This window comes from Ricinus communis, chromosome 7 (genome assembly GCF_019578655.1).
Source record: "Ricinus communis isolate WT05 ecotype wild-type chromosome 7, ASM1957865v1, whole genome shotgun sequence".
Classification (NCBI taxonomy): domain Eukaryota; kingdom Viridiplantae; phylum Streptophyta; class Magnoliopsida; order Malpighiales; family Euphorbiaceae; genus Ricinus; species Ricinus communis.
In genome coordinates, this window is record NC_063262.1 from 11,214,554 (window position 1) to 11,286,642 (window position 72,089).

Sequence of the window (72,089 nt, forward strand, 5' to 3'; positions counted from 1 at the left end):
CCGGAACAAAGGGAAATGCAAAGTTGATTCTTATTCAAAATCTTTCAAAAGAAACGATTTTCAAAATATAGAAAGCCTTCTAAAAGCAAGGAAAATTTCTATAAAAACGTCTTCTTCCAAATTTCTTTCAAAATTTCCAAAGAAAGAATCCAAAAAGATTTTCAAAAATTACATGCTTTAAATGTGGTAAGAAAGGCCATACTTCAAAGTATTGTAAATTTTCAAAAGACTCCATGAGCTTGAATAGAAGAAGAAGTTTTGAAAAATTTACACTCTTAAGTTGATTCATACGAATCGAGTTCTCAAACGACAGCGTTGAGGAAGAATTTCAAATTGATGAAATCAAAACCTCACCGGTGATTGTTGCAGGGGCAGTTGAAGAGCTCAAAGAACATTAATATGCTCCTTTAGGCAACAAGAAGCTCTTCGGAAGTTGTAAAGCATATTAGTGATCCTCTTATTCAAAAACAGTTTTAAAAGAGATTTTAAAAGCGAATCTCAGTTCTTCTTCTATTAAGAATACTTATGATCTTACTATGATTTTGGACAAAGAAGAAGTTGAAAAACTCTTCTACTATTCAGAACGAGAAGGAGATTAAAACCATCAAAACATAACTCAAAGAGTTGAAAGAAAAACAACAAAATGATTACATTTCAAAGACTTAGCTTGATCCTCAGCGGAATAGTGATTACGATTCGATGGGGAAAATGATTTTCAAAACCTTGAAGTTTCCGAAATGTTCTGAAAACTTTATCAATGTTTTAAAGGAAATTACTTGAAAATATTTGATTCGAATAAAGCTTGTTTTCCTGGTGATTTCAGATAGAAACCATCCTTGTTCGACATAGAGAGCAGCAGCATCAATTGTATCAGCTGCGACTAGTTCTAGAAGGTTTCATCAAGAAACTAAAGAAAGGTGAGTGGACCAAAATTCTTCAAAGATTAAGATTCTTTGGTAGTGAGCGCAATTCTTAATAACAATATTACTAAAGAATGTTTTCATTCTTACAAAGACCTTATTTGTTATTTTAGGGACTCCATTTATCAATTTGATAACTCACTTCAAAGTGACAACCTACTGGAATTATTTTCGAGCTAAAGATTCAAAGATTGTTTTCCTTTCTTAGAAAAACCAAAAGAGAAATTTGAATCTTATCAAAGCTCATTCTATTTACAATTTGAAATCAATGCCTTGATCAAAGGAAAACAGACCCGTCTTTCTCATCTTCAACAAGATGTGGGGTTGAAGAGAATCCTAGATCAACTGCAAAATGATTTCAATTAAAGAAAAATTCTGATTTTCAAATAAAATTCGAGAATGAACTCATTACGATCTTCCAAATGCTTTTGGAATCGAAAGCAACATATAGTAGATTTGCCATATGAAAAGATTTTCGGATAAGCAAATCCTACTAAAAGCCGGACCATTCGGATGAATGAGTATTTAGAAAGCCATTGCAGGATTAGAAATTAGAGATCTTGAGTCTAAGGTTTGATTTCAAGCCTAGATCACCTTGGTCTTGTGCGACTTTCTATGTCAGTAAGAATAGCGAGATAGAAAGAGGAACTCCTAGACTAGTGATCAACTACAAACCTTTGAACAAAGCCCTAAAGTGGATTAGGTATCCTATTCCCGACAAAAGATCTTCTTGAAAACTACATTCGCATTCATCTTTTCAAAGTTTGACATGAAATCGGGATTTTGGCAAATCCAGTTGATCCAAAGGATCGGTACAAAACGGCATTTACAGTTCTATTCGGTCAGTATGAGTGGAATGTGATGCCTTTTGGATTGAAAAATGCTCCTTAATTTCAAAAGATCATGAATGACATTTTTAATCCATTTTCAAAGTTCGCATTGTCTACATTGATGATGTTTTAATATTTTCAAATTCCATTGAGCGACATTTCAAACACTTAGAAACATTTTTCTATGTTGTTAAAAAGAATGGTTTAGTGGTTTCAAAGTCTAAGATATCTCTTTTCAAACGAAATTAGATTTCTTGGTCATAATATCTCTCGGGGCACTATTATTCCAATTGAGAGATCTCTTTCACTTCCAAAGTTTCCGGATAAAATTTTGGAAAAACTCGACGAAGATTTCTTGGTAGTTTAAATTATGTCATGGATTTTTATCGTAATTTAAAGCTGTCTTTACAAAACCTATGATAGGCTAAGGAAAAACCCCACTCCTTGGACCAATCAACATACAAAGATAGTTCAAAGCATTAAAAACAAGTTTTGGAAATTCCATGCACTGCATCTAATGATCCTTCTCGCATTTAAGATTGTAGAAACCGATGCATCGGAAATAGGATATGGTGGGATTCTAAAACAAGTTTCAAATTCAAAGAGTGTATTGTCCGGTTTATACGCTCATTTGGGCGATACTCGAAAAGAATTATTCTACTATCAAAAGGAAATCCTTTCGATAGTTCTATGTATTTCTAAATTTCAAAGCGATCTTTTAAATCAAAATTTCTTTTAAGGATTGATTGCAAGTGCGAAAGAAGTTTTACAAAAGATGTCCAAAATATTGCTTAGCATGATTTTAGCCCGGAAAGCAATTACATCGTCTTTTGATTTTGAAATTGAATTTATTCGAAGAGAATCAAATTCTATTCCCGACTTTTGACTAGAGTTCTTGCAAAACAAGAGTGAAAATGCCACGAAAATCAAAGTCCAAAGAAGAAAAGTCTACGGCTAGTTCAAAGCCCAGTGAAGGAAGTTCTCCCTTGACTTCAAGCCATCAGACTTGGGTGAGATAATCCAGAAGAAATTGATCAGCCGGATCCAGTTCAACAACAAATGGATCCTTTCAAAATCAAGCTTGAGCAAATTCAGAATGGCTTGCTCGTGAGACCACGAATTCATTTAAAGGATTGAAGAATACAAAGGCGGATGGTTCAATCTATCCGAGACCATCTCTCAGCAAATAATTTCAAAAAGCGAGCGACTCCAAATGCCCTCCCTATGAGGCAAAAGGTATACTTTCTATCCCTTTTCAAAATCGAGATAGAGATTTTCCTCGAAATCTATCTCAAAGTTCAAACAGTTTTTCAAAACCAAATTCTCGGAAATTGTTTTAACTTTCAATCAAAACATTTTAAAACAAATGAGTATTTGGAAAAACCAATTTTAAAATGTTTTTGCAGGAGGAAGGATCATATTGTGAGCCCTCTAAACCGGTTTCAAAGATTTTCCCTCCAGTTGGTTTTCAAACCCCCGAACAAAACTCGTCTTACTACACAACCCTCGAGGTTACTAGTTCATAAGTTTAAACATTTCAAAAAGACAAAACCCACAAAACCACCGTATTGACATGCACAATCCAAAGAATCCTTCACCCATCCCGATTTGGGGTATGAATTTACACTCTCCTCGATCTTTTCCAACTTCTATTAAAAGAACCTACCCTTCAAATCTAAACACCTACTTCACCTGGGATTACAGCCTAGTCAATACCAATACCTTTCTCATTCAAAATGAAGGAAGAAGCCACTCTGGCTCTTACTTGCTTGACACAGATCTTATCGAACTCAAAATCCCTCTTCAAATTACCGGTTAATGTCCTGACGAGACCATCATTCGGAGGTCTTACCCTGTTCAACCTCTTCAAAGAAAATTACAAACCCAACACAATAGAAAGCGTTTCGTTTCCGCCTTCTTCTTCTCTCTACATTCAAACTTGCACAGGTACGGTGTATGGTACTTTCACTTCAATCTATTACTAGATGGTGAAATTACACTTATCCGAAGATTCAAAGTAAAATGGTAGGACAAATTCAACCACGGGACAAACTGTCCCTTAAAAGCCGCGTTCAAAACTTCCTTACCAAAAATAGCTTCTTGCCTCCCTAAAAGAACAAACAATTCTTGCACGAAGTCATTTCTCCTTCAAAAGCTTGCAGACGGAAGAAGATTTCCTAACTATAGCAGCTTCTGTTGAGCGAAGGCAAATTCAAAGCATCATCATCGCCTCTTCCATGATGCTTTGATTTTGTTTTAGTTGGAGGCGATTGTTATGGGATTTTCAAAATCTCATAAGGTTATCTCCTTGATAAAGCCCATGGGTTGAAAGCGAAACTGACAGGATCTTAGTAATGGGCTTAAAGCCCATATCAAAAGCCCAAGAAAGAAAGAAAGAAAAGAAGACAAAGAAAAGAAAAGTCAAAAAGTAAAAGAATCTTTCAAGCATGGCCGAAATGACTTTCTCAAGGTGGTTGCCATTATCATGAACTCAAAGACTTCAAAGACAAGTGGAAGACAACCGGAATCATTTCTACTCCAGCAAAGCACCAAACTGAAATGAAGATGTCCAAAGCTCAGGACCTCTATATAAAGAGGAGACCTCCAAAGAAGAACTCGAACTTGAGTAGAGACAGAGATAAGCTCTTACATTATCTTGTTCTCATAAAAGCGAAGAAATATAAGAGTGAAAAGAGTGAGTAGAGAGAGAGAAATCTTGTAACTCCTCTTGTAAGTCTATATTTTCTTCTATTTCAAAGTTTTACAAAGTTGTATGTTTGTTTAAAGCTTTCAAAGTTGTTTATATGCCTATGTTCAAAGTCCTGTTATTATTAATAAAGCAATTCAAAGTTTATCTTCTTTATCTATCTTCTTCTTTCCCATCATCAAGCGCATGCCTGGCTTGCCTCTGGAGGATCCGCACATCGATCATCTTGAAGAAATGATTCAGCGCATCATTTTAATTTTGAAATTGAAATTGAATGGGTCTGGCTTTAGTAGGGATTTGCTTATCGAAAAAATAGAAGAATTAAAGGTGTTTTCTAGATCTTGTTGCACGCCCAAAAACTTTCTAAAGTCAACTACTAGGAACTTGAAACATGAATAGAGATAAGCCTATCTTGTCTCTGTAAAAGCCGAAGAAATATAAGAGTGAAAAGAGTGAGAGAGAGAAATCTTGTAACTCCTCTTGTAAGTCTATATTTTCTTCTATTTCAAAGTTTTACAAAGTTGTATGTTTGTTTAAAGCTTTCAAAGTTGTTTATATGTCCATGTTCAAAGTCTCATTATTAATAAAGCAATTCAAAGTTTATCTTCTTTATCTATCTTCTTTTTCATCGCAATGCTCTCTGCCCAGGCTTTGCCTTTGCCGCTTGAGGATCCTACACACACTTGATCTTTATCTTAATATTTCCTTCTATTTTCTAGATCTTGTTCTAATTTGGTATCAGAGCCAGAATCATTATTCTGCTTGAGGATCAGGCTTTGAAGCAAAACAGAATCATTTTGTTGTTTTTCTTTCAACTCTTTGAGTTCTATTTTGATGGTTTTAATCTCCTTCGTAGTTCTGACGAGTGGGGCGAGGGTTTTCAACTTCTTCCCTTTGTCCAAAATCATAGTAAGATCATAAGTATTATTACTAGAAGAAGGAACCAGAGATTCAGTTTTTAAAATCTCTTTTAAAATCTATTTTTGAGTAAGAGGATCACTAATATGCTTTACAGCTTTAAGAAGAGCTTCTTGTTGCCTAGTGAGCATATTAATGTTCTTTGAAGAGCTCTCGAATCGTCGGAACAATCGATTGAGGTTTTGATTTCATCAATTTGAAATTCTTCCTCATTGTTTGAGAACTCTGATTCAGATGAATCAACTAGAAGAGCAGAAATTTTTTGCAAAACTTCTTTTATTTGAAGCTCATAAAGTCTTTTGGAAAACTTACAATACTTCGAAGTATGGCCTTTCTTACCACATTTAAAGCATGTAATTTTTGAAAAATCTTTTTTGGAATCTTTCTTTGGAAATTTAGAATGATATTTGGAAGAAGACGGTTTTTTATAGAAATTTTCCTTGCTTTTAGAAGGCTTTCTATATTTTGAAAATCGTTTCTTTTTGAAAGATTTTGAATAAGAATCATCTTTGCATTTCCCTTTGCAACCTGAACACCGGGCTCTATTGGGTTATACTCAACCGGTTGAAACTTCCTAGTTCCTGCCTAGTCTTTTCATCTCCCATTTGAGGTTGTCTTTGAAGCTTAAGGTCATGGCAAATCTTTAATCCTTCTTTCTGGGTTAGACTAACTAACTCACCATAAGTGTAGAAATCATAAGGGATTTGACCGTTATGGGCTTCTCTTATGGTATTCCTAACTCTTTCACCTAAAATTTTAGGTAAATCGGCTAAGAACTTTTCTTTCCAGAAAGGTTGGCTAGAATCTTCCCTAAGCATGACTCTGGTTAGGAAAGTGTCTTTGTAACTTTGGAAGTTGCTAAGCTTCTTACAGGTAAGGTTACTAAGGAGCTCGGCATTTTTGTCTTTGAGCAGAGAAGGGTCTCCTATGAAATGAAGGGAAATAGTGAGGATTAGAGTTGACATCGCATCCTCAATCGTATTTCCTATTTCATCTAGAATGGGAGTTCCTTCTGTGGTTTGGATAGCACCTAGGATTTGGAGTTCACTGTGCTTGAGTGAGATGATAATCCCACCATCCTTTTGCCTCGCCAGTAAAATCCAATATCGTCGAGGAGCTCAAGAATGGCTCTATCGGAGGTACCACTTTAGGTTTTGTAGGCATTGGCCGCCATAGTCATCCTGTTGCAAGAGACCAAGGATATTGTACTCGGACATTCCATCTATATTCCATTCATAGACGGAGGCATTGAATCTAGACCGGGTTAGGATGTTGTTCCTATTCTCAGATTCCTAGATCCGCAGTGTATCTTGTGGAGTATTCCGTGTCAATCTAGGGATTGGATTCCCAACTGTTGATATTGAAGGGTTTTGAATAGGGCTTTCAAGCTCTGAATCGTTAGACTCATCCCTTGGGCTTGTCCTATGTCCTATTCTTACTACTACTTTGAGGTATCGGTACTAGGGTTTTGGATGACTCGAGGGTTGCTAATCTTTACCTTCCTGCTGGCTGCAAACTTGCAAACCCACTCGTGCTTGAAAGTCTTTTGGCTTGGTCGATATGGCTGAAAAGCGGGTTTTTAAGCTTTCCGACCGGGTTCTGACTCTTTTGGTTGACCCGATTGGGGATTGGAGAGGTCATGACTATAGGAGGCTTTTGAACCGGTTTTCATCCTAACCTATAGCTGCTTTCCCATAGTGTTTAGCAGTATTTGAGACATTATTGTTGTTACCTGTCACGAACAATGTTCTTGACATTCCTATCTAGGTCTTCGCCTACCAATTTGTAAGGTGTAGCCTCATCTCACTCTCCAAGGAATGGTTATCTTCTAAGGGGATGTCAGTCATGTTAGGTTTTTCTCCTACCTTCCACTCGGGGCTTTGTTCTTACCTTGGCGGGATCAATGGTCTTATCCTTAAAGGGATAAAGGATACCATTTCTCTTCAGATAATTTGAAACCAATCAAAAAATTTGATTCGGGTTTTGTTTTGAATGCAAAATTGATAGTATTTTTCCCCGAATACTATCTTTTCTTTTAAAAAATTCTTAAAAAATCAAAGTTTTTAAGATGGTTTTTTTAATAGAAATCTTCATCGAGGTTTTTTGTCAATTTCTTTGGAATTTTGGATGGCTTTGGTTAGTGGAGTAGAAATGATTCCAGTTGTCTTCCACTCTCTTTGAAGTGGTCTTGTTCAGATAATGGCAACACCTTTTGAGAAAGTTAGCTTTGAAAGATTCTTTTGCTTTTTGACTTTTTCTTTTCTTTTGTCTTTTCTTTTCTTTTCTTTTCTATTTCTTTTCTTTTGGGCTTTTTGATATGGGCTTTAAGCCATTCTGAATCCCTCCGTGGCCCTTCAACCCATGGGCTTTATCAAGGAGATAACCTTATGAGACTTTGAATATCCCATGTGATCGTCTCCATTTGAATCATCCAAATCAAAATGCGAAGATCGCAGCCTTGAAGAGAGGAATGAAGCTTTTTTGGATTTGCTGGAAGAAATTGGTTGACAATTACCGCTTTATTAGTTGTAGGAAATCTTCTTCTTTACATCGTGAACAAGCTTTGGAAGGAGAAATGACACGTAAGAAGAAACGTTGTTTGTCTCTTTTTAGGGGAGGCAATGGTTTATTTTGGTAAGGAAGTTTTGAACGGCTTTAAGGGACAGCTTTGTCCTGTGATTGAATTTGTCCCACCATTTTACTTTGAATCTTTGGATAAGTATAATTTCACCATCCGGTAATAGATTGAGTGAAAGTACCATACGTACCTGAGGCAAAAGAAATTTGAATATGTAATGCTAGAAGAAGGAAACGCCTTTCTATTGAGTTGGGTTTGTAATTTGCTTTGAAGAGGTTGAACAGGGTAAGACTCGGAATGATGGTCTCAGGGACATTACCGTAGTAATTCCACCTTTGAACCGGTGAGGGGATTTTGGAGGTTTGGATAAGGCCCAGTGTCGGGCAAGAGCGGGGGAGTGGCTTCTTCCTTCATTTTGAATGAGAAAGGTATTGAACCAGGCTTACTTGGTAATCCCGATAGGTGAAGGAGGTGTTTAGATTTGAAGGGTAGGTTCTTTTGATAGAAGTTGGAAAAGATCGAGGAGAGTGTAAATTCATACCCCAATTAGACGGTGAAGGATTCTTTAGATCATGCATGTTGTGAATATGCGCGGCGGTCTCTTTGTGGGTTTGTCTTTTTGAAATGTTTAACCTTTCAGGAACCGGTAACCCTCGAGGATTGACCGGTAGTAAGACCGAGGACTTTGAGTGTTCAGGTTTGAAAAACCAACTGGAGGGAAAATCATTGAAACGGCTGAGCTTTTCAGGGGCTTTACATGCTTTACATGAATCCTTCCTCAACTGTTAAAACATTTTGAAAAATTGGTTTTCTAAATACTCATTTGTTTTAAAACGTTTTGATTGAGTTAAAACAATTTCCGAGAATTTGGTTTTGAAAACTCGAACTTTGAGATAGATTTTAAGGAAAATCTCTATCTCGGTATTTTGAAAAGGGATAGAAAGTATACCTTTTCCCTGCAGGAGGAGGGAGGACGACTTTGGAGTCGCCCCTTTGAAATTATTTGCTTTGAAGATGGTTCGGATAGGGATTGAACCATCCCGCTTGTTCTTCAATCCTTTGAATGAATTCGGGTCTTCCTTGAGCGGCAAGCCATTCTTGAATTTGTTGGGCTTGTCGCGACTTTGAAGGATCCATTTGTTGTTGAAGCTGATCCTGATCAATCTTCTCGATTATCTCGATCAGTCGATGGGCTTTGAAGTTGAAGGAGAACTTCCTTCACTAGGCTTTAATTGGGGCCTGCTTTGAACTAGTCGTAGACTTTTCTTCTTTGGACTTTGATTTTCGTGGCATTTTTCACTCTGTTTTGCAAGAACTCTCTCAGTCGAGAAAGTCAAGAATAGAATTTGATTCTCCTCGAATAAATTCAATTTCAAACATGTTGCTTGCTTAGCCAAAAATCTGCTTTGAAGCAATATTTTGGACATCTTTTTGTAAACTTCTTTCGCGGACTTGCAATCAATCCTTAAAAGAAATTTTTAATTTAAAAGATCGCTTTGAAATTTAGAAATACATAGAACTATCGAAAGGATTTCCTTTTGATAGTAGATAATTCTTTTAGTATCGTTGTGGCGATATGGACAATACTCTTTTGAATTGAAACTTGTTTAGAATCCCATATCCTATTTCGATGCATCGCGGTTTCTTACAATCTTAAATGCGGAAGGATCATTAGATGCAGGCATGGAATTTCCAAAACTTGTTTTTAATGCTTTGAACTATCTTTGTATGTTGATCGGTCCAAGAGTGTGGGTTTTTCCTTAGCCTATCATCAGGTGTTTTGCAAGACAGTTTAAATTAGGATAAAAATCCATGATATAATTTAAACTACCAAGAAATCTTTCAAGCTGAGTTTTTTCCAAAATTTTATCTGAAAACTTTGAAGTGAAAGAAAGAGATCTCTCAATTGGAGTAATAGTGCCCCAGGAGATATAATGACCAAGAAATCTAATTTTTGTTTGAAAAAGAGGTATCTTAGACTTTGAAACCACTAAACCATTCTTTTTAACAATATAGAAAAATGTTTCTAAGTGTTTGAAATGCTGTTTAATAGAATTTGAAAATATTAAAACATCATGTGAGACATGTATAAACGAACTTTAAAAATGGATTAAAAATGTCATTCATGATCTTTTGAAATTCTCAAGGAGCATTTTCAATCCAAAGGCATTACATTCCACTCTGTGTTAAGACCGAATGGGCTGAACCAGTAAATGTCTTTGTTTTGTACCTGATCCTTTGGATCAATCTCGATTTGCCAAAATCCCGATTTCATGTCAAACTTTGAAAAGATGAATGCGAATGTAGTTTTGAAGAAGATCTTTTTGTTGGGAATAGGATACCTAATCCACTTTGGGGCTTTGTTTAAAGGTTTGTAGTTGATCACTAGTCTAGAATTCCTCTTTCTATCTCGCTATTCTTATTCGACATGTGACATAGTGCAGACCAAGGTGATCTAGACTTTGAAATCAAACCTTTAGACTCGAGATCTCTATTTCTAATCTGTGATGGCTTTACAAGACTATTCATACTGAATCTGGGTGCTTATAAGGATTGCTTATCTAAAATCATTTTCATATGGCAAATCTACCATATGTTGCTTCGATTCCAAAAGCATTTGGAAGATCATAATGTGAGTTCATTCTCAATTTTTATTTGAAAATCGAAATTTTTCTTTGAATAAAATCATTTTGGCAGATTGATCTAGGATTCTCTTGACCGCATCTTGTTGAAGATGAGAAAGATGGGTCTGTTTTCCTGATCAAGGCATTGATTTCGAAATTGTAAATAGAATGAGCTTTGATAAGATTCAAATTTCTCTTTTTGGTTTTTCTAAGAAAGAAAAAACAATCTTTGAATCTTTAACTCGAAAATAATTCCATTGTCACTTTGAAGGGAGTTATCAAATTGATAAGAGTCCACTAAAATACGAGTTTGTCAAGGTCTCTTAAAAATGAAAACATTCTTTAGGGCAATATTGTTATTAAGAATTGCGGCCGGTTTTCGGATCTTAATCTTTGAAGAATTGGTGAAGTCACTTTTCTTTAGTTTCTTGATGAAACCTTCAGAACCAAATTGATACAATTGAGGTGCTCTCTCGAGACAGGATGGTTTCATCTAGAAATCACCAGGGAAAACAAGCTTTATTTGAATCAAATATTTTCTTGAAGTAATTTCCTTTAAAACATTGATAAAGTTTTTAGGAACATTTCGGAAACTTCAAGGTTTTGAAAATCATTTTCATCATCATCGTTCGCGTCGGAATCACTATCACTATTCCTTGAGGATCGACTTTGCCAAAAAGCAGCAGAATCATTTTGTTGTTTTTCTTTCAACTCTTTCGAGTTCTGTTTTGATGGTTTTAATCTCATACTGTAGTTCTGAGCAGGTAGGAAGAGGGTTTTTCAACTTCTTCCCTTTGTCCAAAATCATAGTAAGATCATAAGTATTCTTACTAGAAGAAGGAACCGGAGAGATTCGTTTTAAAATCTCTTTTAAAACTGTTTTTGAATAAGAGGATCACTAATATGCGACTTTCTTGTTGCCTAGTGAGCATATTAATGTTCTTTGAAGAGCCTACAATCATGCGAACAATCGGTTGAGGTTTTGATTTCATCAATTTGAAATTCTCCTCACCGCTTGAGAACTCGATTCGGAGAATCAACTAGAAGAGCATAAATTTTTGCAAAACTTCTTCTTATTTGAAGCTCATGAAGTCTTTTGGAAAACTTACAATAGTTCAAGATATGGCCTTTCTTACCACATCTAAAGCATGTAATTTTTGAAAAATCTTTTTGGAATCTTTCTTTGGAAATTTAGAATGATATTTGGAGAAGACGGTTTTATAGAAATTTTCCTTGCTTTTAGAAGGCTTTTATATTTGGAAAATCGTTTCTTTTGAAAGATTTTGAATAAGAATCATCTTTGCATTTCAACTGTGAACTGTGTGAACACTGCTCTATGGGTCGGGTTATACTCAACCCACAAACCCGTTATGAAAACTTCCTAGTTCCTGCCTAGTCTTTTTTTCATCCCCATCAAGAGCATTTTCGCTCAAGGCAAATCTTTAATCCTTCTTTCCGGGTTAGACTAACTAACTCACCATAAGTGTAGAAATCATAAGGGATTTAAGGACTTATGGGCTTCTCTTATGGTATTCCTAACTCTTTCACCTAAAATCTTAGTAACCAAGAACTTTTCTTTCCGAAAGGTTGGCTAGAATCTTCCCTAAGCATGACTCGGTTAGGAAAGTGTCTTTGTAACTTTGGCTGTCAAGCTTCTTACAAGTAAGGTTGCTAAGGAGCTCGGCATTTTTGTCTTTGAGCGGAGACAGAAGGATCTCCTATGAAATGAAGGGAAATAGTGAGGATTAGAGTTGACACCGCATCCTCGATCAGTTCCTATTTCATCTAGAATGGGAGTTCTGTGGTTTGGATAGACTGGATTTGGAGTCACAAACTGCTCGGAAGGCAATGAATGGCTCTATGGAGGTACCACTTTAGGTTTTGTAGGCATTGGCCGCCATGGTCATTTGTTACAAGAGACCAAGGATATTCAGATTTGCTGACATTCCATCATATTCCATTCAGTATCGAGGAGGCATTGAATCTAGACTGGGTTAGGAATTCCTAGATCTGGAGCAGTACTCCTAAGAGTATTCCAGGTCAATCTAGGGGATTGGATTCCCAATCTGTTGATATTGAAGGGTTTTTGAATAGGGCTTTCAAGCTCTGAATCGTTAGACTCATCGCTTTGGGCTTGTCCTATAGTACATATTGCAGCACTAGATAATCTATACTTTGATAGCTAATTTTTGTTGATTAGCCGCTCTTAAAACTTGGATGGTTTTCTTAAAATATTTAGAAGGAATTAATATCTCTTGTATGCAATTAAGGTAAATTCCTAAATCTATAACGACTATATATGAAAATTAATATTCTTTATTCACAGTAACTACACCACTTATGAGATATTACTTTGATTAAGAGGTTTAAAATTTGACTATCGAAATCTTGATGTTATCCTAATAGTTGATTAAACTATTGACTATTTGCTTATCATTTTGTCCTTCTAAACAAACATTTTGTTTGCATTTCTATAACTTAAAATCTATTTTTAAGTTCTTTAATTCCTTTTTTCATTTCATTTACTTCATGTCTTAAATTATCTAAAGTAATATCCTATAAATTAGGATGAAAATTGTAATTTTGAAATATCATCTATTTATTTAGAGAGAACATTAATTTGAGATATTTTTTCTAGTATACTTATTTTAATGATTTGACTAATAAGTTATTCCCCTAGTTTGCATACGATGGTTTATTTAATTATGAATTTATTGATTTATTTGGAATAGTTTTAAATAATAAATTTTTTATTTTTTATTTTTATTTTTATTCAATCCTATTTGTCTGTCTTCCTATAGTTTGCAGATATAAATTAGAGTGCCTGCATATTCTAAAGTAATAGGTTTATCCTATGTTTGTAAGGGTCTAGTTTAAAATGGTACTGGTTTAGAATTTTTACTAATTTTATTGTATTATTAGGATATGTATGGATTATTCTATTCCTCCATTAGAATATTTGTATGGTGTATATACTTTATCAAGAATATTAATATTTTTATTATCTAGATTATTAAATATTTTAATATGTCAATTTCTACATATATCTAAGAATTAGTTAAAGAAACTAATGTTTATCTTTGAACTATTTAAGCTGCTATATTATTTTTGTTTGATAATATTTCTCTCTTTTTCATTAAAAATCTCGATAAAACCATTTCTCTTTTTGCCATTTTCTTTAAAGTAAAACTCTTATATTTTATTTATTTCAATCTTTTTAAAAATTATTAATTCTTAATGCTAAAAACTATGGATTCGTCGTCCTGATATTTTTTAATTGGTGTAGGGTCACTAATTTGTAATGTGGATGACTAATTTGTTCACTAATTAAGTATTCTTAGAAAATTCCTCATTTTTACTTTGGTGGTATCGAAAAGCAAGATGCCCTTCCGAGTGTTGCTATTTTTCAAGGAATATTATATAATATTTTTCTACTTAGTAATTCAGAAAATAGTAATTTTCTTTAAAATCTTTGTGATATAAATCGTATTTCTACCTCTCTATTTGAATATTCTATTACGCAATTTAATTCTTTATTTTTACTACTAATTTTGAAATCCTATGTAAAAGCTATTCATCTGAAAATACTACTCCATTCTATTTTATAAGAAGTGGTATAGCAACATTACTTTTTCTATATTAAAATATGAAATAATATTGTTTATCCTTTTATATCTATTATTTTGGCATTTGAACTTACTATTACTATATATATATATATATCATAAAAATGTCATGATTAAAAGAAATTGAATCTTATTATTTTAATAAAAAATTATATCTCGAGTCCTATTAAATTTATAACGAGGAATTATTGGTTATAAATTCTAATAGACTCGGGTCTTGGGTCATATTTTGGTCTTGAATTTGGATTACTTTTATTTTTTGATTATTTTTGGGCTCAAGTTGATTCGGTTGCCAGTTCTTTGGTCTTTGATCACTGTAGGATGGATTGCTTCAGATTTGGATCAAGTTTGGGTAGTTTCAGTTTCAGATTATTTAAATTCTGTTCTTTTAACTCTTTACTAAACTTCAAGTTTGGGTATATTAGATTTCGGATGAGTTGGACAATATTTTCAAATTCGGGTCAGATTTTACCTTCTTTAGGCCTGATTAGTTTTAAAATCTAAAATTGATCATAATTTAAAGACTTAAAGGCTAAATTGGTTCTAAAAATTAAGGGCTAAATTCACCTTTATTCCACACAGTAATAGTGTGTAGAACTTAATCATCTTGTCATAAAATTTCCCTGCCATTAACTGTACGAGATCTAAAGGGAAAATAACTAATTTCCCATAAGACCCAAACGGAAAATAACTGAATCCTCATTTTGCTTGTCTATGCATTTTTTTTCTTATCATGGGGAAGGAGTGGGAGTTAAAACTTCTACTCGAGCTACATTGTGTCTTGTCTAGGCATTCTGTTGTTAAGGAAATGACATACTTTTCATTAGCACTAAACTCAACCCAAGAAGGCATAATGTGTTGGGCACATTTTCTTCTCATAAAAATACATAACGTAACCCTATTAATATCCTCTAGACATGTAGCTCTCACAATAGGAATAAGAAAAATCATATTTGAAAACTGAAAAGTTATTCGCTGGCCTACTAAAAAGAAAAAGCTAAGATTTAATAATTACCAACTAATTATTGATAATAATTGATAATAATTAGCTTTTTAAGTATTACTAATATTTTGGCATTAGAAAAAAGTTGGGACACACAATTAATAAACAAGAACATCAACAATTCCCAAAACAACATCACAAATATGCTCCAAACCTTGTTCTCTACGTGCGATCTCCTGCGGATAAGCCAATCCAGGAACCCTTCTGAAAGAATTATGGCAAGCATTTGGGTAATCAGCAGCAGCCATGATGTGTATATAAGCATAGTCATAAGTCTCCCCAGTCAAGTCCTGAACAGAATCTTGAAGAGAATCACCTGCATAACCATACTTATCTGCACATTCTTTCAGCACCTTCTTCAAGATGGTGTCATTTGTAGCCCTAAGCAACTGAGAAGACAAGTAGGATGAAGTATCTGTGGCATTAGCAACTCCAGCAGCAACCATTATTAGGGCTAGTCCTTTGGTGTCTGCCTTTGAACTTGTGGCGTTGGATTTGAGAGTTGAAACACAAAGATCATAGTGTTTGGTGTTTTTGCATGTTTGTTGAATCAAACCCATGTCTCCATTGACAAATATAAGTAGCTGGTGATTGAAAATGTAGTGGGGAAAAGCTAAGGAGAGAAGAAGGAACAAGAAAATGGTAGAGTCCATGTCTGAACTCTTTTTTCTTTGATGAGAGAATGGAAATTGAATGGGATTTTAAAGGGGTAAAGCTAAGAAGAAAAAGAGGTCAATAATGATGGTCCTTTTCTTTAATGGTTCTAATACTTGAGATCTAATAGGCCTTTGACTTCACGCTGTTGTGCGACTTGTGTCCATTATTTTTTTTTTTGTTTATATTATTATTATTGATTAATGACTTACCTCCATTAATTTTTTTTTTCTTTTTACTGCAATGAAATAATATAACATGTCCAACTAGGAATACCATTGAATGGAGTTAACTCACCTGAAATTAAACTCGAAATTATTTGAGATTAATTCAATATTAAATGAGTCGAGCTTGAACTCAAACTACTCAAATAGTTCGATTAATCAAACTCGTACTACATAATACTCTAGTAGCAATAAACTCATGATTCTAATCAAATTTTTTATTATTTTATTCTTTATATACTAATGGAGTTAGATTTTAAATTAAAAAATAGATTCAATCAAATTTAAAACTATAATTTGACAGTGACTCATATTAAATACATATAAAATTATATAAAAATAATAGATATATAAATTTATATTTAAAAAATAATAAAAAATTAAAATACATGATATTTATTTAATACGAAAAATATATTTGTTCCTCGAGTAAAAAAATATCAAATTATAAAATAATTTTTTGAACTTTACTTTTAATTTTGTTAAAATAATGGAATCGAACTAGAATACATCAGCAAATTGAGTTTGGGCTCAACAAATGAGACTCAATGTACTCGCATCAATCTATTAAAATTGAATTACATACTGAACAGATGAACTCATTGGTTGGACCGATTAAAATGTTTTCAAAATATTATTAAACAAATGGGATTGTAGTTGTAGTAAAAAGAAACAATATTAAAAGTAAGAATTAAGAGGGAAGCAGTCAAATCAGATATTGGAATAACTGAGACTAAGTTGGAGTGGGGTGTGGTGGTGACTGCCATAATTGAACATGATTGTAGACAATGAATGAGTTGTTTTTGTAGCATATGGGTTATTAAATCCAAGGCCATTGTTTTAGCAGTGAGCGAGCTCTACAATAAGGAAACTTTTGGCAGCTAGGGAACCTGCCAAAACCAAGCGTCACGGGCGAGAAATTGCACCGTTTTAAGAGAGACCCTCATTTCAATGATGTCCTCCGAGTTATGTAGTGTCTTGTTTTTTCATATTGTCATCTCACCGTATATAGCTTGACACTTGGTCAACTTGCAGAGAATCTAATCCCTCCAATTATTGAATCCTGCCACGCATTCTGGAAAGTCTTTTTAATTAATTATAACTCTACTGTTAATTTATTTCTTTTGAATTTATTTAAGCTAACAGCCGGTATGCCATATATCAAGACACGCACTAATTAATCAAACAAAAAAAAAAATTGACCAAAAGAAAATCATAGAAAAAAGATTAACCACAATTTAAGCCAATCATAAATAAAAATAAATTATATATTATTATAAATTATTCTTTTAAATTTAATCTAATAAATTATATATATATTTTTAAACAATATATGTTATATTATATTAATGATTTAAACAAAATATTTATATAAAATGACCTGATATATTGAATTGAATTTTTTTCAAAAATCATGGGAATTATTTTCTAAGAAAATTTATTTCTACGGCCTTCTTTCAAATTCCTTTTACAATTTTTTTAAAATTTTCCATTTATATGGTTGTTGGATAAAAATATTAAAAATATATTTAAAAAATATTATTTTTAATTTATATTATTGTGAAATTATTTTTGTTTTATATTTTATTAAAATTTTGTAAGAAAAATATTAAAAACATATCTAAATGTTACTGAAATAATATTATTTTAATCTATATTATTGTGAAATTATCAAATGAGATAGATTTATCGTTTTTATTTTATATTTTTATATTTGGTACTCGTTAATTGAATAATGTTATATATTTCTTTATAATAACTAGTATGTTTTAATGACATAAAAATATATACCATAATATATAAAAAATATACCAAAATATAATTAGAAATATATGAAGATATAATTAAAATAAAACTAAAATTATTTAAGAATAAAAAATATATTAAAAAAATATTACAGTGCAAATTCAAAAAATCCATGTAAATGAAAGATTTTTAAATTTTAAGTCTGTAAAAATTATTTGTCACGACCCGATCCATGGTTCCGTGACCGCCACTAGGGAATGGATATGCGTAAGGTCACCGAATCTCGTAGTAAGCCTAACACTCATTGACTTAAATAAATCTCGTCTCAATTAATATTATTGATGCCACAATTTATCTTAACAGTTACATTTTACATAATTAATTCGGTCTGCTAGAAGAATTAGGCGAAACCTGAAACTATAAAGCATTACAACTGATACATCTACTATTTCAATTGCGGAGAATATAAGGTTTTATAAATTAACATACCAAATCAAATTACACCACCCGATGATGAAGGAGTCGGGTTACTAGATAAGAGTAACGGGAAGACTAACAGTCACGGATCTGAAAAACAGTAAAATTGAGATTATCAATCTCGAGAGTGAGTTAAAATCATATATCCAAAAACAGTTGCAAACACTTCAATAATACATTTATTTAATTTGAAAAAAAATAAGTCATGTAAAAACATACGTGTCATGCCATGCTTAAATTAAATAAAATAATTTTCACACGCTACGGGACAGAGTACTCCAGTGGAAGTCTAATCCCAACACAAACATCTTAATCAATCTCCAAACTGACATTTCGACTAATCTCATTCCAATAGGACTGGCGCCTAGAGAGCAAAGCTCGACTAGGGTCCTTAACTCTAGTCTGGTCACTTAATGTTCACTATCAACCTTAGCCTTTCGGCTCTCTTATTCCAATAAGACTGGCTCCCAGAGAGCGAAGCTCGACTAAAGACCTTACCTCCAGTCTGGTCATTTAGGTTTTCAAATAAGCCGGCGCCTAGAGAGCAATGCTCGATCAGGGACCTTTACTCTGGCAACCACACTCTACTAAGCCCAGAGAGCGATGCTCGACCAGGGCAAATCCTAAACCTTCCTTTTTAAATTTACCTATTTACCTTATTTCATCCCTCTCGGATTTGCACCGGTACACTCATCAAACCAATATGTTCTACTGTCGTCCCATCTCGTGTCATCATGCAATAATTAAATCAATAATAAAGAAAATGATATATAAATAAATAGTAATCAAAAGCATGATACAAATAAATAATAATTAAATAAATAATTTGAACTTGCAATAAAATAACCACAATAACAAATCAAAAATTTATGCATGGCACACGTAAGCAGATATATGACTTTAACTCACAGCTTTGGCGAAACCCAAGCTCTGCTCCAGTGTCTTGGTTGGAGTGAGCCGAACAGACGGATTAGATAATTACGGAAAATAATTTATCAAAATGCTGAAACAATTGACCATTAATCCTAGGTCTAGATTCCTAGAACTGACTGTATAAGAATCTTGACTCGGGTAAATTCTACCGAAAGTTCGGCAGAACCTCCCGTAAAACACAGACATTTTCTCCCCGTAAAACGGGTCTAGGACCTGCTATAAAAATACTACAATTATCCAAAAATTTAATACAACAGGAGTCGGGTCCCCAAGACTTCACTAATTTCCTGACTCCGCCACACAGCACAAAAATCACGACTACGGAAGGCAGTCTGACAAACAATTATTTTAACTCACAAATATCATCTAACACTCAACACAAATCAATAAGCATAAATTAAATCAAAGAGTTCTTAAATCAACGGTCAGAGAAAATTACCGAGATGTTTGATTGTTCAGTCGACTCGCCTCCAGCCGCCGAAATCCGATCGACGATCCGAACACACTGTTGGACTCGAAACGACGCGCTGATGAGATCTCCACTTCTGATTTTTCAATCCGACCCCCGATCATCCAGAGAGACTTGCAGACGATCTCAACCATCGACTTGCAAACGAAGTCTGATTGCCACAAAACCGGTGCCATTATGAAGCTTGAACTGAGAAGAGTCGGGATACGTCCTCTGATCGTCCATAGCTTGCCGGAGCTCACCGGAAAAGCCTGAAAACACTGGCTGCCCCTACTTTCTCTCTCCACTGTGAATTTCTGACTCCGGCCACCATTGTCGACACCGCCACCGCCAAAAAGAAGCTCTTACCGAGGGGAGTCGATCGCCACCAAGATCGCCAGAATCGACGCCGGAGCGACGCGGCGAGCAAGAGGAAGCTTTCAGCCTTCCTCCTTGCTTCGCCGCCTCGCCTGGTGCCACTACCACTATACTGCCGACGCCAACCGCTTTCGTCTGGCCAAAGATGTCACTTACCACTGACGCACGCCGCCTTCCTTCTTCTTCTTCTTCTTCTTCTGCCATCTCCCTCTCTCTCTCTCCCCCGATCTTCTTTTCTCTTTTCTTTCTTTAAATATCGACATTTTACCCCTGAAGTTTTCTTTCTTACCTTTTGGTCCCTCAACTTTTTAATTACTCTTAATTTCAATTAAGCCCCTAACTATTTAATTTGGACCAAATTAGAATTATTGAAAATACACAATTATATATATACCCCTGGCCGACATATTTATTTACAAAAATACCAAACTTACAAATTTTCATTAAACCCCCTTAATAATAAAATTATACTTTTAATCCTCATCCCAAAATAAGTTTCCAATTTAGTTTTAACACACAATTAATTTAATTAATCAATTTGCTAAATATTTTTCAACTTAAAATTTAATACCTCTAGCTAATTAAAATACCAATTTCCCCAAAAATTCTTTTATAAAAACATTCTTTACAAATTCTTCCATAATTTTTCAATATATAATTTTATTTATATATTATTATATATACATTTGGAAAAAATTTGAATAACCAAAATATAATTTATTTCTCAAATAATCTATTTAATTAATTTCTTAAAGATCCAACTAATTGGGTATAGAAAGATAACTCCTTTAATTGTCTAACATTAAAATTTCCATTAAATCATTCAAATTAAACCAAATAAAAAAATAAAGTAAAATTAATTTAAATAAAAACTCATTTATTAATTATTATTAATAAAATCATTATTAAAGAAAATTTCAGGGTATTACAGTATTTCACTATTAACGTAAAATTTTTGTATTTTATTTTCTGTATATATCTAAAATACCCTTAATGTCTACAGTTGTTATTATATCTTTGGACTTGCGTGTATGTAATAATTTGCTAGTATGGACACTGATCGGTCCAAATTATGTATAGATATTTAAGGATATTTTAAAGATTTAATGATATATTTCTATATATAAAATGGTGAAAATACGTGTTTTTGCCTCACTTAAGCTTAATTATCTATTTTCAGGAATATTAGTAAAAAGAGGAAAATATAGAGCTAAAAGAAGCTTAATAGGACATATTCGTGTCAAGGCCCAAGATTAAGACGCATGGACTGCTAATTATAAGGCCCAAGGGATATTTTAGTCATTTTGTATAATTATTAGGATTTATATTAAGAGTTATTTATGAGATAGTATTTGGTGGAGATTAAGATACTTAAAGTCTTATCTATTAGATAGACTTATATAAGCATACTCATCTCTAGAAAGATTTATTTAGAGGACGACTCTCCTCTATATAAATCTCTGCAAAACTCTAAAAGAGGGAGGAAGGGAGGAGGAAAAGGAAAGAAGAAGAGGGAAAGGAAGGAAGAAGGAGGGGAGTTTTCTCCTACCTACGAGTACTAAAAAAGGACACATCAAGTTTTTGGTGCCGCTGTTGGGAAACTATGTCCAAATTTATTATATTGATTGATTATGAAAAGTGTCTTGTGTTTGTTAGTTTATTTTTGTTTTGTTTGTAAATTTTTTTTTAAGTTTTTTTTTATTTGAAATTTTCTTTTGTTTTGTATGCTTAGCAGGAAACAACTAGAAGAAGAATCAACAGAAGAAGTTGATATCATGGCAAACCCACCAAGAGAAGTAGGAGCTGAAAGGCGAATGACTATTAAAGATTATGTACTGCCTACAATTGGTAACACTACTTCATGCATAGTTCTAGGTGATGCATCTAGGAATTATGAACTTAAGAGCATTCAGTTTAATATGCTTCCTTCATTTTATGGTATGCCTAGTGAGGATGCATTAACATTCATTAGAGAATTTTATGCCATAGTTCATACTTTCCCATTATTTGGACTTAATGAGGATCAATTAAGTATAAGGTGTTTTCCTTTATTCATTGAAAGATAGAGCAAAGGCTCGGTTAATGACCTTGCCTCCTAATTCTTTGAGAAATTGGGATAAAATGTATCAAAAGTTTATGAGTAGATTTTACTCACAGCAAAAGACCAAAGAATTAAGAGCTGAAATTTCTAATTTTTATCAAAAGAATACTGAATCTTCTCATGAAGCATGGGATCGCTTCAAATTACTTTTATTACAATGCCCACACTATGGATTCCCACTCCCAATAATCAGCCAATTATTTTATGATGGATTGACCCAATAATATCAATGTATGGTTGATAATGTAGCTGGGGGTGCTATGTTAGAAAGGACACCTTATGAGGTTTATGACATCTTTGAGATGTTAGCAGCCAATTCTCAAAAAAAGAGTGTGAAGACAAAGAGAGTAGAAGTAAATGAAGTAGTAGCAAGTAGTGAGATGACAATGCAATTGGTTGAATTGACTAAGCAAGTTAATATGCTTACTTCAACAAAAAAACTCACCAAATAATGAAGTATGTGGTATTTGTGGTATTTATGGTCATAGTGCTAATGTTTGTTCATCTTTTAATAATTACAGAGGAAATATGTATGACCAAACAAATTTGATGAATTTTTACCAACCCATGCATCCTATAAATGACCCTTATTCCAACACATATAATACAGGTTGGAGAAACTATCCAAATTTTTCTTTGAAATACAATGACCAAAATCCACCACAATTATTGAGAAGTCAAAATCAACCTCATTACCAAGACCAATATTCTCAATTCCAAAGGGACTCCAATCCTTTCCTTTAAGATCAAGAGCAAACTCTTCGATCTAATGAACAAAGGAAGCCAAGTTTGGAAGAAACACTTCAATCATTTATGATGACTTCTCATGATAGGATGGAGAGGAATGAAAAAAAGATAGATTCCATTGAAGCTTCATTTAAACGTTTAGAAGCTCAAATGGAATAAATTATTCAAGAGCTCAATAAAGAGGAACTATCAAGTCAACCTGAACAAGCCAATTCCATTACTACTATTAGAAGAGGTGAGGTTGTCGATAATATTGCTATGGAAACTGAAAGAAATTCTTCTTCTTATGCAGGTACCTCTAAAAATGATGGATTAGTGCAAAGCAATGAGGAAAGCATACAAAAGGAAGAAAAAGTACAGCCTAATCTTAGGCTTGAGGAGAAAAAAAAGGAAGCATTTTATGGACCTGAATTTCATAAGGCAGCTCAGCCTTATAGACCCCCTACTCCTTTTCTAAACCAACCCAAAGAGAGCAAAAAGGATGAAATTTTTTTTGAAAATATTGAGATGCTCTCTAAAGTTAATACTAATTTACCTTTGTTGGATGTTGTCAGGAATAAGTCAGCTTATGCAAAAAAATTTGAAGAATTGAACACCAACAAAAGGCGATATGCGAACAATGAAAAAGTACAAGTAGCAAGTGTAATGCTTTAACATCAATTGCCCCTTAAGATGAAGGATCTTGGTAGTTTCACCATTGATATTACAATAGGTGATAAAAAGCATACAAAAGCCATGTTAGATTTAGGAGCAAGCATCAACTTGATGCCTTATTCAATGTATAAACGACTTCGCTTGGGAGAGTTGAAGCCTACTACTATGTCTCTATAATTTGCTGATAGATCGATAAAATATCCTAGAGATATAATGGAAGACTTGCTAGTACAAGTAGGTAAGTTAATAATTCCTGTTGATTTTGTAGTGCTTGACATGGAAAATACACCAAGAAGGAACAAAAAATAAATTATACTCCTTGGTAGACCTTTCATAGCAACTACTAGAACTGTGATTGATGTGCATGATGGAAAACTTACCATGATAGTTTTAGGAGAAACTATGGAATTTAAAGTGTTTGATTCTCGAACTTTCTCTCCTAAATCTACTATCAATAAGTGTTCATATAATTATTTAGATTCTCTTGTTTATGAACAATTATATGATGATGTTCCATTCTTAATTGACAAGAGCTTTCATGACACTTTAGATGTTCGCATCAAAAGTATAAAGTCATACTTGAAAGGAATGACTTATGACCAAGAGGTGGAGTGCGCGGATGAACGTTCACCATGACCATAATCAAGAATATCTAGCTATAGACAATAAAAGTAGCAATTGTATTTTTTTTATGCATTTAACTAATTATTATTTTTTTAAATTTTTTTTCTATTTTTATTTATTTTATGTTTATCTTGTAGGCTTGTATTTGATCCCTAAAAGGCAATATGTCTCCATGAGAAGCAATTAAAGCTCAAAAAAAAAATTGAGCGAGCCACGTTCGACACGGGCCCGTAGCAGCCGTGGGTCGCGGGACGCTCTGCGAGGAAGCTAGCCGAGGGCCACATGCCCGCAACATGCGGCAGCGGCGACTAACGGGCCCCAAGATGGCGGGCGACGCGCGGCCGCAGGCAGACACTAATCTGCTCGTAGCATAGGCATGCGAGCTTAACGACGCAGTCCGCGGGGCGGCCGCAAAAAAAAGGGCAAAAATTAAAATAATTAAATCCAAGAAATTAGGATTGATTATGAATTATTTTTAGTTAAAACACAATCTTTTAAAATTAAATAAATATCCATCTTCTCCACATAAATAGTCATATCATTGACTTATGACGTTATTTTAAATTTTATTCTAGAATTTATATTTATTTATTAGGACCTAACTTTTAATTATCTTAGAATTTAATCTTTCTAGTGTGTTTAGGATAATTTATTATTTTTAATTCTTTATTATTATTTTTAAATTTTTATTTCTTTATTTCTTTTATAATTATTAATGATCTGTGTTCAAGTGTGCTTCTAAGGTTTGGATGGTGGAGATTGGAATTCAAGTTCATGGCTTACTATGCATTGCAAAATTCCAGGGGAGTATTCTATCTTTTTTCTCTCTTTTTGTTCTTTATTTTTCTATATGCAATGACATTGAGGACAATGTCAAATTTAAGTGTGGGGGAGGGAAATAGAATATTTCTTCGATTAAACTTTATACGTCATATGCCATGAGAATTAGCAACTTTGGTTAATCTTTTGTAAAATTTTAAATTTTTCCACTCAGCTTTTTCTTATTATTCTATATAAGAGTCGATGAAAGAATGCTAAGATTGTTGAACTCTTGAGTTAGTTTTTAATATGTATGAATATGAACTCATGAGTTATTTGCACTTAAATGATCAAATATTCATCTTTTGTATATAGACATGATGAATAGTTTAGCAACATTCGACATAGTTATGATTAGAAGTGTATGATTTAGATTACGATTTCCTTGTTATTAAATTGGTTTGCCTAAGTTTATAAGATATGATATGGACAATTTTAAAGCTCTAAGTTTAATAATTCTACTTCGCTAATTTTAACTGCCTAGTAATAGGGGATTTTCATGACCAATGTCGATTTTCGTATAAAAAGGCAATTAAGATTATGAGTATGCAAAGCATCTTGAAGTATGTTCTGTTGAGTAACTAGGTGCATTCATCACCCATGTTTATATTTGCGTAAAAAGGCATAACATCTCAAGAAAGAAACAAATACCCCAAGTATAAAAAATTAAAATCCAAAGGGTATAAAGAAAAGAAAAAAAAGTATAAGAGCTTCAAAAGTAAGTAATAAATGCCTATTGATCTCTTATTTTTGAATAAAGGTTTTGCCTTTTTGAATACGGTTATGATAATTTGGATTATGCATCATAGTTATATCCTTTGAAGATGAGTTAGACTATTTATTGTGAAACAGGTGTGAAAGATTGGATGCTTGAGTTTTTTGATTAACAACGATTGAGTTTATATTTTCAAAGAAAATTATTATGACTCAAGTGTTCTTGGGTTGACATGATCTTTGCATTAGTGAGATTCTTTTAAATAATATCTTTAAGCTGAGTATGGATGTTCTTCATGTTTTTTTACAAAAATTAATTCTCAGTTGCTATTTACTTGAGGACAAGTAAAAGTTTAAGTGTGGGGGGTATTTGATCGGTCCAAATTATATATAGATGTTTAAGGGTATTTTAAAGCTTTAATGATATGTTTCTATATATAAAATGGTGAAAATATGTGTTTTTGCCTCACTTAAGCTTAATTGTCTATTTTCAGGAATATTAGCAAAAAGAAGAAAATATAGAGCTAAAAGAAGCTTAATAGGACATATTCGTGTCAAGGCCCAAGATTAAGATGCATGGACTGCTAATTATAAGGCCCAATGGATATTTTAGTCATTTTGTATAATTATTAGGATTTATATTAAGAGTTATTTATGAGATAATATTTGGTGGAGATTAAGATACTTAAAGTCTTATTTATTAGATAGACTTATATAAGCATACTCATCTCTAGAGAGATTTATTTAGAGGACGACTCTCCTCTATATAAATCTCTGCAAAACCCTAAAAAAGGGAGGAAGGGAGGAGGAAAAGGAAAGAAGAAGAGGGAAAGGAAGGAAGAAGGAGGGGAGTTTTCTCCTACCTGCTCTCTACACATGCCACTATTATTCTCTCCATAATTCTCTATAGTTCTTCATAAACACTTTAGTTTTAGTTTTCATTGTTCTTTTAGGATTTAAGGAGCTTTTCAAGAAGTGGAGACTGAGGACCAATCTTCTTCCTACTTGAAAAAATTATGGATCTTGAGGGAGCTTTTTACTTTCTTATTTTTTGTCTTTCTATTTAATACCATGATCATTGGGTTAAATATGTTAGGCTAGTTTTCATAAGTGTTTAGTTTAGTCTTTCTACTTTTGTATGGACCTTGTTATTTATTTATTTAATAAGTGATTTCTTTACCTTCATATCTTTATTAGTTTTAGTTATTATTGTTAGTTAACCATCATATTAATTTAGCAATAGTAATTGTTATGAAAATCTTTAGGTTTAAAAGTATTAGAAACATCATCTTTACTTTAATTTATGTTGGTATAAGAAATCTAAGTTGCATCATTAGCTTGAATGATTTAGGAAAAATGCACATCACCATCTCATTCATTAGATCTAGGCTTAATGTAAAACAAGGAGATTACTAAGTAAATGGCTAGATTAAATACTATTTTTAGCATATAGTTTTAAATCATAAGCATTTGCATTTGCATTGCAAATTTATTTATTATTTAGTTACTTTACTTTATGACCATTATTCTCTCAAACATGCGATTTAGAGTGTTTAGATTTACTTTTATTGTTTTGTGTTGATAATTGGTTTTTATAATAAGTAGCCTCATAGTTCTTTGAGAGATCGACCTCGTGGTGAACTTACCCTTACTATAGGAACGGTTCGTGCACTTGCGAGTACTAAAAAAAGACACATCAGACACTTTCTTATTAAAGCCAAAATAATTTTCAAATTATACGTATGTCTCTTTTGTCATCTAAATGTAATTGTCTTGTTTCTTTGGAATTTTGTCAATTTATTTTTTCATTGTTTATGTTTGATTTTTGGCATACCTTATTAATTAATTATATTAATTTATTCTTTAACTAGATTATTAGGCCACACAATGTACGGAATAATAAAATAATATTAATTTAATAAAATTTTGATAAATAATTATATAAATTTAATTTTATAATTAAAGTAATTTTAAAACATTTAATTGTCATAATGAAATAAGATAAAAAAACTATAATGAAAGTAATTTTAATTAGATTATTTTAAGAATTATACTATTTTATTTTAATTATTTTTTATTTTCTTAAATAAAATCTCATTATTTTATATTTTATATTATTACTTAATAATTTTTTAAAAACTTATTTACTAGCATATGTACAGTATATTTAAGTTACTTCATGAGAATAAAGTTGGTATTTTTAACACAAATTATCTTAAAAGAGAAACGTAATGACAAATATCTTTCATGGAAGTTATTACTTTTTTTTTGTAATAATTTTTTTGAGAAAAATATAACAATATATCTTGTGGTTAGACGCTTTTTCATTTAGAAGATTTTTTTTTATATATATACAAAAGTATCATGTGTTTTATTTTTGTTGCACTTTAATACTCTACAACCTAAAATAATTAATTTTATGACGAAATATTCATAAAATATTAATCTTTAATGATGAAAATTTTTGTAGGTGATTTACCATCAAATCAACTATCACTATATTTCTAAAAAATATTATAATTTTATTTTAAAAATCACTTCATTTTAATGCTAATAAAGTTAAAAAAACTTATATATTAAAAAAATTATATTATTTTTATTTATTATAAATTAAATGCAATTGGTTATATGCTAAATAACTTAATAAGTGATTTTATTATTGAAAAAAATTATTATACTAATATTAAATAAAAAAATTTAAAAATATTAATTTTAAGATAATAAAATTTAAAAAATAAGATTACAGGGTACTTTCTTGTTAAAAAAATGATCCTTAAATATAAAATACCAAACCACAAGACATTGTTTTTATACTTATCCTAATTTTTTATTATTCATACAACTAATTTTTATGTCTATTTAAAATAACATCTTGTATATTAAAAAATATAAAAATATTAAATCATCTCGATAAATTTTATAAAATAAATTCTAAAATTCAGTTGAATATAAATTAAAAAATCAGAACCAAATTGCATTATAGAAAATAATAAAATTCTAGCATAACTTAATGGTTCTTAATTTTTAAATTATCAAACACATAACGAGCAATCTTAATGAAGAAATATGTATTAAAATTTAAATAAAAAATATTAAAATTTAAACCACAAAATTATTTTTTTAAAACTTTATTGCACCGTAATATTGGTAAGAAATAAACTGAAAATATATGAGAATAATAATTGGATAAAATGCAGCAAATAGACCAAAATATTAGAGCCTTCAATCTCAACAATAGAGAAATATCAATTAAGAATTTATAGTTTATATCTACAATCGGCTATTAATATTATTTTTAATATTTAAAAATTTAAAAAAATTAAGAAAAAAGAAAAAAATAACTAGTATAGAAATGGATAAGTTTATTTTGAGAATTCTGAGTACTAATTATTTTAAAATAAGAATTATGTATATTAATAGTGGCATTAGCTTAGTTTTGATAGCTTAAATATCATAATAGATGAGAGATTATATTTTAGCACTTTAATAAATTTTTTATAGTGTATGTGATGCTCTTCTCATGCTCCAAAATTAAAATTTTTTATAATTTAAATAAATAATGTTTAAATTCATATAAATTGCCAACTAAAAAAATGAAGGATGTCTAAATATTGATTTCATGTAATATAATATATATATACATATATATATATATATATTTTAAATCATTTTTATAAGAAAGATAATTAAATCAAAATAAAACTTTTTATAACCACACTTCAATTAAGTTATACCCTTTCATAATAATAAAACTTCTATGATGTCAAGAATATAACTATGGGCGGTGGTTTGAGCAGACACTCAATTATCTCTAGCGACTAAGGTACTGTAAGAGTTTTCAACCTATTTAGAAACACGCTAACTAATCACAAAACTAGTGCGGAGATAGGAGTCGTCATCCGAATAATTATCTAGGACACTTCTACTAAATGAGTGGCATACTAGATTCCATAAGGAAGTTTCGCCACATCCAGATATGGATCAAGAAGCCAACTTTCTTATATGTATATCTTAGTCTTTAATCTATTGTTTAATGAGTTATTCCTTATAAATACGATAATTATGTTTATACAAGTATCCATTATAGCATGTAAGGTCCACTTAGGTTTAGTCCATTTTAAGTCCAATCTCCAATTAAATAATTAACCTAATTAGCTATCCAATTATATATAAAGGCCCACATAGTTTAGCCCAATTATAAATTATGCTTTAATTACTAAGATTTTAATCTAAATGGGCTACATCTTACATGCTAGGACATGATTTAATGATTCTATTCTAATTGAGCTGATTAATTAACTAAACATGACAAAGTCCACTAAATCTAATTGAATTTTAATTTAAGTCCAAACTTACTAATATGTTAACCTAATAGACTATAAATTTTATGTCAAAGTCCAAGTTTTAGGACCTAACTCTATATGTCCAATTTTAATTAACAATCATACAACAATTATTTATCATTATCAAAATAAAGCAAAAAAAGAAAACAAAATAAAGAAATCAGTAAATCTAACTATTAAAACCCTTCTTACAACTAATAAACTTAAGAAAAATGACTAATCTAGGTTAAAATTGGCAAAAATTAATAAAATGGCTCTAAAATATATGAATTAGGGCAATTTGGGACGAACAGCTGATTAATGACATCACAAAGGCGATTAGGCTTAGCGCTTAGTCGATTGATGACATCATAAAGCCGATTGGTGAGATCACAGATTCGATCGGCTCTAGGACTTAATTATGCACAAAAGATAAAAATATGATTAAAACTCGAAAAAATAAGATCAAGAACAAAAAAATTTTTAAATTAAGCCGAAAAATATAAAATAATACAAACTCTAAAAAGCAAAAACTAACATAAGGTAAATGAAACTTCACATGGAAAATTCTAGATTTTAATTATGCAGTCCTAAAAACTTGATGTAATCACATAGTTATTAAAGAAAAGCCATAAATCTTAACATGCTACTCTAACCATTCCAATTATCATATGTCCAAAATCCAATACATTTATATTATCAGATTCAAAACCTAGGACATTCATATTATCATATTTTAAACCCAGCATACATAAACATCACAAAGATATATAAAACTATTAAGACCCTATATTTAATCACATAAGAGACATAAAGCATCTGAAATTAATCTTAACATGTGTCTAGAATTATAAAATAAAAGAACTAGTAAAAGAAAAAGAAATGTTGATGATTATGGATTTGGAGGAACCTTTAGGTTGTTACCATGGATTGCTTATTTGCGAGTCTCTAGAGGTAATGAGACGATTGAATTGAAGATCAAATGAGAATCTAGTGTTGTCTAAGGTTAAGAAAATCTTTTTCATTCTGAAAAAAAAAATTCTAATTCAAAACTCTTTCTTAATGACTTCTCTCTCTATTTCCTAAAACTCTATGCTTAGATGAATATAGGTTTCTCCTTTTTTCTTGTCATGATAGCTAATAGCCTGTGACCGATGTAGCTAACTCTAGATTTAGGTCATTCTTTTCTATTTATAGAGGTAGACATTTAGAAAATTTTAGATGTATTAGGTAAATATTAATAATTAATTAAATCTCTTGACTTTATTAGATATTCAGTTAAATGAATATCCAGTTAAAATTCAATTAAATTCAAATAATAATTAATAAAATCTAATAATTATCACTAAATATTCTTTCTAGAACATCTTTTTTATTAATCTTGGCGTTTTTAAGTCAAAATATGCGGCAAACACTCTCAAAATTAAAAAATAAGTCGATTGGCTTTGTAGGTAAGAAGTTTGAAATATTTTGACAATTTAGTCTCTAAACTTGCAGAAACTGTCGTTTTACTCTGTAAAGTTAATCTTTTCTGCCAATTGAGTCCAAATATATTCTAGAAAAGCAATTTTGGTTCAATTATTCTCAATCCTAACTAGATTCGCTTGTTTTCAACCTTCCGAGACACGAGAAAGGCATTAACTTTCATCATTAGATTTTCCGTAATTCTTTTGATATCTAGATCCGGAAAATAGATGTTAACAAAAATTATATAATAGCTTTACTATAATTTCTTATTTTATTAAAAATTATATTATAAAAATTATGAATTTCCACTAATCTTGATTAGCGTGAGTAAACCAAAACTCAAAATTTTTTCACAAATAAAAAATGCTAATTAAATTACTTTCTAATTGACTTTCTTTTGAAAACAAACATAATTCGATTAAGAAGCAATAACAAATATTTTTAAAATTACGAAATATCAAGCTCAAATGGAAACATACTATAAGGAATATAAGAAGTAGCAGCAAAAATTTTGCAACAAAAAATTTTGTTGCTAAAAAGCTAGTATACAACAACATTAAAATTATAATCAAAAGTTTAATATAAGATACATTAACACTAAATATTGTGACTATAATAAAATACAATAAATTCTTTTTTGCAGCAAAAATTTTTTGTCATCATATATTTGTTAATATGATTTTTAGAATTTTATAACAATATAATGTTATACTTTTGCTTTAGATTGTTTTAGTTTTAATTTTAATTTTTATTAGTAGTAAAAAATTTATTAATGCTATCTATATTTTTAAATTTTTTATAATATAATAATATTTTTGACTTAATAGTGCATTATTTTTTTAAATACTTTTTTTTTTTTCAATTTCATCAAATTAAAAATTATAATATGTATTTCTACTAAAAAAAAATATAAAGTAGCAGTACTAATATTGTTGCCATAAATTTAGAAAAATATAATACAAGTCCCTCAATTTTTTTCTCCTCTCATTTTCACACTCTCTCATCCTCTCACTATCAAACACCGACCATCCTAATTTCTCACTGTTGATCTCCGCCAAACTTAAAGCTAAGATCGTTGTCTAGTCCTATGGACTATTAATGATTGGAGTTGCTTCTTTTTGTCGTCGGAAAAGCGAGCGTCATAGAGAGATAAATAGACGCACTATTGTCATTCTCTCTCTAACCAAACCATCGATGATTGTGAAACCAGCACTACTAGTCGACTCCCCACTCTCACTAATGGTAAAAGCCTCTATGGCTGCTAGAATTGGTTTAATTGAGAAATCAATTTTTGCATGTTTGTGTTGGAGCTAAATTTAATTTTTGCTCTCAGTTGCATTAGAGTTGTATTTAGTTAATTCAATTGAATATATATCTTCACATATATATTTCAGATCTTTATTTACTTTTCCATTGGTATAGCTTTGGTTTGATATAGAGGTGTCATAATTAATTGTTTAGTGAAGAATGCTTATTATGTGTTTGTTGAATTGCCGTTGAGAATAATTTTTCTTCATGTGATAGCTTTAACTGAATGTATATCCATTACTCTTCTACATATGATATTACCTTTATAGCTTAGAAAGAGTTCCTTGATGAGCTAGTTCCATCTAATTCCAACATAGACATTCTTAGTAATAGATCATTAATTACTTTTAATGACTTCTATGTTATCTTCTTATATATGCAATGTGCTTGCTATTTACATTTCAAATATTTCCCTTCGATTGAAACAGAGTTGAAACCCTTAATTTCTTATGAATAGGAGTCAACTCCTTTTACTTTTTCTTTAACTGATACATTTCTCGTTTTATTAGTTGTTTGAAGTGCAATATCATTGTTATTTAAATTTAAATTGCATATTCTATTTAATTCTTTTTTTAGGGATTTTTAATCTTTTGTGTTCTATTTTAATTGCAAAGATAGATTTAAGATTGATGAAATAGGTATAGAGATATTGTATATTGCATTACCTGCAGCACTTGCTCTTGCTGCTGATCCTCTAAAAATTAATGCTTTAGGAACCTTCTTTCAGAAGATTTAGGTCCCCTAAATACGAATGAGCTTGAGCGTCAGTTAGAGTCATCGCTAAAGCTAGTTCGGTCCACCAGGGTAACTAAATTTGCAGGTTTACATGTTTAGACCTAAACAATGACTTGAATTGTTGGATTTACACAGTATATGTGATTTTTTTTATGTTAATGGAACATGTATTAGCAAATCTGGGATGTTAAACTCAAGGGAAGCATCATAGATAGTCATATTTAGAGGATAAGGATAACAAAGTATTGATAGAGAGGGGCTTGTTCTAACAACAAACTAATGCTTATGTTAGTTGCCTATTTTATTATTCCATTGTTTATACATTAACTCCTTTATTGTTTTAATGAGTTTCTCTAATGATTTTATCATATATATATATTTATTTATTTTATATTTATGGCTTTTCTCAGGTTTCTATCTATTGTTAATAGAAACCAATGTGTTGCTTTTCCAGGTTGTTTGACATTGTTTATCTAAACTGCTTTGCAGACTCAGTTTATGCTTGACCAACTTTTTGATCTTCAAAACAAGGTATTGGCAAATGGAGAAAATATGAAGATAATTCAATTCAATTTATGAAGATAATGCAGTTTAATTTATGCTGCATGGCGAGATTCTTTGAGGTTTATTTTTCAGCTAGAGAACTTAATAATCTCCTTACTGAACAAACTTCATATTGATATTTTGACAGTTATTGAATTATTTTCCAATGGGTCATACTCAATAATAATAACATTGCATTCTTGAGCACTCATCAATTATCGTTTGTGTTTCTGGTTGGGAATATATATTATATGATTGAAGTATCTAGAGCTGACTGTGTTAACTTTTGGTAAAAAATTTATATTTTTGCTGTTAATAATCACTCTTTTGACATTAATTCTTTTATTGCAAATTATAATCTTTTAGTAGTAAAATTAATTGTTACTGATATTCAGCTTTTGATAACAAAATAATATTTTTATTAGACAATTTTTTTAGCAGCAAAATTAGTTTCTTGCTACTAATATTTAATCTTTAGTAACAAAATAATATATTTGGTGCTAATTTATTATCATATACTTATAGCAGCAATTTTTATACTTTTAGCGGCAGAAATTGTTACTGCTAATTTTAATATTTCTTATAGTGACAATCTCCATCTCAACTAAAGATTTTCAAAGATAATATCACTTTGCTAAATTATGAGCTAACTAATTACTTGTACGTTTAATAAAAGAAAACTAAATATTAGAATAAGGAGGAACTAATATAAGAATATTATCTAAAATCTATTGAAAATGATGATTGCCTTCAAATTGTTGTTGCAAATTTGTAAAAAGCCCCAACAAATCACTTTGGACGATAAGAACATATGCGAAATCTTGTGCTAAATGATTTTCAAAATCTTACAGCATGCAATTTGTTTGCCAACATCATGAGTACAACGTATAAAGATTCTCTTATGCAGACTAAAACCATAATACTAGAAGAGTCACGAATAAGACCAATTCCAATAGAATGAGTAAAATCTGGTTGTAGCAAATGTATTCAATTTAAGCACATCCAGAGGCAGTGCACATTGGCGAAATCAATGTTATATGCTTAACAATTTGCTTATTATGAAGTTTCCAACAAGTCTATATAGAAGCACTACAAACTTTTCCTCCATGTCCTCCATCTTCAATCCTGAAATAATTGAAAACCAATCTCTTGTATTATTAACATTTAGTTGATCAGTTTTGAAGCCCATAAAAGATCTCAACCAAAAAACCTACTAATAAGGCAATTTTTCAAAGCATGAAGCTAGGAGAAGATCATGATTAGCTCGTCATAAAAAAATATCTTAACACGAGGAGGCACATCAATATTCTAACACTTCTGCACAATAATGTTTAGTTCAGTAGATGAAGAAAACATAAAGACTCCCAAAATCTTGTTACGAGCAGTATAATACACATATCGATTGAGAATTTTCCTGATTTAGTCCCCATCCAATGTAGCACATCTTCAGGCCTTTTACTATTCAATTGAAAATTTAAATAGCCTTCGCTTTATTGTGAGGAAAAGATTGAAGAACCAAATCTTTTCTCCATATTTGATTTTGAAAATCAATGAGAGAATTAACTAAAGTTTTAGTAATTATTTCATCATTGATATAAGAATGTAATCCGCTTGATAGAATTTCAATGAGCCACTTCTTATTCAACTCATGAATCTTAGAACCAGCATCACCTGCCACTTCAACCCCTCTTCTAACAGCCACCTAGTAGCACAAATACTGAAATAGAAAAGGAAGGAGCAACATGGTTAGGGGCTTTCAAGAAATCATACGTGGAGAAGTAACAATTCTTCAAAATACGAGCACATGAAAATTAGAGACTTAGATTACTTTCCATTCTTGTTTTTTCAGTAATGCATGATTAAAAGCTTCCAAATACCAAATTCCTAACCTACCATCATATTTTGAAAAACACAATTTTTCCATCCTTATCAGTCGAGGCCTAAAGAAAGCGAGTTATTATAGATTGAATGGCATGACATAGTGACTTAGGCCTAAATACTTGCTTTTTCTCTCTACCATCGAAATACCTAATAAAGTTTGTAAGACTTGCTAAATCTTCATCCTCACAATATTGCTAAAAGATCACCTTTGATTTAATCCAAGTTGATTTATCCCCAAGCTTTTTCATACTGCTTAAGAATCTTCTTCTTGACATTATACCGAGGTCGAGTAGCTCCAAAACATAACATCGGTAAAGAAGAATGTTAAAGTTGTGGTCCACCTCCGAGAATTTTAATACCATGAAGTTCGTCAACACCCACTGCCGTCCTTGGCAGTGCCGAAAGACCCTCTATACAGAATGAGAAAAGATATGCTGATATTGGATCTCCTTGACGAAGTACTCACTTAGGCATTAAAAAACCTTCCAGATGTCCATTAATTAAAAATAAAAGAGTTTACAAGTAATATAAAACACGATTAAGCTTTTAAATGAGGGAAATTCATACGAGTCATAATTGCCTCACCAAAATCCCATTCTACACTATCATAGCTTTACCTATATCTAATTTCAAAGCCAACCAATCCTTTTTACCATTACTTTCTTTTTCAATAATTAACAGTCTCATAAGCAATAATTACATTATCAGTAATTAATCTACTAGGAATATAAAACACTTTGAGAGTCATGAATCTATTGGCTAGGATATTTAAAATCAACTTGTACAGAACATTCCAGATATAGCATTAATATATGTGTATTTTATGGGTTAATTTTATTTAATTAGGTGATATATGTATCTTAACGTGTGTGCAATTAGTGAAATATATTAGTTGTAGGTTACAGAAAAGAAGAAAGAAATTTGAGTTATATATGGACTTAAATGGTGTTAATTGATGCTTAATACATGAGTTGTGATGAATTTTAGAAGATAGCAAGGATTGACGATCAAAAGTTCTAAGTCATTGTATGACTTTTCATTGCACTTTCGATTACAAGTTCTTGAAGAAGTCAATTGTCACCATCCCTTTTTCGGATTTAGATATCGAGGAAAAATGGAAAATCATATGATGAAAGTTACTGCCTCTCGGTCTCAAGAGGTGAAGGACAAGCGAATCCGAGGCTATGGTCGAGGTTAATCCAACTGGAATTACCTTTTTGAAATCAATTTAGACCTAATTGTTGAAAAAAATTAAGTTTGAAGGTCAAAACAGTAGTTTTATAAATTTAGGGACCTATTCGTAATTTTAAAGCTCCTTCTATATAGAGCCAATCGGCTCTACATAGAGCGGATTAGGTTTTTTTGCACTCCGACGTCATTTTCTATGACAATTTCACGTTCAGATACAAATTCTAGAAGGTTTTCTTAACAATAATCATCATTTTTATCAATAAGTATTTAAATTTTAAAAATAAAATGAGATATTTATCAATATATTCCTAAAATCTATCGCTTCCTTTAGAGTTTCCCTTGAAACCTTACCTCTATAAATAGTAAAAGGTAATTAGGATTTTGAGGAGGAATGAAGAACATAAAATTGGCAGTAGGTAACAAATCTTTATAGCCTCAAAATAAAGGATCAGTATGATGCATGGTATGCATGATGCACGTGTAATGCACAATAATAAAGTTAGCAAACACACCAAAGTCAAAGAATACATAAAGTATACTACAATCATCCTTTCAACCTTATTACTCATACACATGGTTCGAGGTGAGTCTCTCTTTCCTAGAATTTTTAGTTTAAGCTTACTATCAATGAGGGATAGTAAGCACCGACGTGCATGCGAATTGCTTTAAAAGCAACTTAAACAAACAAGTTGATTTTTTCCAATATAAAGTCAAAGCCTATATGTTTTAGGCCAAGGCCTTCCAAGATGTGGGCTTCAAACTCTTATGAGGGAGAATATTTCAAACAATAAGCAATTGGGTACTTAGGGGAGATTTCTATGGTCATTACCATATGGATTGAGTCTTGGGTAAGAAAAAAAGGCTCCCACAAGTAAAAAATACCCTTCCTTTGCTCATCTCCTCACTAAAAGGGTTCATGTCACGAAGGAAATTTACTTATTACTTATGAGTGATGGTTAGCCGGTGTCGTAATTTCAAGGTTCGAGGTAGAACTAAAGAACTATTAACCGACGCCATCGGGTCTATAGGGACCAAAGTGCACACAATCTATGAAAATAGTGTAGTGATGCAATAATATACCATTAAATAATAAAATTGAAAATAAGGATACACCGAAATAAACTTATCTTATCCCTAGCAAAGTCGCCCCTATGGGCGGCGGTTTCGGGCACATACCCAAGTGTGTGTCTTTAGCGACTATGCAACTGTAAGGCTTTTCAACCTAATTAGAGACAAGCTTACTAATCGCAGAGATTAGCATGGAGAAAGGGAGTTACCACTCGGATAATTCTGCAGGACTCTTTTACTAATTGATTGGCATTCTAGATTTCATAAGGAAGCTTCAAAAGCCAACTTCCTTATTTGTGTGTCCCTATTTTTCATTTTATTATTTAACGAGTTATTCACTGTAAATGCCGAATAATATCTCTACACATCAAACACTATAGCATGTGAGGTCTACCTAAGTCTAGCCTATTTTTAGTTAGGCCCAATTCCTATTTGTATTGTTAGCTTAAATTAACTACTTAATTATGTTTAAAAACGCCCACCTAGTCTAGCCTAGTTATAAGTTATACTTTGATTACCAGATTTTTATCCTAAGTGGGCTACAATTTACATGCTAAGTTTTCCTAATCTAAGTGGGCTAATTCATTAATTAAACCTAGTGAAGCCCACCTAAATCTAAATAAATTTTATAGGTTAAGCCTAATTTTCCATTCTTTAGACCTAATAGGCTACACATTGCATGCAAAGATCCAGTTTCAAACCGTAGGTTTAAATGCCCATCTTGTAATTGAAAATCACATAAAAAGTATTTGATTAAAGAAAATAATGCAAAAATAAAAAAAAGAAATAAAACTAACTATTACAACCTTTTTATAACTATTTAAGTAAAAAATAATAGTAAATTTATGAAAGATAAGCAAAAATCCCGAAATCAGCTAAAAGGACGAATTGGATGAACAAGTAATTTTGGCCACATCATAGAGCCGATCAACTATACATACAATTGATCAGTTGTGCATAGAGCCGAACGAATTGCAATCTTTGGCACTCTAACTAAAAGACACCTGAGGTTCATGCATAAAAGAACATATGGCAATAGTTAATATACATGCAATAACATGGAAATAAACTAATTTTAGGGCAAAGAAACTCAAATTGATGAAAAGATTATCTAATATAGCAATTTTTAAACATGCAATTTTACATAATTTAGATCAAATATGTGAATTATTATAAACTCAATAAGTTATCGGTTTTAAAATCTAGGAATCACGAACATGATATAAACGTACAAACTCATGCAAAATCCTAGATCTAATCATATAAAACATGAAAATTAAACATTAAAAGCAATCATATAAACCATACCATATTCTTAATAACAATGAATCGTAAAAAGGTAGAGAAGAAGCTGAAAATACTGGATTTGGGAACCCTTAGGTTGTTAACATTTTGTGCACATCCTCGAGTCTTAGGAGTAGTGGAGGAGGTTGAATCCAAGATTGGATAGGGATCTATAGTGTTTTTAGCTAAGGTTTGCTTTTTGGGAACTTGGGTGTTTTTAGCTAAGGTGTATTGCCTCCATTGACTATCCCCAATCTGGCCTAGGGTCCCCTTCTATTTATGTGGATGAGATAGTTATCAGCAAATATCTATTTAATTATAAAAAATATTAAAAGTTAGATAGTTATTAATAAAATTCTTCTAGAAAGTTTATTTTAGCAATTACTGACACTCGAAAATGAAAACATAAAAAGATGACGTGAAAATCAGAATTTTGGGCCAATCAATGGTGTGTAGAGCCAACCGACACTGCATAGAGCCAATTGGCAAATTTTTGAATTTTTACAATTTAGTCTCCAAACTTTCAGAATTTGGAATTTCACCTTAGTCTAAATTGATTTCAGAAAATAGTTTTTAGTTCAATTGCTTAATTTTTCTATTTGTGATTTAATCGTCCTCAATCTTTCGAGACTTGAGAAAAGTAATAATTTTCATCATCAGAGTTTATGTAATTCTCTTGATATTTAGATTTGGAAGACGAGTGCTGAGACATGTCTTCCATTTGCTTTTGTAAAGTTTAGGGGCTTGAAAGTTGCCTTTGAAGAAATCGATAATGATTTTCATAATTTTTATGGAAATGCATAAGCATGCATGTATTGACCTTAAAGCCATACATGCATAAGGCTCATGCGTACTTAGCTTTAGCACGTGCGTCTTTAAGGTTGGAGATTATCTAAAGTGAGTTGTGTGCATAGCTGGGTTTTCACTTAGCTCTTTTCCTTCTTGCAACCATTGGCACCCTTTTCTCTCAGCTTTGGTCTTCTTCTCAATTTCCTTATTTCCTTCAATTTTATGGCTTAAGAGAATCAAGAAGTTGCTGGCCATCCAAGAGACCTTCGCTAACCGTTCAAGAAGTACCTAGAGAAGCCGTTAAGTCTCTTTTAAGTCAAAAGGAATAGACCATTAACATAAATTTTATTAAATATGTAAGCCCACATGACAGAGGTTAAAACCCTAACATGTTTTTATTCTTTTAGTTTCCTTATTATCACTAATCATCTCAAGCAAACGTGTTTTGTGACTCTAACAAAATTCTTTGAATGTTTTTTCCAAATGTGGTAATATAAGGTAGTCTTTGAGTTATGATGAATAAGTAAAGGAAAATACTCTAATATGTTAGTAATACCCGCTCAATATTTAAAGGACTTGTAAAATCCCAATTCTCTATTGTCCTTTCTAAAACTAACTAAAGAAGCTTCTTCAGATACTTTGTTATCACCTAACCTCTATTCGAGCTTAGCAACATATAAATCCCATTTTAAGCTAAATCCATGAAGCCTCTTATATATCTTTGCAATGTATATATTCGAGTCTTCTTGATTCATCAACTTACAACAACATGATTAATAATTATATCTCTAGTAAAAAAAGTGATATTTTCATACAAACTAAATACATGCAAATCACATTCATGCATCAAAAACTCTTTAGAAACTAAAGAAGAACCAATCAGCTATGTAGCACAACTATTCGATAATACGCATAGCGGGTGGCCTGTACAGTCCTAAAATATAATTTTATTAAGTAAAAATAAACATTTAATCCTAATAATCTAACATAATTATGATACTAGTTAGACTAAATTAAAAATGTTTGACTAATTTTCAAAGATTTCTGGCTTTAATAAAATGGGTCTGACCAAATGTCGAAATTTGACCGAGTTAATCAAGACCAAGTCACACCTGACTTTGACATTTCAAACCTCTATGAGATTCAAAAAATATAATGAATCTTCATCATTGGGTTTCTAGAAATCCATCGATATCTAAGTCCAAAATTCGGTGCTTACAATTAAAAAACTGTATCCATCCATTCAATCCATGCTAGAATTCTATAATGTTAAATAAGCCCACTAATAAAATAGACCATTAACACAATTTTTCTTAAATATCTAAGCCCATTTGCTAGAGATTTTGACAATTTTCAAGATTTTGCCCTAATTAAAAAGGTTTGATTAGTTTTCAAAGATTTTTGGCCTTAATAAAAAGAGTTTGACCAAATGTGGAAATTTGACCGAGTCATTCAAGAAGTCTATAGCTTTCTATATAAGTGAATCACGTTAAATAAGCCCACTAATTAAATAGATCATTAACATAACTATTGTTGAATACTTAAGACTACATAATAGAGATTAAATTCCTAATATGTTTCTCATTCCTTTAGCTTACTTGTTATCATTAGTCATTTCAAGGAAACTTGTTTGGAGACTCTGATAGAATTCATTGAATGTTTCTTCCAATCATAGTAATATGAGATATTCTTTGCCTTTATGATGAAGGGGCACAAGAAACTGCTCTAATGTGTTAGGAAAACTCACTTCATATTTGAAAGACTTATCAAATCCTAATTCTTTATTGCCCTTCCTAAAGTTAACTAAGGAAGCTTCTTCAGATAGTTTGTTATCACCCAACCTGTAGTTGAGTTTAGCATCATATAAATCCCATTTTAAGCCAAATCCATGAAGCCTCTTAGATATCTTTGCAATGTATATATTTTAATCTTCTTGATTCATTAATTAACAATAAAAGTTAATATAATTATTATTTTCTATAAGTTGTTTTGTCCATTTGATTGCTTAATTATCTATTTTAATTGATAAGTCGACGTATTGATTGGGTTTTATTTTCATAAATTGATTAGAGATAACTTTTTATAAATTGATCACATAGTGATTGAGGATTAATTGGGACATTAGAGATTGATCTAAAATATCCTTTGGTTTCATAGTTTATTAATCTTATCGTATGACTTAAGTGAGTGGGTTTGAGAAGAGATTCCTCTCCATCCTCTTAGGAATTAATCACTGGAGAAAGATATTAAACCTAATTTAGTGGAATGCCAACTAACTCTTGACTGGAATTAATTATTGTTTGTTTCATGAAATATTTAACTTATTAAGGGGATTCGCTACCTAGATAGGCTTTATCCTTAATATTTACCAATTTTTTTAATTTTTATTTTTAAGATTGTTTTACTTTTAAATATTATTACACCTAAACAACATTTTATTGCTAAATATTAGTGTATAATTGAAGGTAGTACTCATAATTAGATTCGCACTGGAACAATACTCTTATTCATCATTTTATTACTTGATACAATCGGTGCACTTTGACGTATGAAAATAGGGAGTATAAAATTTTTGGCACCATTGCCGGGGACTTTTTCCTAGTGTGATATTATTAGTAATCCAAAAGCTAGTGATTTAACACTTTTACTTTTCATTCGATTTCTCTTTGTTGTGTTTGTATTTTCTCTAGGTACCTGAATCTGTGTATAACTCGAGCTAGTTTGATGGAACTATTCACTTACGAACCAGAGTTGGAAAGAACTTTGAGAAACCCGTAAAGAGAAGAGCGAGAATGAGGTTTAGCCAATACGGTGGCAGAGTTACAAAATTAGAATCAAGAAGGGGAACCAAACTAAGAAGGAGAACAACTAAGAATGGCAGCACCATCTAGGGAGAGAACCATGCAAGAGTATGCATGCCCGACTCTTAATGGGGCTACATCGAGTATTGTGAAGCTGAATGTTGCAGCAAACAACTTCGAGATTAAGCCCAACATTATTCAGATGGTGCAAAACATTGTATGTTTGATGGTTTGCCCAATGAAGATTCAAACACCCATTTGGATGATTTTTTTTGAGATTTGCGATACCTTGAAGATTAATGGGGTATTGGATGATGCTATTCAATTGAGGCTATTCCAATTTTTGTTGAGGGATAAACCAAAGAATTAGTTGAAGTCATATCTAGCTGGGACATTTACGACTTGGAATCAGCTGACCGAGAAATTCTTGGAGAGATACTTTCGATCATCTAAGATATCTAAGTTGAGGAATAACATAGCAGGGTTCTTCAATAAGAGAATAAGACTTTGTACGATTGTTGGGAACGGTTCAAGGATTTATTGAGGAGCTGTCCACACTATGGTTTACCTTTATGGATGCAAATTTAGACATTCTTTAATGAACTGAATTAGATAAGTATACAGTCTATTAATGATGTAGTAGGTGGATCACTAAACAATAAGACTCATGAGCAAGCTATAAATCTTATTGAGGATATGGCAGTCACAAACTATCAGTGGCAGAATCCAAGAGAGCAGGTTTGATTCAAAGGGAGTGGAATTCATGCAGTAGATCCTATGTTAGCTGTAAATGCACACTTAGAGGCCATGAGCATGAAGATGGATGTTTTGGCTATGTCTTCATCTGAAAGATAGGAAAAAGTTATGACTTGTGATTGGTGTGGGGGTGGTCATCAAAGTCAAGATTGCTAAAATGGTAATGCTTTCAAGCTGGAGCAGGTAGATTATGTAGGAAATGCTCATAGGTAGCAGAACAACCCCTACAATAATACCTTTAATTCGGGATGGAGAAATCATCTAAATTTCTCTTAGGGGAATCAGAATCAGCAAAGACCTCCACCACCTAGGATTTCAGCAAAACCAGCAACAGGCTCCTCCTAAAAGGAGTAATCTACAGGAGATGATGGAGAAGTTCATCTCGGTGTCTGAGATAAGGTTTCAAACTACCCACCAATAAGTAGTATCAAAGCTTCTATTATATTATATTATTATGATTAAAGTTTTATTTTCGCTTAAATGTGAATAAAATTGCATGTTGGAGCCGTACAACCCGCCAACTATGTATAAAATCTATCAATTGTGCTACATAGTTGATATATTATTCATGAACTTTAGGGTAATTTAATAACAAACTTCATTTTGTTTGAATTATTTTTATGTATGTATATGATTTGGATTATTTAGTTTGTATAGATATATATCATTCTTTTTACTAGAGATATAATTAATACAAATGTTGTTAATTGATGAATCAAGAAGACTCAATTATATATATTGTAAAGAAGACTCAAGTAGCATCAATTCTTGGAGAGATACTTCCCACCTTAGATAATATCTCTATAAGCTGTAGGAGCCACACCTTATAAAATCGAACTTTGTTTGTTGACTTGATTTGGGAACTATAATGGCTTAGATTTTCGAGAACTACGCCTGCTTAAGTTAAAGGCTTCACCTACTTGGGTTGAGGACTTCGCCTGCTTAGATTGAGGATTTGCATGCAATTTGGGAGCCACGCCCGTTGAATTGGGAACCACGCCTGTTGATCTCATGATTGGAGAGACTACCCTCTAGCTATTCTCATTTCAGGAGACAAATCATCAATTCAGGTCAATTTGGTAATTTTCCACTTTCGGGTACTTTTGGTCAGAATTTCCCCCTTTGAGGTACGATCTGATTCATTTTAATGCTTTCTGGAAGCTATACTGGTCTTTGACCCACTCAAGGACTCAAGTGTAATTTTAATAAATCGGTGGCCAAACTTGTAATTTTCAAGAAACTTTCACTTCGAGATGCCAACTGGACTTCCATGCATCTTCTGCAGACTTGCATCAACTTCTTAGGCTACAATACAATTTTGATAGGTCGGGGACCTAAATGACATTTTTGTTTTCTCAAGACATATATGTAGCTTAATATCCATATTTCATTCACTTTATTTATTTTCCTTCACTTTTCTCTCTCAAAGGCTTTTCACTCTTTCTGTGATTTCCTAATTCTTCATTTCTCAACCAAATTTCACGAAATCATTCCTGAAATGGCAAGCTCCTCTTCAAGGTCTGTTGGACGTACTCCAATCGCACCAAATTTGGGAGTTTTCTCCTCCATTTTCTTGCCAAAATGATCTTGGGCTTGTGAAGGGAGAGAAAATTACTCTTTTGGGAAAATCAAACACCCACCAGGCATTTCTGGCCGTCAAAGAGGTAATTTCTTGGCTCAAACTTTGTTTCCTGCAACTTATAGACTTGATATACATGTTATTTATCCAAAACATGTGAAAAATTGCAAAAAATTGGTGAAAATTCATGTGCCCTAGCCTGTAGAGCCGATCGACTATATGTAGTGCCAATCGGCTCTGCATAGTGCCAATTTTCTATGTGTAGAGTCAATCAACTCTACACAGTCCAAATCAACCATGCACAAGCCAAACAATATCAACTAATAGACACCTACTAACCTGTTTAGGGTCTTTTGTACGTATATGATGTTGTGTCAATCCGGTTCACTGAAAATTTTTATAGTGCTTGTGAGTGGTTTCATGAGCTCCCTAACTCGGTCCAGGCTAGGATCGAAGATACCAGCTTCCATCAATTCGTAACTACACTCCCATTAGTCATTGGAAGGGAGACCATACTTCTATTTATGCCCTGCTCAAGAGGTGGATGGATACTACTCACACCTCTTACACTCCGATCGGTGAGCTGACACTCTCCCCTCTTTCCTTTTTCATTATCACAGGCATCAATATCTCTGGCACGCCCATGCCATTTGACAATGCGATCCACGATCAGCTCTCTGGCATTTAGAAGCAATTTAGCATTGATCTGCTCAGGTTCTTGCTGGCATTCAAGAACTCATGCTGCATTGCTTATCAAAGCATCCCCCTCCACTACCCAAGCTTTGTTCCGCAGAACACTCAAGAGGTTGATCAAATGACCCAAGACTTTTTAGTGTACCTCTTCAAGATTTGTTGGACGTACCGCAGTCGCATCAAATTGGGAGTTTTCTTCTCCAATCTCTTGCCAAAATGATCTTGGGCTTGTGAAGGGACATGAAATTTCACTTTTGGCAAAATTAAACACTGATCGGGCATTTTCGGTCATTGGAGAGGTAATTTCTTGGCTTAAACTTTGTTTCTTGCAACTTATGGACTTGATATACATGTTATTTATCCAAAACATTCGAAAAATTAAAAAATTATTGAAAATTCATGTGCCCTAGCCTGTAGGGCCGATCAACTGTGTGTACTGCTAATTGGCTGTGTGCACAGCTGATCGACTATGCACAGTGCCAATTGGCTCTACACAGTCCAAATCGACTGTGCATAGGCCGAACGAAAGGTTTCCAGGGGTTTATTGCAAAAACTATCAACTAATAGACATATTACCTGTTTAGGGTCTTTTGTACGTACATGATGTTTAATACCTGTGTATTTGGCTTTCTAAGGTGATGTTGTGTCAACCCGGCTCGTCGGAAATTTTTATAGTGCTCGCGAGTGGTTTGAAAAGTTCCTTATCACGGTCTAGGCTAGGATCGGAGATACCGGCTTTCGTCAATTTGTAGCTACACTCTCATTAGTCATCAAAAGGGCTGACCTTACATTTGTTTACACCCTGCTTGAGAGGTGGATGGACACTACTCACACCTTTCACACTTCGATCAGTGAGCTAACACTCTCCCTTCTTTCCTTTTCTATTATCTCAGGCATCAATTTCTTCGGCACGCCCATGCCATTTGATGATGCGATCCACGATTAGCGCTCCTACATTTGGGATGCTTTATCACTGATCTGCTTAGGTTCTTTTCGACATTCAAGAACTCGTGTTGTATTGCTTATCAGAGCATCCCCCTCCACTACTAGGGCTTTGTTCCATGGAAGCTTAGGAGGTTGATCAAATGGCTCGAGCCTTTTTGGTATACCTCTTTAGTATGACTTTGTTTAGTGACTTTAGGAATTCACTAAACTTTCACTACCTAGTTCCATTATGGGATTTGGATCAAATCTCCTCTTACAACTGGGGATTTGCAGCTCTAGCATACTTGTATCACCAAATGGACATCACTATCCGAGGCAGTAAGAGGATCTGCAGTTTTTGGCACTCGATCCATGTAAGTTATGCTTTGACTTCTTTTCCTTAGTTTCTTTTATAAATACAACAAATACTAATTCTTGTTTTACAGGTTTGGGCCCTAGAGATCGGCCTTCTGGTGGCTATCAACCCATTTGGACCTCGTGAGCTTTCCTTTGCTTGAGTTGCCAGGGCTCGAGCAGGACCGTCACCTTGGAGTGGGCTCAGGTTCACGTGCACTGCATGTGGATCAACAGCTTGACCTAGGATAAGGTAAACACAAGTTATTAGTCATATTTGTGCTTCATTTATATAGTTACTTACCTTTTCTGGTTTGTAGATTCGAGGTGACTGCTAGGGGAGCGTTGCTAGTGGGACCTCTACATGCTATCTACAGTTGATCTTGTGTAGTGGAGGATCCTATTGATTGAACTCGCCTATTAGGCATGTTACTTAGGAGAGAGGATCTATGGGTGCGAGCGAGACCCAAATAGTCGCCGAGTTCCCTTATCTACTCCTCTTTATATGTTCTAGATGGCAGACCTTACCGGGGAGGAGTTATCAGAGTGTTTAACAGGGTACGACGAGCCCGAAGATCTCACTATCCAATCTTGGTGCACAGTCTATATTTCCTTCATCCTTCAGTTGTTAGGGATCGTGCCCTTAAATGACGAAGTCATAGCACATGTATTTTATAGATTTACTTGGAATTTCCTTTTGTATCCTGCTTTCCTAATTATTTTACTTATAGTTCCTCCACCAGGCTCTTGCTGTCCGCCCGACGTTCCAGGCCTTCCCATATCATAGGCTCCTCCACTGGTGCTACCTCCAAGGCATCTCCTATAGCCATGTCTAATGTGGTTCCAAGGAGTGTTTCATTCCCTCTAGATCTGATGGTCTAATATTGGAGGCCTTATGGTGTTATGGAGCATCGACTTGCCATGGAGTGTTGCTTCCCTTTGGAGTTCACTCCAATTACTTGCACCCATGTAAGTTACTCTTCTCTTTTGTGTTTCTACATCTTTTCTTCCTAAAAGGTTAGTAACATATTATGCATATACAGGTTCAGAGAGATCAGTTTGAGTACGTCCATCGGCTGGTTGGTGCCGCGAGGAGGCAATTCTTTATCGTCGGCGAGGACCGGTGAGTAAGAAAATGATTTATGCAATGCAATATGTATGCATGTATGCATGTATGAAATGCACTAACTAATCTTCTTTCGGGTTTTTATGAGAGAGACCATGAGGGTTTACGAGGGAAAGTGGACGACTGACAGCGTCAATTCAATGCTAAGCAACATTGGATCAACATGCTGACATTTCAACTATCGGCCTTGCAGACCCAAGGGATGGACACTGAATCGAACAATGGGATGGGGAATTTGGGAGAGAACCTCGGCTTCTGATCTTCTTTGTACTTTCCCTTTTTGCTTGTAGAACTAACTTTTAAAACTCTTATAGACTTTTGACGTTCTGAAGATATAAAATTGTGATTTTGGCCTTTTAAATTATGTCTATTTTGCTTATTACCCTTTATTATTGCATTTGTATGAGCTTACATGCGACAAAAACCAACTAAGCACCCAAAAGACTGTCGAAATCTGATGAAAATAATATTCAAAGGCCAAACAACCGATTCAGCTTTGCATATAGCTGATTTGCTATGCATAGTGCTGATCGGTTCTGCAGTGGCAGAGTCCAATTCAAACACTGATTTGAGGCCTATATATATATATATATATATATTACCATAAGAGAAGCCCATAATGGTCAGATCCTTTATGATTTCTACACTTATGGTGAATTAGTTAGCCTTACCCAGAAATAAGGTCTAAAAATTTGCCATGACCTTAAACTCCAAAGACAACTCAAATGGGAAATGAAAAAGACTAGGCAAGAACTAGGAAGTTTTTGTAACCAGTTTGAGTATAACCCCATAGAGCCTTCCTCTACCTGCAAAGGAAAATGCAAAGAAGATTTTCCCAAATCTTTTAAGAAAAAACGATTTTTCAAAAATAGAAAGACTCCCAAAAACAAGGAGAATTTCTACAAAAAGCCATCCTCTTCTAAATTTGCAAAACAAAATTCCAAAAGAGATTTTAGCAAAATTACTTGCTATAAATGTGGCAAGAAAGGCCAAACTTCAAAGTATTGCAAGTTTTCCTAAAAACTCCATGAGCTCCAAATAGAAGAAGAAGTTTTAACAAAAATTTCTGCTCTTCTTATTGATTCCTCTGAATCAGAATTTTCGAATAGTGAGGAAGAATTTCAAATTGATGAAATCAAAACCTCATCCGATTATTCTGAGACAGATTCTGAAAGTATTTCAAAGAATATTAATATGCTTACTAGGCAACAAGAAGCCCTTCTTGAAGCTATCAAGCATATTAATGATCCTCAAATCCAAAAACAGGTTTTGAAAGAAATTTTAAAAACTGAAACCCTTGTCCCCTCTTCTAGTAAGAATACTTATGATCTTACTATGATATTGGATAAAGGGAAAAAGCTAAAAAATCCTCTTCCTACTGTTCAAGAACTTCAAAAAGAAATCAAAGCTATCAAAACAGAGCTCAAAGATTTGAAAGAAAAACAACAAAATGATTCTGTTTTGCTCCAAAGTCTAATCCTCAAACAGAATAGTGATTCTGATTCTGAAGAGGAAAGTGATTTTCAAAATCTTGAAGTTTCTGAAAGTGTTCCAGAAAACTTCATTAATGTTTTAAAGGAAATTACTTCAAGAAAATATTTGATTCAAATAAAGCTCATTTTCCCTGGTGATTTCCAAATAGAAACCATCGCTTTATTTGATACAGGAGCAGACCTCAACTGTATCAATTATGAGCTGGTTCCTAAAAGTTATCATCAAGAAACTAAAGAAAGGCTTACTTCAGCCAATAGTTCAAAAATTAGGATTGTGGGAAAAACTGAGGCTGCAATTCTAAATAATAATATTGCTTTAAAAAATGTTTTTATTCTTACAAAAGATCTTCAGCAAACAGTTATTTTGGGAACTCCCTTTATCAATTTAATTACTCCTTTCAAAGTAACTACTGCTAGTATTATCTTTAAAGCTAAGGATTCAAAGATTGTTTTTCCTTTTATAGAAAAACCAAAAAAGAGAAATCTCAATCTCATTAAAGCCCACTCGATTTACAATTTTGAGATAAATGCTTTGATCAAAGGAAAACAAACCTAGCTTTCTCATTTGAAACAAGATATGGGTTTGAAAAGAATCCAAGATCAAATGCAAAATGATTTTGTCCAAAGAAAAATCTCTGATTTGCAAAAGAAGATTGAAAATGAAGTTTGTTCTGATCTTCCCAATGCTTTTTGGAAAAGAAAACAACATATGGTAAATTTACCATATGAAAGGATTTTTCTGATAAACAAATCCCTACCAAAGCCAGACCCATCCAAATGAATGAAACCCTAGAAAGCCATTGTAGATTAGAGATCAAAGACCTAGAACAGAAAGGTTTGATTTCCAAGTCTAGATCCCCCTGGTCATGTGCAGCTTTCTATGTCAATAAAAATAGTGAGATAGAAAGAGGAACACCTAGGTTGGTGATCAATTACAAGCCTTTGAATAAAGCCCTAAAGTGGATTAGGTATCCAATTCCAAACAAAAAAGATCTTCTTCAAAAGCTTCATTCGGCTTTCATTTTTTCAAAGTTTGATATGAAATCAGGATTTTGGCAAATCCAGATTCATCCAAAAGACAGATATAAAACGCTTTTACGGTTCCATTTGGCCAAGTCGAATGGAATGTGATGCCTTGAATTAAAAAATGCTCCTTCTGAATTTCAAAAAATCATGAATGACATTTTTAATCCTTATTCAAAGTTTTGCATTGTCTACATTGATGATGTGTTGATATTTTCAAATTCCATAGAGCAACATTTCAAACACTTGGAGACATTTTTCTATGTTGTTAAGAAAAGTGGTTTAGTGGTTTCGAAATCTAAGATATCTTTATTTCAAACAAAAATTAGATTTCTTAGACACTATATCTCCCGGGGAACTATCACCCCAATTGAAAGATCTCTAGCATTCACTTCAAAGTTTCCAGACAAAATTTTGGAAAAAGCACAATTACAAAGATTTCTTGGTAGTTTAAATTATGTTATGGATTTTTATCCAAATTTGAACTGTCTTGCAAAGCCCCTTCATGATAGATTAAAGAAAAATCCCCCTCCATGGACCGATGTGCATACAAAAATTGTCCAAAGCATAAAAAAACAAATTTCTGGTGTGCAGGATCCTCAGACGAGACAAGCACAGAGCATACGCTTGTTAAATCTTAAAAGGTAGATAAAGAAGATAAACTTTATTGATAATCACAAACTTTAAACATAAACTTTGAAACAAATATACAAACTTTGAATGTAACTTTGAAAGCTTTAAACTAGAGAAATATAACTTACAAGAGGAAGAAAAGAATACAAGAGGGAAAGTGTTTCTTCTCACTATCTCTCTCACTCTCTTTACTCACTATATTTCTTCTTCTTTGTGCGACTTGAAGAATACAAGAGGTTCTTCTTCGTATTTTTCAGTCTGCCTTCTTCTAAGGAGAACTCCTCTTTATATAGAGGTCTTCAAGCTTTGGATCCTATCTTTCGAGCTTTGGATACTCTTCGTAGTGGAGTAAAGATGATTCCACTTGTTTTGGAGTCTTGTAATGTTGGCCATTCTTTGAAAGAATCTTTTGGAGTCTTGTCTTTGATACCAAGATATGAGAAAAACAGAAACAGATCAACAAGTTTCTGGTGTGCAGGATCCTTAGACGAGGCAAGCACAAAGCATACGCTTATTAAATCTTAAAAGGTAGATAAAGAAGATAAACTTTATTGATAATCACAAACTTTGAACATAAACTTTGAAACAAATATACAAACTTTGAATGTAACTTTGAAAGCTTTAAACTAGAGAAATATAACTTACAAGAGGAAGAAAAGAATACAAGAGGGAAAGTGTTTCTTCTCACTATCTCTCTCACTCTATTTTCTCTCTTTTCTCACTATATTTCTTCTTCTTTGTGCGACTTGAAGAGTCTTTGGATTTAAAAGATAAATTTCTTCAAAAGGCTTTGAAATCTGAATATCTCTTTCTTCAGTTTTGATAGTAAAATCAGTTTTGAAGAGAGGAAACTTTGAAAATTCATAAATTTGTTTCTTTTGGACTTTGGGTATTTTCCAATCATCAATATGCTTTGTAAAATCTTCAATAGTGATTTCTTCACTATTTACTAAACCTTTGTACCTTGAGGACTCAGAGGTAGAAGAGTTTAAAAAAGAAGAAGATCTACAGAAAAATGGTTCTAAATTCATTTTAAAATAAACCAAAATTACTTTCTAAACAAACATGAACCAAGCCACTAGATTTACTGCCCTTACACCAGACGGGACTTACTACTGTGCATAAATGAACAATGCTTGTTTATCAGTGATATGATGCAGATTAAAATGAGTTTAAAATTTTCTTTATGCAGATGATGCTTCTTTCCCGGAACCCAATAGGCTCTAATACCAAGATATGAGAAAAAGAGAAACAGATCAACAAGTTTCTAGTGTGTAGGATCCTCAGACGAGGCAAGCACAGAGCATACGCTTGTTAAATCTTAAAAGATAGATAAAGAAGATAAACTTTATTGATAAAGACTGAAAAATACGAAGAAGAACCTCTTGTATTCTTCAAGTCGCACAAAGAAGAAGAAATATAGTGAGAAAAGAGAGAAAATAGAGTGAGAGAGATAGTGAGAAGAAACACTTTCCCTCTTGTATTCTTTTCTTCCTCTTGTAAGTTATATTTCTCTAGTTTAAAGCTTTCAAAGTTACATTCAAAGTTTGTATATTTGTTTCAAAGTTTATGTTCAAAGTTTGTGATTATCAATAAAGTTTATCTTCTTTATCTACCTTTTAAGATTTAACAAGCGTATGCTCTGTGCTTGCCTCGTCTGAGGATCCTGCACACCAGAAACTTGTTGATGTGTTTCTGTTTTTCTCATATCTTTCTCCAAAGTCATCCTCCTCCTCCAACAAGGGTAAAGGTATACTCTCTATCCCTTTTTCAAAAACTGAGATAGAAATTTTCCCTCAAAACCTATCTCAGAGTTCTAAAAGCATTTCAAAACCCAACTCTCAAGAAATAGTTTTGTCACACATATATATATATATATATATATATATATATATATATATATATATATATATATATATTTATCTATGAATTCCCTCACTTCCTCATTTACGATTTCATACTTCAAAAAGCCAAAAAAATGTCTCAAAAAGTGCTAAAAGCTTGCAAACTCTCTTAAAAACTCTGATAGTTGATGATTGGATTAAAATTGAGAATTCCATCTTTCATCTTTCAAGGCCATACAACATACTAAACTTGATTATGGGTTCCTCTATTCTATCGTTAACTTTTGGTGTCCAAGGGATTATGTCTTTAGATTCAATGGACAAGAGCTATGTCCTAAGATTGAAGAACTCTCTGCTATTCTTGGTGTTCCCCTGGATTCTATACATCTCGTTGCCCTGTCAAAACTCAATGAGCCTTTTCCTAGCAAATTAGTGGAGTTATTCGACATGCCCCCAATTGAGGTACTTTCCTATTCCATTGGCAAGTATATTACCCTTACTTTGTTGATCTCTCTCTACGAGAAGAAGGAAAAGGGCACACCTTCTTGGATTCGGATGCTGTGCTTTTGCCTTTATGCCCAATTTCTTCTGATCTCTCCTTGAGGAGAGGGAGATATCAGAATTGCTAGCATTATTGACTAGATGGAACATGGAGAAGACCTAATTCCAGTTATCTTGGCTTAAACCATTATTAGGTTAGACATGTAGAAAACTCATTAACGGTTTAGTGGTAGCCTCGTTCTCTTACAAGTACACAGCCAAATCTCTTTTCTTTTAATATTATCATTATTTTACTTTAATTTTTGCCTAAGCCACCCTTTCAAGTTTCTAAAATAGCAGGCTATTAACTTTTGCCTAAGCCGCCCTTTCAGATTTTCAGCTTAACTTCTTTTACTTTTTCTCTTTCTCTTTTTTCCTTTTTGCTTTTTATTTTCTTTTTCATAGATTTGACTACAGGAGAAGCTTCAGATACTGACCATCCCGAGGAATTTGACAAGCATGAGCTGAAGCACGTGTACACTAGATCTGTTGTTTCCTCATGGGGTCATGATGGCTGGATTTCTTAGATGAAAGGCGTTCTTGACATACTATTCACTGGACCTGTCCTTGGTGAAGAATCAAGCATGTTACACTCATGGTGTACGGTGATTGCGTACCCTTGCTTGGACAATAAGCATCCACTTTTTACATACCTTCGAGACTTTATCCTAGTATGGGTAAAAGTAATGAATCTTGGAACTCCCACTTGGATTTGAAGGCTTCCCACTCAGATAGGACTTCCTAGATAAGATCGAAAGACTTTGGTCCCATCGAGACATAGAGTGGAACCTTGACTTTGAGGGCGATCTGACCATTGATGACAACTTTAAGGATTGGGTTCAGCTCCAGATTTCCACTTCTCCCAGCTTTGCCCGATCCAAGAGGACTCAAGAACTAGCTGCTCTATCTAGGGATGCTGATGTGAAGATGAGAAGAAGATAGATATTATACTTCTTTTTTAGATCTCATTTATCTTGCTTAGGACTTCTTGGCTTTGTTTTCCTTTTAATTAGTGTGTAGAATGGTAAATAGACATACATATATTTGATAACTATTCTAAATAATTTATTCATTTAGTAAAAGCCCAGATGGGTACATTTTGATTTCTCAAGATATAACTCTTATTATTAGCTAGTCCTTTTAGATTTTCGAGCTGATTATTTTCTCTCTTTTGCCCCGGCTTTTGCTTGACCAACTTTTTAAGGTTTTCCAATCAACATGTTATTTTTCTATTATTTATTATTTTTTACACAGTATTTCTTGAGATGATCTAAGTTTATTGGTTCAGTGAACTCATTCCCTTCCAAGTCTGAGATTTTAGCAGCACCTTTGGGCAAGATCTTCTTTACCAATTATGGGCCTTCCTGATTCGGACTGAACTTCCCTCTTTGATCAAATGCCAAAGGTCTTGTATGCTACAATACTAGATCACCAGCTCCGATATTTTCCAGCTTTACTTTTTAGTTGAATGCCCTACATATCCTTTTCTGATACAACTACATATGGTATAGGGCTTTCATTCTTTTCTCTTCAATCAAAGACAATAGTTGGTATCTTTGCCCGACCCATTGATACTCTGGTATTTCAGCCTCTAATACAACTCTTAAAGACTTCAACTCTAACTCAACTGACAGAACTGCTTCCGTCTCTTAAACCATATAGTGTGGTGTTTGCTCAGTCGATGTTTGCTCAGTTGTCCGATATCCCTAAAGTGCAAAGAGTGGCTGTAATGACCAGTCCAAATTTCTTATTGATGTACTGATTGTTGTCTTGGCAAACTTGCATCCTTCCATTCCAAATTTCTTGAGAAGTTCCCTAGTGTATTTGGATTGATTGATGAAGATGACATCCTTGCATTGCTTGATTTGCAATCCTAGGAAGAACTCGAGCTCCCCCATCATCTCATCTCAAATTCACTCATCCTACATTTAGGAAATTCCTCACACAAGGATTCATTAGTAGCACCAAACACTATATCATTAACATAATATTGAACAACTAAGATATTACGATTATGTGTTTTTACAAAGAGTATTATGTCAACCTTCCCTTTTGTAAAACTATTTTGCAACAAAAAGGAACTAAGTCTTTCATACCAAGCTTTAGGAGCTTATTTCAATCCATATAATGCCCTATTTGAATACATGGTTTGGAAATTCATGATGTTCAAAATCAGAAGGTTGTTCAACATACACTTCTTCTTCTATAAAACCATTTAAAGATGCACTTTTAACATCCATTTGAAAAAGTTTAAAATTCATGTGACATGCATAAGCTATCAATATTTTAATAGCCTCTAGTCTTGCTACGAGAGCAAAGGTCTCATCAAGGTCAATGCTTTCCTCTTAGTTATAGCCTTTGGCAACTAATCAGGCTTTATTTATAGTGATGAAACCTTACTTATCTAACTTGTTCCTATACACCCATTTACAACCCATGATAGGATGATTTTTGGGTCTAGGGACAAGTTCCCATACTTGATTTCTCTTAAATTGGTTGAGTTCCTCTTGCATAGAAATCACCCAACATTCATTATTAAGAGCCTCACTAATGGTCCTTGGCTTAATTTGAGAGACAGAAGCAAGATTATTATCTAAATTTTTCAATTGAGATCTGGTACTTACACCTTTAGTTACATCACCTATGATGAGTTCTTCTGGATGTCCCTTTGGTTCCCTCCACTCTCTAGGAAATTCTTATTGAGTTTCTTCTTAAGGGGGTGGAGAAGGTTCATCTAGATGAAGTTGAGTTTGAGAAGACTCTCCTCTTTATTCATATTATCATTGATCTCAAGTTTCTTAAAGTCACCTATAAAATTGTCAAAAGAACCTTTCACAAGATTAAGTGTACTAGATTAAATAACATCAAGTGTTGATGACTTCGGCCCAAAAGTAAATAGGTAAACTATACTCATTGAGCATTGTTCTAGCCATCACCTCTACAAGAGTTCTCTTTTTCCTTTTTCCAACACCATTTTGTTGTGGTGTTCTAGGGGATAAAAAGTCATGAGAAATATCATTTTTATTACAAAATAATTCAAATAAAATATTTTCAAATTCCTTTCTATGATCACTTCTTATTTTTGAAAGGAAAAAGGTGCAAATACACTCTCAACATTTGCATCGAGGAGCCCATAAGCCCCTAAATGATTCATTGGCGCAATTAAACACATTTATCACATTTAGCTGCATTATAAGCCCTTTAATAAATGGCTCTTTCATCCCCAGCAAACGAACATCTTCTCTAAGCTGATGTGGCAAGTTTAGTCAGCATGTGGGACTTATCTACAAAGGAAATACCTCAGTTTAGTCAGCCATATAGGACCCATCTGTAAAGAAAAATGGAATTACAAGGAATCAAACCTTGTGCCTCTCGCATGCAAAGCAAGCGCTCTACCATGTGAGCTACACCCCCAAATGATGGTTTAGTTATTAGCTTACAGTAATAATTATTGGTAATTGGCACTAATATTATACCTCCTTCATTGTAAAAGTGCCCACCGGCTCACATTCTAGCGTAGAGTATTTCTAATAAAGCATTAAAGACTTTCATCCATTTTATATTATTTTTCCTACTCACTACACAACACAAACCCAATTCTACTCTTTATTTCTTTCCAGCAGTGTAAAACAATGATACCACATGCTTTCTTTTATTATCATCAATTACCTTCATAAAATATAGTAATGTAATTCAATCATACTTATCTTGAATACACCTATTATTAACACATGCTCAAGTCCTTATTTCCACTGATTTTTTAGTAGATCTTGGCATTCTCTTTCTCTTAATATCTTGGGTGATGAAAGGTCGACAATTTTAAAATTTTGGTCAAATATCTGATGAGCTAAATTGCTCAAGAGGGTAGAAATCTTCTTGCATTTTAGGTTTATGGAGACAACGTGGTATAATTTGGTTAGTTGGTGGGTGTATGTTTATTTAATGTTATCCTCACATTAATGACAATTTCTAGGATATGGATTTCATACTTTTTTGTTAGGACAACTTTAATGTTCTTTAACTTCTCTTGCACCACTACATCAACTAGCTTGTCAGTTTCTAATGAGTACATATATAATTGTTTCATTACTTGTGGGTTTGTATACACTACGCTTTGAATTGAAAACCCCCTTCTTCCCCTTTCTAAATTTGATTTCAATTTTAAGGGTTCATAAGGGAAAATAAAGAAGCTAATAGAGGGGCTTGATATAACCATTGTAGATAGGTCCTATGTGGCTGACTAAACTCGCCACATCAACTTAGAGAAGACATCCATTTGTTAAGGATGAAAGAATCATTTACTGAAGGGCTTATAATGTAGCTAAACATGATAAATGTGTTTAATTGGGCCAAAAAATTATATAGGGGCTTATGTGCTCCTCGCTGCGAATGTTGGGGTGTGTATTTGCACCTTTTCCCTTTTGAAAATACAAAACCCTTTTTCATTTTGAACTCTTTTAGCAAAATTTTTAAAAGCCTCAGAATAATCAATCTTATGAGCTAAGAAACTAACCCATGTAAATCTAGAGTAATCATCAACAAGGACATATGCATAATGTTTTTTCTCCTAAGTTAGCAACTCTAATAGGGCCAAATAAATCCATGTGGATTAATTAAAAATGTCTAAAAGTACTTACTACATTCTTTGCTTTGAAGGATGCTTTGTGTTATCTTTCTATTTGGTAAGGTCCACATGTCTTGTCCTTTGTGAATTTCACCTTGGGCAATCCAATTACTAGCTATCCTTCTTGAGGCTATGAAGAAGCTCCATGCTTGCATGTCCAAGCCTTCTATGCCAAAGCTAAGAATCTTCACTAATGGACATAAGGCACTACAAAGGATTCATTAGCAATTTTTGTGTAAGTTAATTGTATAGGTATTTCCAAACCTTTCTCCTCTAAAGATTTCCTTGTCATTCCCTAAGGAAGTGACTTGGCAACCCTTAGAGTCAAAGGTGACCTTATTACCCTTGTCACACAATTGACTTACACTCATTAAGTTATGCTTCAAATCATTAACAAGAAAAACATCATCCATTAGAGGAAAATCTTTCTTACTATTGGATTCAATGCCTACATTTCACCTTTGGCATTGTTCCCAACAGTTACCTTCCCTCCATCAATCTTCTTCAAGTGAGAGAAGAGGTTGGCATTCTTTGTCATGTGCCTTGAGCAACCACTATCCACATGCCAATCTCCTTCTTTCAAAGTTGACTTGAAGTATACCTATAAGAATGAAATTAAGTTTTCTTTCTTTTAGGTGCCCAAACCATTTTGGGTCCTTTGGGGTTAGTCAAGAAGGTTTCTCTTAGTTGGAGTTGTGCCTTCCTAATTTAGCAAAAGACATTTATGTGCCCATTCCTCATGCAATAGTGACATTAGACATTTGTATTAAATCTTCTCTTGTTCAAATGTGTCTTTCCCTAAGGCTTGAGTCCTTTATCCTTTTTAGCATTCCTATGCATTCAATGGCAAGTTTTAGATGAGCGATTCTTATCCTTGCTCCTATACATATATGCAGATTAGTTCCTTTAGGCTTAGGTTTGGAACTTATGGAGCTTTTTCCTTCCTTTTAGGAAGTTTAGTTTTTGTGTGTCTCTTGGCCTTTGTGTCAACACCCTTAATGGAGGAGGTTTGTGGTGTTGAGGCCTTGATGAGTTTAGAAATATAAGGAGATGAGGTAGATGATGATGCACCATTGAAGCCTAATCCATATTTTATTTAAGGGGGTCTTTGAGACACAATTAGAGTGACCAAAGCTTCCTTTCCTTTATGAAATTTTGAGATGGAAATTCTCAGTTCTTCAACTTCCACCCTTAGGGAATCATTCCCCTTTGGAATAGATTTTAAGGAGGTAGTTTGAGATGAGAGCTCATTCAAAGATTTTCTAAAGTCATCATTTGAAAGAGTTAATGTAGACATTTTCTTTTAAAGATCATTTAAATCTTGCTCAAATTTTGAGTATTTTTCTTTATAAACCTTCATCTTCAAGCGATATTTTTTACATTTTAAATTCATGACTTCAAGCAAGTCATCAACATCCATGCCATGCAAATCATTTTCACACTCATAGTCATCACAAGAATGGGATGTGGAACATACCTCATTTGGTTCGTGGAACATACCTCATTTGGTTCGTGGAACATACCTCATTTGGTTCGTCTTCTTATGCCATAAAGCATAGATTGGCACTTCCTCATCTTAATCTTTATTTGATAAAGTATCATACAAAGTGGCTTTGAATGCTTTTCTCTTTTTCTTTTTCTTCTCAAATTTCATTTTATTTTTTCTCTTCAAGCAATCGGCCTTGATATGCCCTTGCTCCCCACAACCATAGCAAATGAGATCACTCTTCTTCTTCTTGCTTTCTTTGAAGCTTGAGTTGTTGTTGGAGCTTGAGAATGATTTATTGAAGGGTTTGTTTTCTTTTCTTCTATTCCTTATGATCTCCTTGACCGTTTTGGAAAGCATTGTGAGTTTTTTTATCCTCATCTTCACTTGATTTGGATCTGCTAGAGCTCTCACCCTCTTGAGTTTTGTTGGAGCTTTTAAAAGCCAAGGGTCTTCTTATCTCTCTTTCCCTTTCTCGCTCTTCTTCCTTCTTAAGAGCCATCTCATGAGTGAAAAGCTTCCCAATGAGTTCATTCGTAGATACCTTCCTTAAATCCTCATTAGCTTTTTCTATACTTTCCACTCTTGAATCGTAGTCCTTAAGTGGAAGAGCCTTGAGGATCTTGTTATTGATATCAACAAGCTTATAGTGCTTGCCGAACTTTCGAAGATTATTGATGATGGTGAGAAGCTGGTTAGTCTGTTAGAGTATGCCCTAAAGATAAAGAGTTATCATATGATCTATGTTAATTTATACATCACAATCGATGACATACAACTATACTGAAAGCATTATTTCACTCTAATAGTACGAGTAATCGGGTATTGTTAAGATATAATCCAAACTGTTAGAGCGAATTATTTCTATGTTAATTTAGTCATTATTTGTTTATTCATTTATTCTTTATTTTTTTAGTTTCTTTTATTTATTTTATTATTTTTGATTGATTGGTGGTTGTTTGGTTGTCGGTTTCAGGTAGTATATGACCCGGAGCTCTAACCGTGATCCCATAGCACCCTTATCCGACCCGGAGTGCTCTCTCAGATTATTGTGACGACGTTTGCAGGCAGTTGAGGAGGAGGACGGAGTTACAGTTCAGGTTCAAGTAACTGACGCGATGGAGAACCTCAACCCCCAAGCCAATGAGGATCAGAGGACGATGTACGAGTTTGCTCGACCATCTTTGGATGGGATGAAAACTAGTATAGTCAGACCTGCTGTAGCGGCCAACAATTTTGAAATAAAAGCCAACGTGATCCAGATGATCCAGTAGAGCGTGCAGTTTGGAGGATAGCCCAGCGAGGATCCCAATGCACATATCTCTAATTTTTTGGAGATTTGTGAAATATTCAAGATAAACGGAACAACCGATGACGCCATTTGGCTGAGATTGTTTCCATTTTCCTTGAGGGACAGAGCTAAGAGATGGTTGCAAACCCTTCCACAATAAACAATTACTACCTGGAGGGTGTTGGCTGAAAAATTTTTATATAAGTATTTTCCTTCCGCTAAAACTGCTAAACTTAGAAATGACATATCTTCTTTTGTGCAGTTTGATGATGAAAGCATGTACGATGCATGGGAGAGGTTTAAAGATCTTTTGAGATGCTACCCACATCACGAATTGCCAGTGTGGATGCAGGTTCAGACCTTCTACAGCGGGTTGAACCTTGCAAGGAGGCAGATGGTGGATGCGGTGGGGCGCGAAGACGCCCGGCGGACTCGGAACCGATAGAGGAAATGGCCATGAACAACTATCGTTGGAAATCCTCTAGGAGCCGACTAGGAAGACAGGGAGTGGTCAACCAAGTGGACTCTGGCAGCCTTGGCGAGCTCGGTGGAGCTTCTAGCCAAGAAGATTGACCAACTCAGGATCTTGGGTTCATGCAATGAATGTTGGCTACGAGTTTTGTGGTGGCCCGCATTACAGTCGCGAGTTGTACCGCGAGAGGTATGTTTGCTTCATCCTCTACTACTTTTCCATCTAATTCGCTATGTCTTCCGATGTTGAGCGGGTTGACTATATGGGAATACCCCAAGGCGTGAGCGATCCTTACAAAGAATACATACAACCCTGGGTGGTGCAATCATCCCAACTTCGATTGGAGGAACAATAACGCTTTGTGGTCCACTGGTTTCGGAGACTTCATCTCGCACAAGCTCTTCCTCTACCGGAAAAGAAGTCAAATTTAGAGGAGCTTATGATGAAGTTTGTGAGCGCTCACGGAGATGAGGTTCCGAAAGAACCGATAGTGCATTTAGGAACCAAAGAGGCCTCGATTCGGAACTTGGAGACCTAGATTGGCCAAATCTCTAAGATGTTGTCCGAGAGGCGTGAAGGAGCTCTCCCGAGCACCACCGAGTCTAACCCGAGAGAGCACGTGAACGTCATCACTTTGCATTCAGGTAAGTTAGTTTCACCCTTCTAAGCCTGTTTTGATGACGCCCTATTGATGTGCGGTTCGAGGCGAGGCGAAGGTTAGAGAACCTGAGGGACAGAAGGTGAAATCAATTCCAGTCGTGAATATCAACCTAAGATTCCTTATCCTGCTAGAGCTAAACCGTGAGAGGCGAAAGAGCAACAGGTAAGTTCTTAGATATTTTTAGACAACTGCATATTAACTTGCCTTTTATTGATGCATTGGAGCAGATGCTGAAGTATGCTAAGTTCTTAAAGGACATACTTAGCAGAAAAAGGAAGTTGGAGGAGGTCGCCTATGCTCAGCTTAACGAGTAGTGTTCAGCGGTGTTTCAGAGCAAGTTGCCAAAGAAACGTCACGATCCAGGGAGTTTCACTATTCCCTGCACTTTAGGTAATTTGTGTGTTGATGATGCATTAGCTAATTTGGGGGCTAGCATAAATGTCATGTCCACTAGTTTGTTCAATAAGCTAGGTTTAGGGGAGGCAAAATCCACTAGGATGTGCATTCAATTAGCTGACCGTTCTGTTAAGCTTCCTAGGGGAATTGTGGAAAATGTGCTAGTTAAGGTAGATAAGTTCATATTTCCTGTGGACTTTGTGGTTTTGGATATGGACAATGAGCATGGTGTACCATTAATTTTAGGGAGACCTTTCCTTACTACAGTTAGAGCTAAAATAGACGTATTTGAGGGAAAGTTAGAACTTAATGTAGGGGATGACTGTGTCACTTTTAGTTTAGCCTCATTTGATAGTTCTTCCACCGACCATGTTCATGCCATTTGTAGTATTGATGGAATTGATCCTGCATGTAATACACAACCACAAGATGTACAAATGGATGATGCTATACATGTTTCTTCCCCTGTTAGTATGTGTTATTCATCTGAAAAAAACAACTTGTATCGATATGAGACTTTGTGCTATGATAGACCCGAGAAGGGTAGTTGCAAGTTTGTTTTTGACAGGTCACTTAGCCGTAATTCGGAGTGGATGAATGGACATCCCAAATCGGTACAGAGAGCACCTCCTTGGTCATCTACCGCACACGGACCTTCTCATTGCGCTTATATGCCTCAAACCCCAACTTACATTAAGTCTACCTTCTCAATTTGCCCGCGATGCAGGAATGCTGCTGCAGAGTCCAGCTAGACGACTCGAACAAAAAGAAGCGCCTTCAGGAGGCATTCCCGAATATATTTTTGCTTTTTGAATTTTTGGACATTTTTTTATTTTATTTTATGTAGTTATTTGTAGTTAGATATTTCAGTATGTTTTTAGTGAGTTTGATTTTGAGGAGATGCTATCTTATTGAACCTTTTACTAGATGTTGCTTGGGATGTGTTTATTCTTGAGTTTTGCAGGAGTTAGCCTACTTGATGCTCATACGTAATTTTGAGGACTAACATATTTTGAAGTGTTAAAGTACACATCAAGGGCAGTATCTAGTAGACTTTCTAGTTTTTATCTCTTTTTATCGTCTTGTTTTTCTCTTAGTTTTCCAATTTCTTTTATGGACTCCCATAATTAGCTTTATTTTACACATTTTATTCCTTTTATTTTGGAGTGCCTACCTTGTTCACACTGAGGACAGTGTTTTTCACAAGTGTGGGGTAGGTACCGTAGATTTGTGCAGGTACCAATTTTGTCTTTGCTATTTTTATCTTGTTTTAATTTCCCTTATTGATTGAGTCCGTTCATTATTACTGTCCTTATCTTGAGTTTTGTTTTAATCGAGTAGTTAATGATTTTCTTTCTTTTGAATGGACCCTTATTGCTTGTATCGAATCTTTGTGGGAAGAAGGCAATGAACGAATCTCTTAGTTTCAATCAAGCCAGGTAAAACTGGTGTTTTTCCTTAATCCTTTCATTTCACTTTATCTTGGATATAGAACACTGTTAATTCTGATGCGTATTAGATTGTTTAATTGTTTAAACTCTAGTTTGAGAATTCATGCAATTTTATCCCATTCAATGGTGAGGCTTTATGCTCCATTCTTTTTTTATTAGTGAGCATTGTGCAGAATTTTTATTTCTAGAACTTGCTTTGTGATGACTTTTAAGATTACATGAATTGTTGATAGTCATGAGATGATTTGGGCACTTAGGTATTACACAATTTGGCTAAAAGCCTAACCCAGTTTTTTTCCCTTAGTGAACCCATTTTGAGCCTTAGCCTTTTTCTTTCATTATAAATTAAATCTGACACTCATTTTACCACTTCTATTCATTCCACCATTCTTTCTACCATTATTGCTGGAAATAATGTACGTTTGTGCTGCAGTTTATTTTGGATCAATTTGCATATATTCACTAAGTTACTTGATTTTTTATAGATGCTCCCTTCAATCCAAATGATACATATCATTTTACTACTTTCATTGAGCATTGTATTACTTCATCCTGTGTTTTGTCGTTGCAGGAGAAAAAAAAATTTAAGAATAAGGGTTTAGTTTAAGCATCATCTTATTATTAGAACAACTTAGTGTTTAATTTTGGTACAGTGTTTGATCCTTGGCCATATTCTTGCATTACCTGCATAATTTTCCAGCAACTTTCAGCTTACTTTCCATAATTCTTCGTACGCTACCATTAACCCTATTACAACCTGGGTCAAGACCCTTTGATCATGTTTATTGACTATTTCACAGTAGTGGAGATAAAATCTATAAGCAAGCCTATGGTAAGCACTTTTTTCTATACTTTTCCGCTGAGAGCTTGGCAATATTCTTCTCACCTATATACACTTGTGTGTTTCGAGTGATATCTTGTAAGGCATGGTTCTTAAATTCTCAGTTTAGATAGTTTATCATTTTAATTTTGGCAGCTTTATTAACTTTGTTCTTTGTCTTAAGGATTTAGTGATTTGGGGGTTTTAAGGAAATTCGTCACAGAGTTTCGAGACATGTTTTGAGTTAACCTTCTGCAATGTATTTGATTGAGTCATTTGGTTTCTATTTGAGGAGAGAGTTGTTGAATGCTTGAGGACAAGCAAACTCTCAAGTGTGGGGTAGTTGCCAAAAAATTGATGGGCTACTTATGCAACCTACACTTAAGGTAGTGAACCTATCGATGTGGTCTAGCACTAGTGAGTATCAAGGTCATATCCCTGGAGATCGGGTAAACCTACTGTTCGTTATGTTATTTAATCTGAAATAAGGTGTGAGAAGTCTAAATTAATTAACTAATGCTTATGAATGCAAATAAAGGAACAACATCAACTAACAATCGAAAAATAATCGTAACAAAGAAGCAAACCCAAAGGGGACCTAGGTGATGGAATTCTAAGGTTGATTTTATAAGCTGCCAATCTTGCTACCCGTGCCTAAATCCTGAATCAAACTCTGCTCATCTCTCGAGCTCACTGAGTTTCTAAATCTGCACTAAACTAATGGAATCTCTTCCTATCAGATTATTACAGATTAGCATTAAGTGTGATTTAGAACTATTAAGAGTTGTTAATTCTTAATCTGGCGAGTGAATTAACCTTATCTCTAAGTGTTAATTACCAGTTCTTACTATTTAATTTCCAATTGTAAAAAGCATTTCTCAATGTCAAGAAACAACCCAAAAGACAATTAATTTAACGTCTCAAATTAATTGAATCAAATTTTATTACTAAACGTAAGAAGATTACAAAAATGACAGATAAAAAATCCAATATTTAAACGGCAATCCTAGCTACTCATAATGAAAGAAACAAATACAAAAGGAAATAAATAACAGAAAAGAAAATGAAACATATAACCGCTCTTCTATCGAATCGGAGTAGGAATGTCGCAAGTGCCAATTCTGAAACCAGCCTCAAGTATGGATCTCGGATGTCTCGGTCAATCGTCTAGAAACTTCAATATTTTCTTGAATCCTCCAACAAATCAATCCTTTGAACTGAAGTTAGTCTCCCAAAATGTCAAGAATAGAGGTGCATAAGTGAGGGGTCGCGCGCGTAAAGAAGTTCAGAAATCAGCAGCGGGACCCCGTCTTGTTTTGCATGCGCCTATTTATAGACAGAATTACCTTCATCGTGCCATGGCCCGTGCCACGGTCCGTGCAAATATGCACGGCCCGTGCTACAGGCACCAACCTCCATGAAATGCAAAATTTCTGAAATTGTCCAAAGGAGGTCGTGCAAAAGCCTCAAAACTGTGCGCCAACAAGGAATCAACTCTGATAAGCATCTAATACGCGTAAATCATCCAAATAGCTTGGTTTTTGCCCGTAAATCAATCAATCTCTATCGAGGAGTCCGGAAACCTGAAAAATTCATAAACATACCACAGTGCGATCAAACAGGAATAAATATGACTCAAATACGCGAATAAACGACTGATAAACAATCAATAAACATGCATAGAATCATATACATCAATAGACACCATAGAATGTAAACACAAATGTAAGAGAAATTATAAAGCGAGTTTATAATAATGAGATTGTCATTACATACGTTTCTAAATTTTATTCATAGTCGATGTTTGATCAAGAATTAGATATTGATTGTTGGATATTGATCAAATGCTTGAGACTACCATAATGTGTTATCACTTACTTGTGAAGTAAGCAATCTGTCTTATAAGGTTGACGAATAGAGATTCTGAGATAAGCAAATGGGTGCTTGTTACAAGAACAAGTTCATTGAACACGACCTTACTGAGTAGTCCATATAGAATTCACACTAAGTGTCTATGGACAATACTCTTGTGACAATAATGTAAGACGTGATCTTTAGACTTGAGATAACAGTGTATTATCTTATATGAGGATTACTATGCTTTAATACTATCTTATGTTCTCCTATCCATAGAGTGCTTAAGGAATAGTCTTTGGGTATAGTAAGAGTCATATGAAGGTAATAAGTTATCGATAAAGAATTCATTGCCCAAGGTAATATGTCATAGGACCTTATCCTAATGATTCTTGATATGCTTTAACATGAAAAATCCTTGGCCAAGATTGTTTTGAACGAAGATTATTAAAAAGCATTTCATAAATCTTATTCAAGATGTTAATATGCAATTATGAAGAATAAATATGATTGATTCAATTATAGAGTTGACACTTGCATCCATGCTCTATGAATCAATTGGGATAAAAGTATAATGAAAAGATTAAATTACATTATGAGATTGTTTACTGTAAAGGTTGATTAAAGCACTTTAATCAATCCTCACATTTGGGTGGTCATGATGCATTACTAGATGACAATCTTAATCTATGAAATATGAATTAAGTTAATTAGAGAATTAATATTGAATTAAAAGGGTTTAATTCATAATTCATAATTCATAATTCATAATTCATTGCCAATATGTTAGGAACCTTTTGGGTCACACACAAATAGGCTTAAAGTTGAGATTAAAATGAAGCTTAAGATTGAGCTTAAGCTTATATGTATTGGGCCTAATTAAAAGTTAATTAGTTTAATATATATTGCGCTATGATATTCGGCTATAAGAGCCCTATAACTATATTTATGTATTAATTAAGTTAACTTAGTCTAAACAAGCCCGATTAAGGCCCAACTTAAGAGTAAGTAAGGCCTTGCTTGTTATAAGACTAGATTAAATCCCATGTATATATATATGAAGTATGATGGGCGACTAGGGATGGATATATGTGTGAAGGAGAATGATGCCATCAACAATTAATTAATTAGATTAATTAAGATTCAATTGAGCTTGGAACTAACATTCACTCCTCATCATCACCACTCTCTCCCTTGTGAAGGATTATTCATAGAAGATTCCAACTTTGAAGCTTGTATGGATTACCATTAGAGGCTGGTCATTTGAGTAGCTTTAAAGTGCTCATCCTTGAAGAATCAAGAATCAACAAAGTAAAAAGCACTCCTTAGAATAGGCGACACACACCTTTGTAAGCCTTCTCTATCTCTTACTTATTTTTATATGTTATGATTATCTAAATCAATGAGATCCTTGGTAGGAATTAAGAAGATCTAAATTACTTTTGTTGTGCCTTTCCTTATGTTTTAATTTCATTTCCCAGCATGGTCATGTCGGTGATGCTCTTGTTTGGCTTCATTTTGAAGAGTTCATGAAGAGTTCATACTCCATTACAAGTAGTTAGATTTTCTTGGATTTTACTTGTCTTGTACCTTCATGGTAGTTCTAGAAGGTCTTCCATATATTGTAAGCGGTTGGAAGGTGCTGAACCCTTTCGTACTCCTTACTTGAGAGTGAGCTAAGGAGGATGAACCCTTTTGCACTCCTCCCATTTGCCTTTCTATGAGCGTCCACCCACTCATTTTTATCAAGAGGGATGTCTATGCCATCTTCTTGTTTAGTTGGGGTTTCCACTCCTTCCTCACACAATTCCATACATCCACCATATCACTAACCATGTAGATTTCCATCTTTGTACTTCCAATGGGTATAATCGGACCCATCAAAGTATGGTCTAAGGTGGTGGATACCTTAATTGGCCATTTTGATATTTGACTCTTGCACTTAAGCTTGATGAAGAATACCTTGCTCTGATACCACTTGTTTGCCCTTATGAACCAAGAATGCAGGGTTAACTTGGTGAATGGAGTAGGATGAGAAATTCAAAAAAATTTTAAATAAAGATTGAAAGATGATACGCGTTATCCGCACACGGCAAAGTGCACCGATCATATCAAGTAATACAATGATGAATAAGAGTATAATTCTACTAGGGACCTAATTGTGAGTACGTATACTAATGTTTAGCAATCAAAATATTGTTTGGGCGTAAAAATATTTAAAAGAAAAATAATATTGAAAACAAAGATTAAAAAAATTGATAAACTTATCAAGGATAAAGCCTATTCAGGTAGTGAATTCCATTAATAATTTAAATATTTGATGAAACAAACAATAATTAATTGAGTTGGCATTCCACCAAATTAGTTTTATACCTTTCTCAAGTGATTAAATCCTTAATTCCTGAGAGGAGGGAGAGGAATCTCTTCTCAAACCTACTCACTTAAGCCATGAAATAAGATTACGGAACTATTAAATCAAAGGATCTTGTAGATCTATCTCTAGTATCCCAATCAATCCTCAATCCCTAAGATGTGATCAATTCATAAAAATTTATCTCTAATCAGCTTATGAAAACAAATCTCAATCAATACGTCGACTTATTAATTGAAATAGATAATTAAGCAATCAAATGCATTAACTTTGAATCATTCCATACAAAAAAAATTAGGGTTCATGAAAACCCAAATAGCAAGAAAATTATTTCCTAAACATTACAATAAAGAAATAAAGATTAGGGAAAGAAGATCCCAAACTATTCATGGAAGAGTAGAGATGAAAATCTTCAATCTTCAATCTTCAATCTTGAAAATAATGAAGGAATTGATATTCTTCCTTGAGAAATGACCAATCAAATCCAAGCGTTTTAGAGATTGGTATCCAAGCGTATTGGAATATATAATATCATAATAATGGTAGAAATTGAATCACTTTCTGTTTTGCTATTCTATACAAAATTTCATAAGTCTAAGGTAAGTGGAATTTCTCAATTCTTTTCCAACTGTCTCTATTGCAAATTCGAATTTGAGTATAAACTTCTCTTTATTCCTCCGTTCATACGTATTTCATACATTCCATATCTATGGAGTTAGATAAAAATTTTATATGATTCTATAAACAGAATATAAATTCCATCATTGCTAGATCGATCCATATAATTTGAATGAAGAACGATCTAATACAATAATGGAATTTTTTTAATGAACGGGAAATTCAAAATACTCGGGGATGGAAATGAGGGAATATCTACAATACCTAGATTGAATCATATACAATTTGAAGGATTTTGCAGGTTTATATGTCAATTTTTTTTCGCTTACTTCTTATAGCTAGAAATTTTTCCATATTCCATAAAGGAGTTGAATAAAACCAAAGTTTCATGTTCGATTTTGAATTAGAGACGTTAAAGATGATGAATCAATGTCGGCTATAACCCCTAGCCTTCCAAGCTAACAATGCGGGTTCGATTCCCACTACCTGCTCTATATCTTTATACTCTTTAAGAAATACTAAAAATAGAGTCTAAAAATAAAATAAAAATAAAGATAATATTTTTATGATAATATATTTATATAAAATATAATAGCATTTTATATACAATTTAATAGGATATAGAGTATTTCTAAAAAAATATTAATTCAAAAAATTTAAATTAATTGTTTAAAATTTTTGAATAGTTTTTTAATAATCTAATTAAATTAGGTTCTATATATGTATTTTCTTTATTCTAAAAATGAAAGGAAAATGAAGTTTCTATGTGTTTCTCTCTCTAGAAATGAATAAATGGTCGAACTTCCTTCAAAAGACCCTAAAAAAGTTCCTTTAGATAATGTGTTCTTATGTTCCACATGTGCACCACACGGGCATGTCACGTGCTATAGGTCATACGGGCATGTCCTCTTCCCATGTTAAGCCTTAGACAATCTGCTAATGTTCACAACTCACACAGGAAGTCCACGAGGGTGTGTGCTTCCCATGTCGTACCTTCCATCATTCTGCCACTTTCTAGACTTCACACGAGAAGTCCACACGAGCAAATTCTTCCCGTGTCATGCCCATGTGGGACTCCATCTCTTACTAAATAAGTGAATCTTGGACTGATCTCTATGTATTTTAATGCTAAACTTCTTGTCGTGTAAGCTTTATAAAGTACCTAAAAGGGACTGAAAAAAAGTTCTAACAAACAAATTAAACTTAATTGAAGGTAAAATCAAGACAAACAAGGCTTAAAAGTAAGTGCTTCTAGCACTTATCAAATTCTTCCACACTTAAGCAATTGCTTATCCTCAAGCAAATTGAATAGAATAAAAAATAAAGAGATGACAAACTCTCTCTCTGAGAAATAGATATCAAATAATTTAAAAGTTAATCATTCATGTCACCACAACTTAGAATCATTAGCTAAGACTCGATTCTTAAATAAAATACCAACTACTAAGGTAATCTCATAATAAAAAGCAAAATGGTTCAAATACTTGACATCCAAAGTCAGGAAAATGAACATTCCTTCTAAACAACTCAAAATTTCAAAGAAATAGAGATAAAGATTTTTTTCTTAATCACAAAACATATCCTCATGAAGCGCATTACTTATTTTATCTTTTTTAGAGATTCATGCATATTTCAAATGGTCATTCTAGTCTTTTGACGCGAATGTAGATGTTTGTTATGCCTACCCCCGGTTACTTAACTAGAATCACAAATTCAAACGTCTACTCATATTCTCAGGTTTTTCTTTAGTTTGTTTCCTTTTTGCTTTGGACCCTTTTTGAGAATAGCGGAATAGAGAGAAAAACTCTTAGCATTATATTATTCTTTACTTTCATTTTGTATTCTTTCAGACATTTCAAGAGAATAAGAAAATGCAAAAGGGTATTAGATGTATCTACTCACAAAATCAAATAAATTGGAACAATTATAATGCTCATAAACATAATTAAGGCTTCAAGATAGAAGA

The 72,089-nt window shown here is 33.3% G+C and overlaps 1 protein-coding gene, 1 long non-coding RNA gene and 2 other non-coding genes across 4 annotated transcripts; 1 reads left to right on the forward strand and 3 right to left on the reverse strand.

Moving 5' to 3' along the window:
- Positions 1-15,225: 15,225 nt before the first annotated feature.
- On the reverse strand, positions 15,226-16,084 carry LOC8259139 (cell wall / vacuolar inhibitor of fructosidase 2). The gene has a single exon (XM_002517202.4). It carries the CDS (start codon positions 15,857-15,859, stop codon positions 15,305-15,307), a length of 555 nt encoding a protein of 184 aa, XP_002517248.1. The 5' UTR covers positions 15,860-16,084; the 3' UTR covers positions 15,226-15,304.
- Positions 16,085-22,234: 6,150 nt separating this feature from the next.
- Positions 22,235-22,342, reverse strand: LOC112534562. Its single transcript, XR_003078853.2, has one exon. It is a non-coding gene; the product is annotated as a small nucleolar RNA R71 (small nucleolar RNA).
- A 10,134-nt stretch (positions 22,343-32,476) lies between these two features.
- On the forward strand, positions 32,477-34,315 carry LOC107261120. The gene is made up of 2 exons (XR_001535084.3): positions 32,477-32,756; positions 34,047-34,315. It is a non-coding gene; the product is annotated as an uncharacterized LOC107261120 (long non-coding RNA).
- Positions 34,316-61,709: 27,394 nt separating this feature from the next.
- LOC112534569 lies at positions 61,710-61,816 on the reverse strand. The gene has a single exon (XR_003078860.1). It is a non-coding gene; the product is annotated as a small nucleolar RNA R71 (small nucleolar RNA).
- Between the last annotated feature and the right edge of the window lie 10,273 nt (positions 61,817-72,089).

Coding starts and splice junctions, on each gene's coding strand:
- LOC8259139 (XM_002517202.4), bottom strand. CDS start 15,859: ATGGACTCTACCATTTTCTTGTTCCTTCTTCTCTCCTTAGCTTTTCCC.